Source organism: Bombus flavifrons, unplaced genomic scaffold (assembly GCF_040668555.2).
Source record: "Bombus flavifrons isolate JBK064 unplaced genomic scaffold, iyBomFlav1_principal scaffold0032, whole genome shotgun sequence".
Classification (NCBI taxonomy): Eukaryota; Metazoa; Arthropoda; class Insecta; order Hymenoptera; family Apidae; genus Bombus; species Bombus flavifrons.
This window is the reverse complement of record NW_027184777.1, coordinates 140,521-212,609: the sequence shown is the minus strand read 5'-3', so window position 1 is coordinate 212,609 and position 72,089 is coordinate 140,521. Positions and strand designations below refer to the sequence as shown.

The 72,089-nt window shown below is 42.1% G+C and overlaps 3 protein-coding genes across 3 annotated transcripts; 2 read left to right on the top strand and 1 right to left on the bottom strand.

Moving 5' to 3' along the window:
• Positions 1 to 17,906: 17,906 nt before the first annotated feature.
• LOC138189390 (uncharacterized) lies at positions 17,907 to 18,818 on the bottom strand. Its single transcript, XM_069131448.1, has one exon. The coding sequence runs from the start codon at positions 18,816 to 18,818 to the stop codon at positions 17,907 to 17,909; it is 912 nt and encodes a 303-aa protein (XP_068987549.1).
• Positions 18,819 to 47,211: 28,393 nt separating this feature from the next.
• On the top strand, positions 47,212 to 52,737 carry LOC138189389 (uncharacterized). The gene is made up of 2 exons (XM_069131447.1): positions 47,212 to 48,076; positions 48,800 to 52,737. The coding sequence occupies exons 1-2, from the start codon at positions 47,212 to 47,214 to the stop codon at positions 52,735 to 52,737; spliced, it is 4,803 nt and encodes a 1,600-aa protein (XP_068987548.1).
• Positions 52,738 to 63,151: 10,414 nt separating this feature from the next.
• On the top strand, positions 63,152 to 68,662 carry LOC138189388 (uncharacterized). The gene is made up of 2 exons (XM_069131445.1): positions 63,152 to 64,016; positions 64,806 to 68,662. Exons 1-2 carry the CDS (start codon positions 63,152 to 63,154, stop codon positions 68,660 to 68,662), a joined length of 4,722 nt encoding a protein of 1,573 aa, XP_068987546.1.
• Positions 68,663 to 72,089: the final 3,427 nt, after the last annotated feature.

Genomic DNA, 72,089 nt, shown 5'->3' with positions numbered 1-72,089 from the left:
TTAGGGGCTTTTGTTGATCCAAACTGGACTGTTGCGTAGTTCTTGGCTTGGTATCGTTTTCCAAAGATTAATCGACTGATTAATTTTTGGAAAACGATGCCAATTACCAGGTCTCACCACGAGGAGGTGACTACGCACGAGACCCGCCCATGGGTTATTTAACACTACACATCGATCTCGACATTCAACCTATTGGCAGAATGTCCAGTTTTGACACTACTTGACCATGGGCCTGCGTAAAGAAATAGTTGTTTCGTAGTCTAACTGCGAACCACATATCTCCAACGCAGCGCTAACATGAATCTTTACAAACGTAGAACAAGGCATACGTAACGCATCATCTATCTCCCACACAACGATTACATCGATCAGTACAAATATACAATAATTCGCATCCCTACTGGCAACATTCGCTATCAAAGACACATTTTTCTAACTTGGAGCGAAAAGAAGAAGATGAAGCTACTGACACTGTCCCGAAACGGACGAGATCGCGATCTCTCGAAAGAACTAACAAACCTACGCGACGTACCCCCGTACACGAGATAACCCCGAGGTTCAACGGAAAGCCCAAGAATTGGCCGTAACTCGGTTCCTGTTTCGCCGTTCGAAACTTACACGAGTCGCGGTCGATGGCGCCGACAGATGATGCCAGTGATCCACTAGTAATTCAGCCGTGGATCCAGCACACAGGCCAGCAACTTGACACACTCCAACTGAACAAGTGGAACACGGGGAGGGACCGCTGAACAGGATTACGAAGGCAAGAGGCCCCAACTGAACAGTGGGGTCCACTCACAGGGAGGGACCGCTGAACAGGATTACCAAGGCCCGAGGCCCCAACTGAACAGTGGGGTCCACTCACGGGGAGGGACCGCTGAACAGGATTACGAAGGCAATGCCTCAACTGAACAGTGGGGTCCACTCCCGCGGGGCCGAACAGGATTACGGAGGACGTGAAATTGCTGGTCCCTGACCGAGTACCGAAGTACCAATCGGACAGGACTGCAGATCCACGACTGAATCCCCAACAGATTAGCAAGCATCACCGGCACGACGACAACTCCCGTGATCCGATGCAAACGTTGAGCAGTCACCAAGACAGAGCTGTCCTTGGGTGACTTACGAATCCGAAGAGTTATCTAGAGCACATTGACCCGCACGCAACCGAAATACACGCGAGCGAGTACGCCACGCGACAGTTTGAAAGAACTGAGTGATCGCGAACCGATATATCGTGGGAACAATTTTTCCAGTATGGTAAGCGAGGGGATCAAGAGAGACGAGATCTTTATTTGTCGTTCCAAGATAGATAAGTATCTTTGTACAGAATGAGCTTACAATGTACATAACATAGGTATCTATCTTATGATTAATTAAAGCTAATACGCTCGCATCCCACGGTGTCCTGCGATGTCCCACGATGTCCCACGTTGCCCCCGCGGGGGGGTATTAGTCCAGTTTAGATCACCAAAACTATTTTGGGTGATCAAGACCAGACTATATTCAAGTAGTTTTTAGCTTGATATCGTTTTCGAATAATAATACTAATATTCGAAATAGTACTTGGTGTATTATTATTTGGAAAACGATACCAATTACCGGGACCCACCACGAGGAGGTAACTACGCTCGGGTCCCATTTACATATGAGTTTTTACGCATTGGAAGCAGAGATTGTTATTTCGACCAATCGCGGGGAGACGCAATCGCGAGGAGAGACGTCAACGGGAGTCGTAAATTCCCGTTACGATTATACTAATCGACACCACGAGTTGATCGATCCCCTGATTTCCGTTAAGATAATAGGGGTGATTAAGTTTATATAACACTGTGATTCACAGAATTATAAAATATATATTTCCAACACTTAAACTACACTGTTGAGTAGATACAAATCGTCGATAACACCTTGTCGCACGAATATGAGATAGATATGACTAATAGAGCAAGGTTCGTACAATCGAATTTCGTATGTTAGTGGACGTAGCACTAGAGGATACTTGATAGACACTAGATTTTGATGTTAGACTTCGAAGTTGTCGTATGTAGAAGAAGTAAGTTGACTTGACCCTCCTGATGTAGCAGGAGAAGTCTGCGACTTGACTCTCCGAGAGTCGTAGGAGAAGTGACGAGTAGGAAACCTCCGACCAACGTGGTTCGTGAGTGACCTTGTGCATGGGAAAACCCAGCCTGTTCTATTAGACAGATGTTCGATTTTTCCTAATGGGCGCGTACCCGCTTTCTCCGTGTTTTTAATTGCGCCTAATAAACCCAAGGACCTCTCTAAAAACCAGATGTGCGTCGCAAATATTTCTAGCCTTAAGAAAGCTTTCAGGACGACGGATGGAATGCAGATACATGTGTACACAATGCAAGAGAAAGTTATGGTTGGTCCTCAGGTTTATTGAGGGTCGAAATGACGTTACGCAGGCCGTCGGCTGGCCGGTCGCGAGAGCTGCAGCGCAGATGTTTTAGGCGACGTAACATCCTCCCTCCGTTGAGAGGGTACCGATCAAAATTTCTGGTAGGTAGAGTTACTTGGAGCTGCCGCCCAACTCTTTGTTGATTGCTGATTGTCCGTGGTCTGCTGGATGGGGTCAGCTCGAGCGTAGGACGTGCTGCGTGGCACCTCGATCCGCGAGGCTCGTTGTCGTGTGGATTGTGATTGTCTGGATGAGGCCGTCTCCGCCAGAATGTATTCGATAATACGGCCGAGAGGCCGTTGCGTTGAGGATATGTTGTCTTCCTTGCGTTCTGGATCGTCGTGGTCCTCGGCATTGCCTAGATAGTTTCTGTTGAAGTTCACGAACCAGGACGTGTCGTGAAACAGCTCGGCCCATGAAGTGTCGTGGAACACCTCGTCCCAGGAGGTGTCGTTATATATCTCTCCGATTTCTCAACGGAAAGTGAAATTCGCATGTAGATGCGTTGTGGAAACGTGAAGAAGATCTATGGTTGGTTGCGGAACAGGACTCCCCCCGCTGACCCATTCGTGTCGCGCCGTCTTGATGATGCGTGGTGGTTGGACCGGCGTGGACCAATTATCCGCAAAAGGCAAAATCAGAGACTTGTTCGAGGCAGCGCTCTGTGGCCGGGTATTGGGATCCGAAGGAGTGTTCTGAAAACTATCAATATCAATTACGTAATTATTCACGGTAGCAATAACGTAGATATTATTTCGCTTCGGGTTATTCGCAGCTGTGGCCCCTGTCGGCCATGGAGAGTGAGGACTCTTCACGGAATGTCCCGGAGAATGAATGAGAGTCTCCGATACGATGTTTATGCCAAATGTTGCGTGTGACGGTATGCAGAACAGGTTATTAACCGTCGAAGTGTTGATAAAGGAACGTCTGTTCCCAGATAATTCTATCATCGTGAATTTCGGAGAGTCTTCTGTAGGTTTCGCTTCTAGATTGGCTTCGGTATCCTTGACGGGATTTGACCCGCTACTCTCGTCGTTTTGAATTACAGTTGCAGGGCATCGCCCATCCTGTAACAGCTTCGGAAAGAATGTTTGCGACATCTTGTCGCCTGGTGAGGTTTTCTCTCTCTGTTGATCCAGAGAATCGTGAAGTGTTGTCTTCAGGACGCGTGTAGGCGATGAGGTGCGAGTTTCACGCAATGTGCCGCGCGGATTAGGCGATGAGATCCGCGTGTCAGGCGACGATATCGACGTTGGATTCGACGCGTTGTTTTCTGCCGGCGGAGTATGGCCGCTGTTGTCCTGGACGGGATTGAGTTCCTTCTGGTCCAGAGTATCTTGAGCGGTTTGCTGATTCAAGGCGTTTTGTGTCGTTGAATCAGATTGTTGTGATGCTGACGATGTGAACGTGGTCGTCGTCAGGTCGCGTATAGGGGACACGTTGTGAGTATCACGCGATGAGCTCCGCATGTCAGGCGACGGTATCGGCGCTAGGTTCGACGCGATATTCTCCGTCGGCTGGCGTTTCACGCATGAATCGCGTGCTTTTAATGTCGAAGGGGTTGTTGATGGTAGTAGGTCAAAGAGGTCCAGGATCCGTACGTCAATCTTAAAATGCTCTCGCAATAAAGAGTCTGCATGAGCAATTTCCCCCTCATCTAACGCTTCCAGCTCGTCCTGAACCTCGATTATCTTCCTCCAATTCTCGTCGAAGAAGTTACGGCATGCTATGAGGGAGTTCTTTTCTACCCGTCCAGACGCTTCATATTCGTCGAGTTGACGCTTCGTGGTCGCGAGTCGGCGGACTAAGATGCTTCGTCTCCGCCGCAGTGTGCTGATCGGTTCAGCGTGGGCCATATTTGAGTTTAATGGCAGGAACGAGTTTACCTTAATCAAATGGACGTTGATCTAGGAATCGGTAGCTACTCGTTACAGTGCGGTGTGGGCTCGCGTATGTGCTGAGCGAGGAAGGAGTTCCTTTCCGATGGCAGCTCCTTTGGCTAGTTGAATAAGTCGTTGGAATGTGGATTTCACGCGACACTGTATAGTCACTGGTCAATGCACTTTTTAATGGCGCAAAATCCGGCTCGAAGGACCATGTTATTTCGACCAATCGCGGGGAGACGCAATCGCGAGGAGAGACGTCAACGGGAGTCGTAAATTCCCGTTACGATTATACTAATCGACACCACGAGTTGATCGATCCCCTGATTTCCGTTAAGATAATAGGGGTGATTAAGTTTATATAACACTGTGATTCACAGAATTATAAAATATATATTTCCAACACTTAAACTACACTGTTGAGTAGATACAAATCGTCGATAACACCTTGTCGCACGAATATGAGATAGATATGACTAATAGAGCAAGGTTCGTACAATCGAATTTCGTATGTTAGTGGACGTAGCACTAGAGGATACTTGATAGACACTAGATTTTGATGTTAGACTTCGACGTTGTCGTATGTAGAAGAAGTAAGTTGACTTGACCCTCCTGATGTAGCAGGAGAAGTCTGCGACTTGACTCTCCGAGAGTCGTAGGAGAAGTGACGAGTAGGAAACCTCCGACCAACGTGGTTCGTGAGTGACCTTGTGCATGGGAAAACCCAGCCTGTTCTATTAGACAGATGTTCGATTTTTCCTAATGGGCGCGTACCCGCTTTCTCCGTGTTTTTAATTGCGCCTAATAAACCCAAGGACCTCTCTAAAAACCAGATGTGCGTCGCAAATATTTCTAGCCTTAAGAAAGCTTTCAGGACGACGGATGGAATGCAGATACATGTGTACACAATGCAAGAGAAAGTTATGGTTGGTCCTCAGGTTTATTGAGGGTCGAAATGACGTTACGCAGGCCGTCGGCTGGCCGGTCGCGAGAGCTGCAGCGCAGATGTTTTAGGCGACGTAACAGAGATGTAAAATTATTTTATAATAAAGCGACATTGTAGCGGCGGCATTGTTTTGTCCGGAGTTTATTTGTTTTTAAATTACTTGTAATCTAACGGTTTTGGTACTCCGAGGCAAAACAACAACACTATTTGAAATGTCCTATGACTCATGTGCAGCTACAGATAAGATGTCGTTGCCTTCGGTTAAACTACACTTGCTTCCTTGATTCCATGAATATGGTGTTGTTTCCTTGGTTTTTAGCAGACATGGAAATTTACATCTTAAAATTACACTCTGCGTTACCACTGCTTTTATACAAAATAGTGAAATGAGAAATTAAGTACTGTATTTAAAATTAAAAAATAATGCTATATAGAAATAAAATAGCAATCCAGGGACCTGAAAGATTTCCTTAATAAAATAATACAATATAAATCATTAATTCACTCACATTGATGGTACTGATTTAAATCAATGAATGTAGAGTTGCTTCCGATTAATGGTACAACTGTTATAAATTAAGAGCACAATTACTTTGAATTAATGGGAGAATATGATTATAAATTATTGGTATAGTTGTTAAGAATTAATGGAGGAATTGTTTTAGATTAATGGCTTAAATATTATAAATTAATGGCTTGGATGATATAAATTAATAGTTTAAATATTGTAAATTAGTGGCTTAGATGTTGTAAATTAATAGCTTAAATGTTATAATTTAATGGCTTAGATGATATAAATTAATAGTTTAAATTGTTAGAATTTAATCTTGAAATTAAGATTAATAAACTGTGGAAGACACAATGTGTGTATTGAAACAATATTATATGATTTTTATTAAACAAAGTTATAGTAAAATACAAGTAAACGTTATGAATGTTGACAGTTGGCTAGTTATTCTCAGACTGACTAAGTGATCCATGGCCCTTGGAAAGATTTTGAATCCCCACTCTCTATACAGTAATGAGTGTGACCTATGTGGATGGCTTTGTGGCGGCACGTGTCACGGAACCTTCCAGAAGCTTCGCGATGCAAAGCGCTATGCCATCAAAGCGCGACACCGACGTGCCGAATGTTCCGTCCATATCCTTATACTTCTTCCGCCGAATTCTCGGAAGAGCATGCACGCGCTAGCAGCCGCGGTACATCTAACGAACGCACGCTAGTGGGGATAGCGCTGAGCGACGAAGGGAATAATCCGATCGGTCGATCACCTCATCTGTACGCGATTAATATCGTTGTATTCCAACATAAATGTTATAAATTATTGGCAAAATGTATAAAATAACAGTTCAAAAGTTAGAAATTAATGGCTTAAATGTTATAAATTAATAGCTTAAATGTTATAAATTAATGGCTTAAATGTATAAAATAACACTTTAAATGCTGTAAATTAATGGCTTAAATGTTATAAATTAATAGTGCAGTCCAGTGTAGATCATCCAAAATGATCTTAGGGGCTTTTGTTGATCCAAACTGGACTGTTGCGTAGTTCTTGGCTTGGTATCGTTTTCCAAAGATTAATCGACTGATTAATTTTTGGAAAACGATGCCAATTACCAGGTCTCACCACGAGGAGGTGACTACGCACGAGACCCGCCCATGGGTTATTTAACACTGCACATCGATCTCGACATTCAACCTATTGGCAGAATGTCCAGTTTTGACACTACTTGACCATGGGCCTGCGTAAAGAAATAGTTGTTTCGTAGTCTAACTGCGAAACACATATCTCCAACGCAGCGCTAACATGAATCTTTACAAACGTAGAACAAGGCATACGTAACGCATCATCTATCTCCCACACAACGATTACATCGATCAGTACAAATAAACAATAATTCGCATCCCTACTGGCAACATTCGGTATCAAAGACACATTTATCTAACTTGGAGCGAAAAGAAGAAGATGAAGCTACTGACACTGTCCCGAAACGGACGAGATCGCGATCTCTCGAAAGAACTAACAAACCTACGCGACGTACCCCCGTACACGAGATAACCCCGAGGTTCAACGGAAAGCCCAAGAATTGGCCGTAACTCGATTCCTGTTTCGCCGTTCGAAACTTACACGAGTCGCGGTCGATGGCGCCGACAGATGATGCCAGTGATCCACTAGTAATTCAGCCGTGGATCCAGCACATAGGCCAGCAACTTGACACACTCCAACTGAACAAGTGGAACCCGGGGAGGGACCGCTGAACAGGATTACGAAGGCAAGAGGCCCCAACTGAACAGTGGGGTCCACTCACAGGGAGGGACCGCTGAACAGGATTACCAAGGCACGAGGCCCCAACTGAACAGTGGGGTCCACTCACGGGGAGGGACCGCTGAACAGGATTACGAAGGCAATACCTCAACTGAACAGTGGGGTCCACTCCCCCGGGGCCGAACAGGATTACGGAGGACGTGAAATTGCTGGTCCCTGACCGAGTACCGAAGTACCAATCGGACAGGACTGCAGATCCACGACTGAATCCCCAACAGATTAGCAAGCATCACCGGCACGACGACAACTCCCGTGATCCGATGCAAACGTTGAGCAGTCACCAAGACAGAGCTGTCCTTGGGCGACTTACGAATCCGAAGAGTTGTCTAGAGCACATTGACCCGCACGCACCCGAAATACACGCGAGCGAGTACGCCACGCGACAGTTTGAAAGAACTGAGTGATCGCGAACCGATATATCGTGGGAACAATTTTTCCAGTATGGTAAGCGAGGGGATCAAGAGAGACGAGATCTTTATTTGTCGTTCCAAGATAGATAAGTATCTTTGTACAGAATGAGCTTACAATGTACATAACATAGGTATCTATCTTATGATTAATTAAAGCTAATACGCTCGCATCCCACGGTGTCCTGCGATGTCGCACGATGTCCCACGTTGCCCCCGCGGGGTGGTATTAGTCCAGTTTAGATCACCAAAACTATTTTGGGTGATCAAGACCAGACTATATTCAAGTAGTTTTTAGCTTGATATCGTTTTCGAATAATGATACTAATATTCGAAATAGTACTTGGTGTATTATTATTTGGAAAACGATACCAATTACCGGGACCCACCACGAGGAGGTAACTACGCTCGGGTCCCATTTACATATGACTTTTTACGCAGTGGAAGCAGAGATGTAAAATTATTTTATAATAAAGCGACATTGTAGCGGCGGCATTGTTTTGTCCGGAGTTTATTTGTTTTTAAATTACTTGTAATCTAACGGTTTTGGTACTCCGAGGCAAAACAACAACACTATTTGAAATGTCCTATGACTCATGTGCAGCTACAGATAAGATGTCGTTGCCTTCGGTTAAACTACACTTGCTTCCTTGATTCCATGAATATGGTGTTGTTTCCTTGGTTTTTAGCAGACATGGAAAATTACATCTTAAAATTACACTCTGCGTTACCACTGCTTTTATACAAAATAGTGAAATGAGAAATTATGTACTGTATTTAAAATTAAAAAATAGTGCTATATAGAAATAAAATAGCAATCCAGGGACCTGAAGGATTTCGTTAATAAAATAATACAATATAAATCATTAATTCACTCACATTGATGGTACTGATTTAAATCAATGAATGTAGAGTTGCTTCCGATTAATGGTACAACTGTTATAAATTAAGAGCACAATTACTTTGAATTAATGGGAGAATATCGTTATAAATTATTGGTATAGTTGTTAAGAATTAATGGAGGAATTGTTTTAGATTAATGGCTTAAATATTATAAATTAATGGCTTAGATGATATAAATTAATAGTTTAAATATTGTAAATTAGTGGCTTAGATGTTGTAAATTAATAGCTTAAATGTTATAATTTAATGGCTTAGATGATATAAATTAATAGTTTCAATGTTATAAATTATTGGCAAAATGTATAAAATAACAGTTCAAAAGTTAGAAATTAATGGCTTAAATGTTATAAATTAATAGCTTAAATGTTATAAATTAATGGCTTAAATGTATAAAATAACACATTAAATGCTGTAAATTAATGGTTTAAATGTTATAAATTAACAGTTTAAATGTTATAAATTAATAGCTTTAATGTTATAATTTAATGGCTAAGATGATATAAATTAATAGTTTAAATGTTATAAATTAATGGCTAAATGTATAAAATAACAGTTCAAAAGTTAGAAATTAATGGCTTAAATGTTATAAATTAATAGCATAAATGTTATAAATTAATAGTTTAGACGTTATAAATTAATTCCTTAAATGTTATAAATTAATGGCTTGAATGTTATAAATTAATAGCTTAAGTGTTGTAAATTAATGGTTTAGACGTTATAAATTACTAGTTACAATGTTGTTGTTTGATATTTTTTCTTACTTACCTGATATTTATGTTCTTCTTCGATGTTCACTCTCCGGAATTTCAGGCACAAAAGAACTCGCGCGCGACGTCCGTGTTCCTTATATAACTTAACAAGGCGTCGGTTTGTTAATCAAACGGTAACGATTTTTTGACATAGCAGGAGACGGTTTTTCCATTGTAACAAAATCAAATTGAACGATTTCTTAATTTTTATCGTAAATTGGCATCTTTTACGATTTAATACGATATCCATTTTTATCATTTTAATAGTTTCTACAAACTAAGACTATATTCACACCTACATGATACTAGTTTTCGACTATCGATTAGTTTGGACAAAAAGGGAAAAGAGCCTAAAGGCAGACGATGACGTTACTGTGAAATAAGTTAAGCTATTAAATAATCAGACAGATAAAATTCATATTAAGCGTTATATTATATTATCGATATTCGCTCATTTACTCGTGCTAATTAAAAAATAAAACGTTCTTTTTTCTTGAGTAACACCTACATCACTGTTTGCGGATATTTAAGATTTTATTTAATGCTTATTTAGAAGTCAGGTACCTTTTTAATTCTTCACAAGTTAAACGATTAAATTTACTCGTTATAGTTGTAACATAAAATGGCTTTATTTCTTCAATACCGCCTGCATCGCTGTACGTGATACAGTTATTAATTATGTAGCAAATAATATGATCTAATTGGTTGTAATCGCGGTTACGTATTTCTTCGTTAAATCTATCGATGTATTGGGCTATTAGCGCGAGACTTACTGATTCCTCGAGGAATGGTTTGATTCTTATAAATTAATGTTTTAAATGTGCCAATTATTGTTTCAATTGTTATAAATTAATAGTTTAATCGTTGTTAATTATTTGCTTAAATGTTATAAATTAATAGCTTAAGTGTTATAAATTAATAGTTTGAGTGTTAGGAATTAATGGTATAAATGTAAAAATTAATAGCTTAAATGTTATGAATTTGTGACTTATTGTTGTAAATTCATGACGTAAATATTGTAAATTAATGGCTTAAATGTTATAAATTAATAGTGCAGTCCAGTGTAGATCATCCAAAATGATCTTAGCGGCTTTTGTTGATCCAAACTGGACTGTTGCGTAGTTCTTGGCTTGGTATCGTTTTCCAAAGATTAATCGACTGATTAATTTTTGGAAAACGATGCCAATTACCAGGTCTCACCACGAGGAGGTGACTACGCACGAGACCCGCCCATGGGTTATTTAACACTGCACATCGATCTCGACATTCAACCTATTGGCAGAATGTCCAGTTTTGACACTACTTGACCATGGGCCTGCGTAAAGAAATAGTTGTTTCGTAGTCTAACTGCGAAACACATATCTCCAACGCAGCGCTAACATGAATCTTTACAAACGTAGAACCAGGCATACGTAACGCATGATCTATCTCCCACACAACGATTACATCGATCAGTACAAATAAACAATAATTCGCATCCCTACTGGCAACATTCGGTATCAAAGACACATTTATCTAACTTGGAGCGAAAAGAAGAAGATGAAGCTACTGACACTGTCCCGAAACGGACGAGATCGCGATCTCTCGAAAGAACTAACAAACCTACGCGACGTACCCCCGTACACGAGATAACCCCGAGGTTCAACGGAAAGCCCAAGAATTGGCCGTAACTCGATTCCTGTTTCGCCGTTCGAAACTTACACGAGTCGCGGTCGATGGCGCCGACAGATGATGCCAGTGATCCACTAGTAATTCAGCCGTGGATCCAGCACATAGGCCAGCAACTTGACACACTCCAACTGAACAAGTGGAACCCGGGGAGGGACCGCTGAACAGGATTACGAAGGCAAGAGGCCCCAACTGAACAGTGGGGTCCACTCACAGGGAGGGACCGCTGAACAGGATTACCAAGGCACGAGGCCCCAACTGAACAGTGGGGTCCACTCACGGGGAGGGACCGCTGAACAGGATTACGAAGGCAATACCTCAACTGAACAGTGAGGTCCACTCCCGCGAGGGCGAACAGGATTACGGAGGACGTGAAATTGGTGGTCTCTGATCGAGTACCCAAGTACCAATCGGACAGGACTGCAGATCCACGAGTGAATCCCCAACAGATTAGCAAGCATCACCGGCACGACGACAACTCCCGTGATCCGATGCAAAGGTTGAGCAGTCACCAAGACAGAGCTGTCCTTGGGCGACTTACGAATCCGAAGAGTTGTCTAGAGCACATTGACCCGCACGCACCCGAAATACACGCGAGCGAGTACGCCACGCGACAGTTTGAAAGAACTGAGTGATCGCGAACCGATATATCGTGGGAACAATTTTTCCAGTATGGTAAGCGAGGGGATCAAGAGAGACGAGATCTTTATTTGTCGTACCAAGATAGATAAGTATCTTTGTACAGAATGAGCTTACAATGTACATAACATAGGTATCTAACTTATGATTAATTAAAGCTAATACGCTCGCATCCCACGGTGTCCTGCGATGTCCCACGATGTCCCACGTTGCCCCCGCGTGGGGGTATTAGTCCAGTTTAGATCACCAAAAGTATTTTGGGTGATCAAGGCCAGACTATATTCAAGTAGTATTTAGCTTGATATCGTTTTCGAATAATAATACTAATATTCGAAATAGTACTTGGTGTATTATTATTTGGAAAACGATACCAATTACCGGGACCCACCACGAGGAGGTAACTACGTTCGGGTCCCATTTACATATGAGTTTTTACGCATTGGAAGCAGAGATGTAAAATTATTTTATAGTAAAGCGACATTGTAGCGGCGGCATTGTTTTGTCCGGAGTTTATTTGTTTTTAAATTACTTGTAATCTAACGGTTTTGGTACTCCGAGGCAAAACAGCAACACTATTTGAAATGTCCTATGACTCATGTGCAGCTACAGATAAGATGTCGTTGCCTTCGGTTAAACTACACTTGCTTCCTTGATTCCATGAATATGGTGTTGTTTCCTTGGTTTTTAGCAGACATGGAAAATTACATCTAAAAATTACACTCTGCGTTACCACTGCTTTTATACAAAATAGTGAAATGAGAAATTAAGTACTGTATTTAAAATTAAAAAATAATGGTATATAGAAATAAAATAGCAATCCAGGGACCTGAAAGGTTTCGTTAATAAAATAATACAATATAAATCATTAATTCACTCACATTGATGGTACTGATTTAAATCAATGAATGTAGAGTTGCTTCCGATTAATGGTACAACTGTTATAAATTAAGAGCACAATTACTTTGAATTAATTTGAGAATATGAATATAAATTATTGGTATAGTTGTTAAGAATTAATGGAGGAATTGTTTTAGATTAATGGCTTAAATATTATAAATTAATGGCTTAGATGATATAAATTAATAGTTTAAATATTGTAAATTAGTGGCTTAGATGTTGTAAATTAATAGCTTAAATGTTATAATATAATGGCTTAGATGATATAAATTAATAGTTTAAATGTTATAAATTAATGGCTAAATGTATAAAATAACAGTTCAAAAGTTAGAAATTAATGGCTTAAATGTTATAAATTAATAGCTTAAATGTTATAAATTAATAGCTTAAATGTATAAAATAGCACTTTAAATGTTGTAAATTAATGGCTTAGATGTTGTTCATTAATAGCTTAAATGTTATAAAATAATAGCTTAAATGTATAAAACAACAGTTTAAATGTTGTAAATTAGTGGCTCAGATGTTGTCAATTAATTGCTTAAATGTTAGAAATTAATGGCTTAAATGTTAGAAATTAATAGTTTAAATGTTATAAATTAATTGCTTAAATGTTATAAATTAATGGCTTAAATGTATAAAATAACACTTTAAATGCTGTAAATTAATGGTTTAAATGTTATAAATTAACAGTTTAAATGTTATAAATTAATAGCTTGAATGTTATAATTTAATGGCTTAGATGATATAAATTAATAGTTTAAATGTTATAAATTAATGGCTTAAATGTATAAAATAACACATTAAATGCTGTAAATTAATGGTTTAAATGTTATAAATTAACAGTTTAAATGTTATAAATTAGTGGCTTAAATGTATAAAATAACACATTAAATGCTGTAAATTAATGGTTTAAATGTTATAAATTAACAGTTTAAATGTTATAAATTAATAGCTTGAATGTTATAATTTAATGGCTTAGATGATATAAATTAATAGTTTAAATGTTATAAATTAATGGCTAAATGTATAAAATAATAGTTCAAAAGTTAGAAATTAATGGCTTAAATGTTATAAATTAATAGCATAAATGTTATAAATTAATAGTATAGACGTTATAAATTAATTCCTTAAATGTTATAAATTAATGGCTTGAATGTTATAAATTAATAGCTTAAGTGTTGTAAATTAATGGTTTAGACGTTATAAATTACTAGTTACAATGTTGTTGTTTGATATTTTTTCTTACTTACCTGATATTTATGTTCTTCTTCGATGTTCACTCTCCGGAATTTCAGGCACAAAAGAGCTCGCGCGCGACCTCCGTGTTCCTTATATAACATAACAAGGCGTCGGTTTGTTAATCAAACGGTAACGATTTTTTGACATAGCAGGAGACGGTTTTTCCATTGTAACAAAATCAAATTGAACGATTTCTTAATTTTTATCGTAAATTGGCATCTTTTACGATTTAATACGATATCCATTTCTATCATTTTAATAGTTTCTACAAACTAAGACTATATTCACACCTACATGATACTAGTTTTCGACTATCGATTAGTTTGGACAAAAAGGGAAAAGAGCCTAAGTGCAGTCGATGACGTTACTGTGAAATAAGTTAAGCTATTAAATAATCAGACAGATAAAATTCATATTAAGCGTTATATTATATTATCGATATTCGTTCATTTACTCGTGCTAATTAAAAAATAAAACGTTCTTTTTTCTTGAGTAACACCTACATCACTGTTTGCGATATTTAAGATTCTTATTTAATGCTTATTTAGAAGTCAGGTACCTTTTTAATTCTTCACAAGTTAAACGATTAAATTTACTCGTTATAGTTGTAACATAAAATGGCTTTATTTCTTCAATACCGCCTGCATCGCTGTACGTGATACAGTTATTAATTATGTAGCAAATATTATGATCTAATTGGTTGTAATCGCGGTTACGTATTTCTTCGTTAAATCTATCGATGTATTGGGCTATTAGCGCGAGACTTACTGATTCCTCGAGGAATGGTTTGATTCTTATAAATTAATGTTTTAAATATGCCAATTATTGTTTCAATTGTTATAAATTAATAGTTTAATCGTTGTTAATTATTTGCTTAAATGTTATAAATTAATAGCTTAAGTGTTATAAATTAATAGTTTGAGTGTTAGGAATTAATGGTATAAATGTAAAAATCAATAGCTTAAATGTTATGTATTTGTGACTTATTGTTGTAAATTCATGACGTAAATATTGTAAATTAATGGCTTAAATGTTATAAGTTAATAGTGCAGTCCAGTGTAGATCATCCAAAATGATCTTAGGGGCTTTTGTTGATCCAAACTGGACTGTTGCGTAGTTCTTGGCTTGGTATCGTTTTCCAAAGATTAATCGACTGATTCCAAAGATTATCTCCAACGCAGCGCTGACATGAATCTTTACAAACGTAGAACAAGGCATACGTAACGCATCATCTTTTTTTTTTTTTTTTTTTTTTGTTTAACGTGGAGGTAATCCGCGCGGACACCAGGTCGCTTCTGGGGTAAAGCGGCGTGGTAGTGCCGGACTCCAACCGACTAAAACCTCCACGATGACCGTCACGGCTGCGATCGAGAGGGGCCCGGGAACCGGTGTAAGCGATACACCGGGCCCCCCTCCGCGCTCAATACGTCACATAGTGAAGCGGTGTGCGGCCACGTCACACCGCGCCTCGTCGCCGGGGCCGCCGTGCCAGGCAGTCCGGTTCCCCTACCGGGCTGCTCTGCGGCCCCGGGGGCGCTGAGCTGCCAGCGCCTAAGTTTGTACCCCGCCGGGGGACGCGGCGGACCTAGTGCTTCTCACCGAAGCGCGTCCATGACCCCTGCCGCGCCCTCGCCGGTCATTCCTTTCAGGGTGAGAGTACCGCACCCTCACCCTCTCCGCAGCCTCTTTTCGAAGCATGACCTGTTCACAGAAGGAGGTCACGGCCCTCCTCCTTCTCTCGTTTGTCAACAGTGCTTCGAAAATCACCGGAGGCGAAAGATCCCCGCCGATTTCCACGATGAGGTCGTGGCGCGGCCGCGCCCACGCCGGGCAGTATTCCAGCGTGTGCTGCGCCGAATCCACACTCGCATCGCAGTGGTGGCAGCGCGCGGTCGCTTCCTTCCCGATTCGGTGCAGATACTCACCGAAGCAACCGTGTCCGGTGAGCACCTGCGTCACCCTGTAGGTCAGGGGAGGCCCGCCGCCGTCCAACCAAACGTCCCAGTTTGGAAGGACGGCCCCGAGGACTCTTATCCCCGGCGCACCCGCTCTCGTGTCGAGGCTGGCGCGCCATCTGTCGAGCAAAGTTCGCCGAGCCCGAACCCCGACGTCGGCGCCCCCCGGGCCCGCCCCGTCCGACAGACCCCGAGTGTGGAGATAAATCTCACGGCACCTCAGGGCCTGCATTTCGAACGGGGGAAATCCGGCGAGCACCGCCGCCGCCGCCGCCGAAATAGTGCGGAAGCCCCTCGCTATCCTGATGGCCACCGTCCTGTGCAGTCTCCTGACTACTAAGAGACTGCGACGATTGGTCATCAGGTCCTCCGCCCAGACCGGAGCCCCGTAGAGGAGCTTCGATCGCACCACGCCGGCGTACAGCCGGCGCACCCCGACGTCGGGCCCGCCCAGCCGAGGCAGCAGACGTCCTAAGGCGTTCGCCGTCGCCTCGACAGACGGCGTCAGGCGCTCGAAGTGAACGCCGAAGGTCCAGTGGCTGTCGAGGGTCAGGCCCAGATACTTCATGCTGGTCCCGACCCCGATCTCAGTCCCTTCCAACCTCAGGCGGTAACCCGCTGGGGGCGTTCCGTGATCGGCCTTGCGGCAAAACCACATTGCCTCGGACTTCTCAGGGGACACCCTCAGTCCCAATCGCTTGATTTCGGCGACCACGCAGGCCACCGCCAGCTCCGCCAGGCGGACGGTTCTACCCCATGCCGTGCCCCAGACCAGCACCAACGTGTCGTCGGCGTAGCACGTCAGCGCCGAGTTCGGAGGCATCGGCGTCCGAAGTACCGCGTCGTACGCGATGTTCCACAGCAACGGGCCCAACACCGAACCTTGCGGGACCCCGCGGTGTACAGCCCTCCCGGTCACCCCCCCTCCCCGGACGGTGTAGACGATACTCCGGTCCCGGAGGAAAGCCCGGACCACATCCCGCAGATACGCGGGTACGCGATGAAATTCGAGGGCCCGGCATATTCTGTCCCACGGGATGCTGTTGAAGGCGTTGACCACGTCCAGCGATACGGCCAACGCCACGTAACCACGCCGCTCGGCCCCCTCGACAAGGGAGCGGACACGGGCGATAGCGTCGGTCGTAGACCGCCCCCTCCGGAAACCGAACTGGCCATCGTGCAACCCGGGCACGCTCCGGGACAAATGCGACTCCAGGCGGGCAGCTATCACTCTCTCCAGCAGCTTGCCCGCCTCGTCCAAAAGGCACACCGGCCGGAAGGCGGAAGGCGAGTCCGGAGAGCGCCCCGGCTTCGGCAGTAGGACCATCCGCCCCTCCTTCCACGAAGTAGGGAATTCACCTCGAGACAGGCATCCGTCGAACAGACGCATTAGTCTCGGGGCCAAGACCCCGGCGACGTCCCTCCACAGGCGGGCCGGGACTCCATCAGGACCCGGAGCTTTCCGCGCTCCGATCCTCTCGACGGCCCTGGCCAGTTCTTCCTCGGTGACCCTCGATTCCGGGCTCCAACTCCCCGCAGTGACCCGTGGTTCCTCTTCCAGCGGCTGGGACTCCTGCTCCTCCTCTTTGGTAAAGGTGCCCACTCCCTCATTCGCTGCTCCCGGAAACAGGGTGCCGACGACCTCCTCCAGGAACCGAGGGTCCATGCTCTCCGTTAAGGGAGGCGCCCATGGACGGAGTTTGTTCAATACCATCTTGTAAGGACGCCCCCAGGGATCAGAGTCGAGGCTGGCCAGAAGCTCGTTCCAGGCCCGCCTCTTCGCCTCCTTGATGGCTCGTTGGAGGGGCCTCCGCGCTTCGCGGTAGGCCTCGTACAGGCGAGCCACTGTGCCTTCGTCCTCCCGCCGTCTACGGCGGGATCTGGTGTATTGGCGCCGAGCGTGGATACACGCCTACCGGCCCACCGGGAAGGAGAAGAAAATTCCCGCGATGGGCGGTGACGCGGCGCGGCGTTCCAGACCGCGGCATACACGAATCACAGATCGCGTGCATGTCGCGTCTCAGCCGGGTGGCTCCTGCTTCCGCGTCCTCCTCGGTCGGGGATTCTTCTAACCAAGCCACGGCTATAGCGGCCGCCGCCATGAAGTCCTCGTCGCGCCGCGTCACCGCCCATCGCGGGAATTTTCTTCTCCTTCCCGGTGGGCCGGTAGGCCCGCGCGCATCCGACGAACGGTAGCCCGTCGCGCCGCCAACCGCCACCTCCATCACGATGTAGAGATGGTCCGAGAGGGTCTCCTCCGGGGAGACCTTCCAACCGGAAACGCGGCGGGATGCGGCGGGGTTTGCCCATGTGAGGTCCACTATGGACTCGCCCCGCCACGCCACGCACGTGCTGGACGACCCCCGGTTCATAAGTCGGAGGTCGAGTGCGGCCGCCCAATCCTGTACATCGCGCCCCCTTCTGTTGGTCCGGCGGGAGCCCCACGCCGTTGAGTGGGCGTTGAAGTCCCCGAGGACCAGTGACGGGCAGGCGCCTAAACGTCTCGTGCAAGCCGCGAGTCCGTCCAGAAAGGAGGCGTATTCTGCCTGGCTGATGTTGGGCGACACGTAGATGGCTACCACGGCCAGGTCGCCCCATTTCACGGCCACGAAGCCCCGTCCGCGCTCAATTACCGAGCAGGAAGGGCTTCCCGCAATTCCAGTCCAGAATATGGCGACCGAGCCGGTCAGATCTCCAGCGCCTCGCGACGCGTCGGGAATGCAGTACGGCTCAGCCACTGCCGCCAGAGCAATCCGCCGCTCCGTCAAGCTCTGAAACATTAAGTCCTGAGCACGGCGGGAGCGGTTAAGATTGCACTGCAGGAGCAGTTGTCCTCCTCCTCTTCTTCCGCTCACGTTGGGGAAGGCTCCGTCTCCATAGCCTCCTCCGGGCCGTTCCCCTCGCAGTCGTTGTGTCTGACTTCGCCATCCTCTCTTCCGTCCTTCGTGGGGTCAGTTGGCGGCGGTATTCTTTCTTTCCTCGTCGCCGCATCCCCACCGTCGCCTGGAACGGTCCTTGCTTCCTGTGCGGCCCTCCTCCTACGGGCAGGCGGCTTGCATGCCGGTGATCCCATACGGTGCGACGCGGGCAGTCCCAGGTCCGCGCACACCGGACACGTGGGTACTCGCGCCGAGCAGTCCCTGGCGCGATGTCCTTCCGCCCCGCACCGGTAGCAGCGCTCTGACCGGTCGGCCGTCGATGTGCAGTCCCGGCGCACGTGACCCGACTCCATGCACCTGAAGCATTGGAGTCGGCGCGCAGGGAGAGGGGAAACCCTCGCCGCTGACCAACCTATGTTGATCCTACCTCCTGGTCCGGCATCTCTTCCTCTGCTGATTCTCCTGGCTGCTGTTAGCGGGCAGCGTAGCCATACCGACCCGAGGCCCCGAGGGGCGGAACGTATAACACCCACGTTGACCTCGTCGGCGTGGCAGCCCCCGGCCTCAGCAACGGCGGCTGCCACCTCCTCTGCGGTGACCGAGTCCTCCAGTCCGGTCACTCTTAGTTCGGCCGTCCTTCGCGGGACGGTTACCTTGGCGGGCAAATCTTTCAGCGTGGCCGCCATCCGCTCGGCCAGTCGTGATGCTTTACTTCCAGCGTCCTGGCCCGGGATTTCGAACAGCAGCGCCCCCGTGATCGTCCTCCTCGGTCTTAACTCCGTGATGTCGAGTTCGGAGAGCTTGACTTCTCTCTTCACCACTGACATCGCGTCCTTGTATGTGAAGCCCGAGCCGTCCCTCACGGTGAGCGATACCGCGGCACACCGTGGGGGTCGGGGAAGGTCCGGCACTTTCTCGCTGTGCGCGTCCCGCCCGCTAGCGTTGCGTTTCCCTCCTGCCCCGATAGCTCCGAGTCCATTGCCGCTGCCTGCTGCTCGCATGGATTCCCTTCCCGTGCGGGGGCGCACCGGTGGCCGAGCGGCCGCCTCCGCGAAAGTCCTTGCCCTCGTTTCGCTGCTTCTGGTCGCCGTCCAGGGCGCCAAGGCTCCTATTCGCGATGTCGACGTCGGAAGAGACGATAATACCCTTCTCTTGGTTCTTGCGTCCTCGGTCGGCGCATGGACCGTTGAAAGAGGTTGCACCGTGGGCTTCCTGTTCTTCCGCCTCGCTCTACCTCTTCTTCCTCTTACCACAGTAGTGAATCCTGCCTCGTCGGCCGACGACTCCATAGTCGACCGTGAGGTGTCTCTCGCCGACCGCGATCGTGCTTGTACGATTCCTGTGGCGACTCCAGTATCCGTGGCCGGGGGAATTGCCGCCGCTGGCAGTATTTTTTGCCGACATTCCTCCAACTTGCGGAGGATCAGGATCTTGAAATCTTCTAGTGGGTCTCGAGGTCCTGAATCACCGAATCTATCCGTTCCCTCGGTAAGCGTTTTTCGTGCATCACATGTACTCCCCGACTCGTCGGGACAGCGGAGACGGCACGACGCTGACCAGGGGTGTTGGGGAGGTGGGGGAGGGGGACCCATGGCCATTACCGCTGCGGCCCGAGGAGCATTTTCTTTCGTCCTCCTCGTAGAGGTGATCCCCACCTCTTGTCCTTTGCCGTCGGTGTTACCAACTTTGGCTGTCCTCTCCGCGCGATCCCTGGTCAGCCGTTCCACCGTTTCTTGGAGACGACTGACCTCTTCCTCCAGAAAACGCACCCTCCTTCGCAGGTATGCGACGTCCTCCTCTTCCCGATCGTGGGTCGGTTCCGCTTCTTTCCCGGTCGCTTGTTTGCCGACCGGCCCGGTCCTCGCTTCGTCCCTCCGCATGCCGTCGCCGCCGTCGGCACCGCCGCGGATGGTAGAGGCGGCGGCGGCGGCGACCACGGTGACAGCCTCGGCGTCGGTATCGGTGTCGATATCCGTCCCGCGCCTCACGCCCCTCTTCTTCCTTTTACAGGGAGCCGGAAGCAGCGCGGAGTCGGGATCCCGCGCGGGACGTAACGCATCATCTATCTCCCATACAACGATTACATCGATCAGTACAAATATACAATAATTCGCATCCCTACTGGCAACATTCGGTATCAAAGACACATTTATCTAACTTGGAACGAAAAGAAGAAGATGAAGCTACTGACACTGTCCCGAAACGGACGAGATCGCGAACTCTCGAAAGAACTAACAAACCTACGCGACGTACCCCCGTACACGAGATAACCCCGAGGTTCAACGGAAAGCCCAAGAATTGGCCGTAACTCGATTCCTGTTTCGCCGTTCGAAACTTACACGAGTCGCGGTCGATGGCGCCGACAGATGATGCCAGTGATCCACTAGTAATTCAGCCGTGGATCCAGCACATAGGCCAGCAACTTGACACACTCCAACTGAACAAGTGGAACCCGGGGAGGGACCGCTGAACAGGATTACGAAGGCAAGAGGCCCCAACTGAACAGTGGGGTCCACTCACAGGGAGGGACCGCTGAACAGGATTACCAAGGCACGAGGCCCCAACTGAACAGTGGGGCCCACTCACGGGGAGGGACCGCTGAACAGGATTACGAAGGCAATACCTCAACTGAACAGTGGGGTCCACTCCCGCGGGGCCGAACAGGATTACGGAGGACGTGAAATTGGAGGTCTCTGATCGAGTACCCAAGTAACAATCGGACAGGACTGCAGATCCACGAGTGAATCCCCAACAGATTAGCAAGCATCACCGGCACGACGACAACTCCCGTGATCCGATGCAAACGTTGAGCAGTCACCAAGACAGAGCTGTCCTTGGGCGACTTACGAATCCGAAGAGTTGTCTAGAGCACATTGACCCGCACGCACCCGAAATACACGCGAGCGAGTACGCCACGCGACAGTTTGAAAGAACTGAGTGATCGCGAACCGATATATCGTGGGAACAATTTTTCCAGTATGGTAAGCGAGGGGATCAAGAGAGACGAGATCTTTATTTGTCGTTCCAAGATAGATAAGTATCTTTGTACAGAATGAGCTTACAATGTACATAACATAGGTATCTATCTTATGATTAATTGAAGCTAATACGCTCGCATCCCACGGTGTCCTGCGATGTCCCACGATGTCCCACGTTGCCCCCGCGGGGGGGTTTTAGTCCAGTTTAGATCACCAAAACTATTTTGTGTGATCAAGACCAGACTATATTCAAGTAGTTTTTAGCTTGATATCGTTTTCGAATAATAATACTAATATTCGAAATAGTACTTGGTGTATTATTATTTGGAAAACGATACCAATTACCGGGACCCACCACGAGGAGGTAACTACGGTCGGGTCCCATTTACATATGAGTTTTTACGCATTGGAAGCAGAGATGTAAAATTATTTTATAATTAAGCGACATTGTAGCGGCGGCATTGTTTTGTCCGGAGTTTATTTGTTTTTAAATTACTTGTAATCTAACGGTTTTGGTACTCCGAGGCAAAACAACAACACTATTTGAAATGTCCTATGACTCATGTGCAGCTACAGATAAGATGTCGTTGCCTTCGGTTAAACTACACTTGCTTCCTTGATTCCATGAATATGGTGTTGTTTCCTTGGTTTTTAGCAGACATGGAAAATTACATCTTAAAATTACACTCTGCGGTACCACTGCTTTTATACAAAATAGTGAAATGAGAAATTAAGTACTGTATTTAAAATTAAAAAATAATGCTATATAGAAATAAAATAGCAATCCAGGGACCTGAAAGATTTCGTAAATAAAATAATACAATATAAATCATTAATTCACTCACATTGATGGTACTGATTTAAATCAATGAATGCAGAGTTGCTTCCGATTAATGGTACAACTGTTATAAATTAAGAGCACAATTACTTTGAATTAATGGGAGAATATGAATATAAATTATTGGTATAGTTGTTAAGAATTAATGGAGGAATTGATTTAGATTAATGGCTTAAATATTATAAATTAATGGCTTAGATGATATAAATTAATAGTTTAAATATTGTAAATTAGTGGCTTAGATGTTGTAAATTAATAGCTTAAATGTTATAATTTAATGGCTTAGATGATATAAATTAATAGTTTAAATGTTATAAATTATTGGCAAAATGTATAAAATAACAGTTCAAAAGTTAGAAATTAATGGCTTAAATGTTATAAATTAATAGCTTAAATGTTATAAATTAATGGCTTAAATGTATAAAATAACACATTAAATGCTGTAAATTAATGGTTTAAATGTTATAAATTAACAGTTTAAATGTTATAAATTAATAGCTTGAATGTTATAATTTAATGGCTTAGATGATATAAATTAATAGTTTAAATGTTATAAATTAATGGCTAAATGTATAAAATAACAGTTCAAAAGTTAGAAATTAATGGCTTAAATGTTATAAATTAATAGCATAAATGTTATAAGTTAATAGTTTAGACGTTATAAATTAATTCCTTAAATGTTATAAATTAATGGCTTGAATGTTATAAATTAATAGCTTAAGTGTTGTAAATTAATGGTTTAGACGTTATAAATTACTAGTTACAATGTTGTTGTTTGATATTTTTTCTTACTTACCTGATATTTATGTTCTTCTTCGATGTTCACTCTCCGGAATTTCAGGCACAAAAGAGCTCGCGCGCGACCTCCGTGTTCCTTATATAACATAACAAGGCGTCGGTTTGTTAATCAAACGGTAACGATTTTTTGACATAGCAGGAGACGGTTTTTCCATTGTAACAAAATCAAATTGAACGATTTCTTAATTTTTATCGTAAATTGGCATCTTTTACGATTTAATACGATATCCATTTTTATCATTTTAATAGTTTCTACAAACTAAGACTATATTCACACCTACATGATACTAGTTTTCGACTATCGATTAGTTTGGACAAAAAGGGAAAAGAGCCTAAGTGCAGTCGATGACGTTACTGTGAAATAAGTTAAGCTATTAAATAATCAGACAGATAAAATTCATATTAAGCGTTATATTATATTATCGATATTCGTTCATTTACTCGTGCTAATTAAAAAATAAAACGTTCTTTTTTCTTGAGTAACACCTACATCACTGTTTGCGATATTTAAGATTCTTATTTAATGCTTATTTAGAAGTCAGGTACCTTTTTAATTCTTCACAAGTTAAACGATTAAATTTACTCGTTATAGTTGTAACATAAAATGGCTTTATTTCTTCAATACCGCCTGCATCGCTGTACGTGATACAGTTATTAATTATGTAGCAAATAATATGATCTAATTGGTTGTAATCGCGGTTACGTATTTCTTCGTTATATCTATGGATGTATAGGGCTATTAGCGCGAGACTTACTGATTCCTCGAGGAATGGTTTGATTCTTATAAATTAATGTTTTAAATGTGCCAATTATTGTTTGAATTGTTATAAATTAATAGTTTAATCGTTGTTAATTATTTGCTTAAATGTTATAAATTAATAGCTTAAGTGTTATAAATTAATAGTTTGAGTGTTAGGAATTAATGGTATAAATGTAAAAATTAATAGCTAAATGTTATGAATTTGTGACTTATTGTTGTAAATTCATGACGTAAATATTGTAAATTAATGGCTTAAATGTTATAAATTAATAGTGCAGTCCAGTGTAGATCATCCAAAATGATCTTAGCGGCTTTTGTTGATCCAAACTGGACTGTTGCGTAGTTCTTGGCTTGGTATCGTTTTCCAAAGATTAATCGAGTGATTAATTTTTGGAAAACGATGCCAATTACCAGGTCTCACCACGAGGAGGTGACTACGCACGAGACCCGCCCATGGGTTATTTAACACTACTCATCGATCTCGACATTCAACCTATTGGCAGAATGTCCAGTTTTGACACTACTTGACCATGGGCCTGCGTAAAGAAATAGTTGTTTCGTAGTATAACTGCGAAACACATATCTCCAACGCAGCGCTAACATGAATCTTTACAAACGTAGAACAAGGCATACGTAACGCATCATCTATCTCCCACACAACGATTACATCGATCAGTACAAATAAACAATAATTCGCATCCCTACTGGCAACATTCGGTATCAAAGACACATTTATCTAACCTGGAGCGAAAAGAAGAAGATGAAGCTACTGACACTGTCCCGAAACGGACGAGATCGCGATCTCTCGAAAGAACTAACAAACCTACGCGACGTACCCCCGTACACGAGATAACCCCGAGGTTCAACGGAAAGCCCAAGAATAGGCCGTAACTCGATTCCTGTTTCGCCGTTCGAAACTTACACGAGTCGCGGTCGATGGCGCCGACAGATGATGCCAGTGATCCACTAGTAATTCAGCCGTGGATCCAGCACATAGGCCAGCAACTTGACACACTCCAACTGAACAAGTGGAACCCGGGGAGGGACCGCTGAACAGGATTACCAAGGCACGAGGCCCCAACTGAACAGTGGGGTCCTCTCACGGGGCGGGACCGCTGAACAGGATTACGAAGGCAATACCTCAACTGAACAGTGGGGTCCACTCCCGCGGGGCCGAACAGGATTACGGAGGACGTGAAATTGCTGGTCCCTGACCGAGTACCGAAGTACCAATCGGACAGGACTGCAGATCTACGACTGAATCCCCAACAGATTAGCAAGCATCACCGGCACGACGACAACTCCCGTGATCCGATGCAAACGTTGAGCAGTCACCAAGACAGAGCTGTCCTTGGGCGACTTACGAATCCGAAGAGTTGTCTAGAGCACATTGACCCGCACGCACCCGAAATACACGCGAGCGAGTACGCCACGCGACAGTTTGAAAGAACTGAGTGATCGCGAACCGATATATCGTGGGAACAATTTTTCCAGTATGGTAAGCGAGGGGATCAAGAGAGACGAGATCTTTATTTGTCGTTCCAAGATAGATAAGTATCTTTGTACAGAATGAGCTTACAATGTACATAACATAGGTATCTATCTTATGATTAATTGAAGCTAATACGCTCGCATCCCACGGTGTCCTGCGATGTCCCACGATGTCCCACGTTGCCCCCGCGGGGGGGGGGGGGTATTAGTCCAGTTTAGATCACCAAAACTATTTTGGGTGATCAAGACCAGACTATATTCAAGTAGTTTTTAGCTTGATATCGTTTTCGAATAATAATACTAATATTCGAAATAGTACTTGGTGTATTATTATTTGGAAAACGATACCAATTACCGGGACCCACCACGAGGAGGTAACTACGCTCGGGTCCCATTTACATATGAGTTTTTACGCATTGGAAGCAGAGATTGTTATTTCGACCAATCGCGGGGAGACGCAATCGCGCGGAGAGACGTCAACGGGAGTCGTAAATTCCCGTTACGATTATACTAATCGACACCACGAGTTGATCGATCCCCTGATTTCCGTTAAGATAATAGGGGTGATTAAGTTTATATAACACTGTGATTCACAGAATTATAAAATATATATTTCCAACACTTAAACTACACTGTTGAGTAGATACAAATCGTCGATAATACCTTGTCGCACGAATATGAGATAGATATGACTAATAGAGCAAGGTTCGTACAATCGAATTTCGTATGTTAGTGGACGTAGCACTAGAGGATACTTGATAGACACTAGATTTTGATGTTAGACTTCGACGTTGTCGTATGTAGAAGAAGTAAGTTGACTTGACCCTCCTGATGTAGCAGGAGAAGTCTGCGACTTGACTCTCCGAGAGTCGTAGGAGAAGTGACGAGTAGGAAACCTCCGACCAACGTGGTTCGTGAGTGACCTTGTGCATGGGAAAACCCAGCCTGTTCTATTAGACAGATGTTCGATTTTTCCTAATGGGCGCGTACCCGCTTTCTCCGTGTTTTTAATTGCGCCTAATAAACCCAAGGACCTCTCTAAAAACCAGATGTGCGTCGCAAATATTTCTAGCCTTAAGAAAGCTTTCAGGACGACGGATGGAATGCAGATACATGTGTACACATCCCACGGTGTCCTGCGATGTCCCACGATGTCCCACGTTGCCCCCGCGGGGGGTATTAGTCCAGTTTAGATCACCAAAACTATTTTGGGTGATCAAGACCAGACTATATTCAAGTAGTTTTTAGCTTGATATCGTTTTCGAATAATAATACTAATATTCGAAATAGTACTTGGTGTATTATTATTTGGAAAACGATACCAATTACCGGGACCCACCACGAGGAGGTAACTACGCTCGGGTCCCATTTACATATGAGTTTTTACGCATTGGAAGCAGAGATGTAAAATTATTTTATAATAAAGCGACATTGTAGCGGCGGCATTGTTTTGTCCGGAGTTTATTTGTTTTTAAATTACTTGTAATCTAACGGTTTTGGTACTCCGAGGCAAAACAACAACACTATTTGAAATGTCCTATGACTCATGTGCAGCTACAGATAAGATGTCGTTGCCTTCGGTTAAACTACACTTGCTTCCTTGATTCCATGAATATGGTGTTGTTTCCTTGGTTTTTAGCAGACATGGAAATTTACATCTTAAAATTACACTCTGCGTTACCACTGCTTTTATACAAAATAGTGAAATGAGAAATTAAGTACTGTATTTAAAATTAAAAAATAATGCTATATAGAAATAAAATAGCAATCCAGGGACCTGAAAGATTTCCTTAATAAAATAATACAATATAAATCATTAATTCACTCACATTGATGGTACTGATTTAAATCAATGAATGTAGAGTTGCTTCCGATTAATGGTACAACTGTTATAAATTAAGAGCACAATTACTTTGAATTAATGGGAGAATATGGTTATAAATTATTGGTATAGTTGTTAAGAATTAATGGAGGAATTGTTTTAGATTAATGGCTTAAATATTATAAATTAATGGCTTAGATGATATAAATTAATAGTTTAAATATTGTAAATTAGTGGCTTAGATGTTGTAAATTAATAGCTTAAATGTTATAATTTAATGGCTTAGATGATATAAATTAATAGTTTAAATGTTATAAATTATTGGCAAAATGTATAAAATAACAGTTCAAAAGTTAGAAATTAATGGCTTAAATGTTATAAATTAATAGCTTAAATGTTATAAATTAATGGCTTAAATGTATAAAATAACACATTAAATGCTGTAAATTAATGGTTTAAATGTTATAAATTAACAGTTTAAATGTTATAAATTAATAGCTTGAATGTTATAATTTAATGGCTTAGATGATATAAATTAATAGTTTAAATGTTATAAATTAATGGCTAAATGTATAAAATAACAGTTCAAAAGTTAGAAATTAATGGCTTAAATGTTATAAATTAATAGCATAAATGTTATAAGTTAATAGTTTAGACGTTATAAATTAATTCCTTAAATGTTATAAATTAATGGCTTGAATGTTATAAATTAATAGCTTAAGTGTTGTAAATTAATGGTTTAGACGTTATAAATTACTAGTTACAATGTTGTTGTTTGATATTTTTTCTTACTTACCTGATATTTATGTTCTTCTTCGATGTTCACTCTCCGGAATTTCAGGCACAAAAGAGCTCGCGCGCGACCTCCGTGTTCCTTATATAACATAACAAGGCGTCGGTTTGTTAATCAAACGGTAACGATTTTTTGACATAGCAGGAGACGGTTTTTCCATTGTAACAAAATCAAATTGAACGATTTCTTAATTTTTATCGTAAATTGGCATCTTTTACGATTTAATACGATATCCATTTTTATCATTTTAATAGTTTCTACAAACTAAGACTATATTCACACCTACATGATACTAGTTTTCGACTATCGATTAGTTTGGACAAAAAGGGAAAAGAGCCTAAGTGCAGTCGATGACGTTACTGTGAAATAAGTTAAGCTATTAAATAATCAGACAGATAAAATTCATATTAAGCGTTATATTATATTATCGATATTCGTTCATTTACTCGTGCTAATTAAAAAATAAAACGTTCTTTTTTCTTGAGTAACACCTACATCACTGTTTGCGATATTTAAGATTCTTATTTAATGCTTATTTAGAAGTCAGGTACCTTTTTAATTCTTCACAAGTTAAACGATTAAATTTACTCGTTATAGTTGTAACATAAAATGGCTTTATTTCTTCAATACCGCCTGCATCGCTGTACGTGATACAGTTATTAATTATGTAGCAAATAATATGATCTAATTGGTTGTAATCGCGGTTACGTATTTCTTCGTTAAATCTATCGATGTATGGGGCTATTAGCGCGAGACTTACTGATTCCTCGAGGAATGGTTTGATTCTTATAAATTAATGTTCTAAATGTGCCAATTATTGTTTCAATTGTTATAAATTAATAGTTTAATCGTTGTTAATTATTTGCTTAAATGTTATAAATTAATAGCTTAAGTGTTATAAATTAATAGTTTGAGTGTTAGGAATTAATGGTATAAATGTAAAAATTAATAGCTTAAATGTTATGAATTTGTGACTTATTGTTGTAAATTCATGACGTAAATATTGTAAATTAATGGCTTAAATGTTATAAATTAATAGTGCAGTCCAGTGTAGATCATCCAAAATTATCTTAGCGGCTTTTGTTGATCCAAACTGGACTGTTGCGTAGTTCTTGGCTTGGTATCGTTTTCCAAAGATTAATCGAGTGATTAATTTTTGGAAAACGATGCCAATTACCAGGTCTCACCACGAGGAGGTGACTACGCACGAGACCCGCCCATGGGTTATTTAATACTACACATCGATCTCGACATTCAACCTATTGGCAGAATGTCCAGTTTTGACACTACTTGACCATGGGCCTGCGTAAAGAAATAGTTGTTTCGTAGTCTAACTGCGAAACACATATCTCCAACGCAGCGCGAACATGAATCTTTACAAACGTAGAACAAGGCATACGTAACGCATCATCTATCTCCCACACAACGATTACATCGATCAGTACAAATATACAATAATTCGCATCCCTACTGGCAACATTCGGTATCAAAGACACATTTATCTAACTTGGAACGAAAAGAAGAAGATGAAGCTACTGACACTGTCCCGAAACGGACGAGATCGCGATCTCTCGAAAGAACTAACAAACCTACGCGACGTACCCCCGTACACGAGATAACCCCGAGGTTCAACGGAAAGCCCAAGAATTGGCCGTAACTCGATTCCTGTTTCGCCGTTCGAAACTTACACGAGTCGCGGTCGATGGCGCCGACAGATGATGCCAGTGATCCACTAGTAATTCAGCCGTGGATCCAGCACACAGGCCAGCAACTTGACACACTAAAACTGAACAAGTGGAACCCGGGGAGGGACCGCTGAACAGGATTACGAAGGCAAGAGGCCCCAACTGAACAGTGGGGTCCACTCACGGGGAGGGACCGCTGAACAGGATTACGAAGGCAATACCTCAACTGAACAGTGGGGTCCACTCCCGCGGGGCCGAACAGGATTACGGAGGACGTGAAATTGCTGGTCCCTGACCGAGTACCGAAGTACCAATCGGACAGGACTGCAGATCCACGACTGAATCCCCAACAGATTAGCAAGCATCACCGGCACGACGACAACTCCCGTGATCCGATGCAAACGTTGAGCAGTCACCAAGACAGAGCTGTCCTTGGGCGACTTACGAATCCGAAGAGTTGTCTAGAGCACATTGACCCGCACGCACCCGAAATACACGCGAGCGAGTACGCCACGCGACAGTTTGAAAGAACTGAGTGATCGCGAACCGATATATCGTGGGAACAATTTTTCCAGTATGGTAAGCGAGGGGATCAAGAGAGACGAGATCTTTATTTGTCGTTCCAAGATAGATAAGTATCTTTGTACAGAATGAGCTTACAATGTACATAACATAGGTATCTATCTTATGATTAATTAAAGCTAATACGCTCGCATCCCACGGTGTCCTGCGATGTCCCACGATGTCCCACGTTGCCCCCGCGGGGGGGTATTAGTCCAGTTTAGATCACCAAAACTATTTTGGGTGATCAAGACCAGACTATATTCAAGTAGTTTTTAGCTTGATATCGTTTTCGAATAATAATACTAATATTCGAAATAGTACTTGGTGTATTATTATTTGAAAAACGATACCAATTACCGGGACCCACCACGAGGAGGTAACTACGCTCGGGTCCCATTTACATATGAGTTTTTACGCATTGGAAGCAGAGATTGTTATTTCGACCAATCGCGGGGAGACGCAATCGCGCGGAGAGACGTCAACGGGAGTCGTAAATTCCCGTTACGATTATACTAATCGACACCACGAGTTGATCGATCCCCTGATTTCCGTTAAGATAATAGGGGTGATTAAGTTTATATAACACTGTGATTCACAGAATTATAAAATATATATTTCCAACACTTAAACTACACTGTTGAGTAGATACAAATCGTCGATAATACCTTGTCGCACGAATATGAGATAGATATGACTAATAGAGCAAGGTTCGTACAATCGAATTTCGTATGTTAGTGGACGTAGCACTAGAGGATACTTGATAGACACTAGATTTTGATGTTAGACTTCGACGTTGTCGTATGTAGAAGAAGTAAGTTGACTTGACCCTCCTGATGTAGCAGGAGAAGTCTGCGACTTGACTCTCCGAGAGTCGTAGGAGAAGTGACGAGTAGGAAACCTCCGACCAACGTGGTTCGTGAGTGACCTTGTGCATGGGAAAACCCAGCCTGTTCTATTAGACAGATGTTCGATTTTTCCTAATGGGCGCGTACCCGCTTTCTCCGTGTTTTTAATTGCGCCTAATAAACCCAAGGACCTCTCTAAAAACCAGATGTGCGTCGCAAATATTTCTAGCCTTAAGAAAGCTTTCAGGACGACGGATGGAATGCAGATACATGTGTACACAATGCAAGAGAAAGTTATGGTTGGTCCTCAGGTTTATTGAGGGTCGAAATGACGTTACGCAGGCCGTCGGCTGGCCGGTCGCGAGAGCTGCAGCGCAGATGTTTTAGGCGACGTAACATCCTCCCTCCGTTGAGAGGGTACCGATCAAAATTTCTGGTAGGTAGAGTTACTTGGAGCTGCCGCCCAACTCTTTGTTGATTGCTGATTGTCCGTGGTCTGCTGGATGGGGTCAGCTCGAGCGTAGGACGTGCTGCGTGGCACCTCGATCCGCGAGGCTCGTTGTCGTGTGGATTGTGATTGTCTGGATGAGGCCGTCTCCGCCAGAATGTATTCGATAATACGGCCGAGAGGCCGTTGCGTTGAGGATATGTTGTCTTCCTTGCGTTCTGGATCGTCGTGGTCCTCGGCATTGCCTAGATAGTTTCTGTTGAAGTTCACGAACCAGGACGTGTCGTGAAACAGCTCGGCCCATGAAGTGTCGTGGAACACCTCGTCCCAGGAGGTGTCGTTATATATCTCTCCGATTTCACAACGGAAAGTGAAATTCGCATGTAGATGCGTTGTGGAAACGTGAAGAAGATCTATGGTTGGTTGCGGAACAGGACTCCCCCCGCTGACCCATTCGTGTCGCGCCGTCTTGATGATGCGTGGTGGTTGGACCGGCGTGGACCAATTATCCGCAAAAGGCAAAATCAGAGACTTGTTCGAGGCAGCGCTCTGTGGCCGGGTATTGGGATCCGAAGGAGTGTTCTGAAAACTATCAATATCAATTACGTAATTATTCACGGTAGCAATAACGTAGATATTATTTCGCTTCGGGTTATTCGCAGCTGTGGCCCCTGTCGGCCATGGAGAGTGAGGACTCTTCACGGAATGTCCCGGAGAATGAATGAGAGTCTCCGATACGATGTTTATGCCAAATGTTGCGTGTGACGGTATGCAGAACAGGTTATTAACCGTCGAAGTGTTGATAAAGGAACGTCTGTTCCCAGATAATTCTATCATCGTGAATTTCGGAGAGTCTTCTGTAGGTTTCGCTTCTAGATTGGCTTCGGTATCCTTGACGGGATTTGACCCGCTACTCTCGTCGTTTTGAATTACAGTTGCAGGGCATCGCCCATCCTGTAACAGCTTCGGAAAGAATGTTTGCGACATCTTGTCGCCTGGTGAGGTTTTCTCTCTCTGTTGATCCAGAGAATCGTGAAGTGTTGTCTTCAGGACGCGTGTAGGCGATGAGGTGCGAGTTTCACGCAATGTGCCGCGCGGATTAGGCGATGAGATCCGCGTGTCAGGCGACGATATCGACGTTGGATTCGACGCGTTGTTTTCTGCCGGCGGAGTATGGCCGCTGTTGTCCTGGACGGGATTGAGTTCCTTCTGGTCCAGAGTATCTTGAGCGGTTTGCTGATTCAAGGCGTTTTGTGTCGTTGAATCAGATTGTTGTGATGCTGACGATGTGAACGTGGTCGTCGTCAGGTCGCGTATGGGGGACACGTTGTGAGTATCACGCGATGAGCTCCGCATGTCAGGCGACGGTATCGGCGCTAGGTTCGACGCGATATTCTCCGTCGGCTGGCGTTTCACGCATGAATCGCGTGCTTTTAATGTCGAAGGGGTTGTTGATGGTAGTAGGTCAAAGAGGTCCAGGATCCGTACGTCAATCTTAAGATGCTCTCGCAATAAAGAGTCTGCATGAGCAATTTCCCCCTCATCTAACGCTTCCAGCTCGTCCTGAACCTCGATTATCTTCCTCCAATTCTCGTCGAAGAAGTTACGGCATGCTATGAGGGAGTTCTTTTCTACCCGTCCAGACGCTTCATATTCGTCGAGTTGACGATTCGTGGTCGCGAGTCAGCGGACTAAGATGCTTCGTCTCCGCCGCAGTGTGCTGATCGGTTCAGCGTGGGCCATATTTGAGTTTAATGGCAGGAACGAGTTTACCTTAATCAAATGGACGTTGATCTAGGAATCGGTAGCTACTCGTTACAGTGCGGTGTGGGCTCGCGTATGTGCTGAGCGAGGAAGGAGTTCCTTTCCGATGGCAGCTCCTTTGGCTAGTTGCCTAAGTCGTTGGAATGTGGATTTCACGCGACACTGTATAGTCACTGGTCAATGCACTTTTTAATGGCGCAAAATCCGGCTCGAAGGACCATGTTATTTCGACCAATCGCGGGGAGACGCAATCGCGAGGAGAGACGTCAACGGGAGTCGTAAATTCCCGTTACGATTATACTAATCGACACCACGAGTTGATCGATCCCCTGATTTCCGTTAAGATAATAGGGGTGATTAAGTTTATATAACACTGTGATTCACAGAATTATAAAATATATATTTCCAACACTTAAACTACACTGTTGAGTAGATACAAATCGTCGATAACACCATGTCGCACGAATATGAGATAGATATGACTAATAGAGCAAGGTTCGTACAATCGAATTTCGTATGTTAGTGGACGTAGCACTAGAGGATACTTGATAGACACTAGATTTTGATGTTAGACTTCGACGTTGTCGTATGTAGAAGAAGTAAGTTGACTTGACCCTCCTGATGTAGCAGGAGAAGTCTGCGACTTGACTCTCCGAGAGTCGTAGGAGAAGTGACGAGTAGGAAACCTCCGACCAACGTGGTTCGTGAGTGACCTTGTGCATGGGAAAACCCAGCCTGTTCTATTAGACAGATGTTCGATTTTTCCTAATGGGCGCGTACCCGCTTTCTCCGTGTTTTTAATTGCGCCTAATAAACCCAAGGACCTCTCTAAAAACCAGATGTGCGTCGCAAATATTTCTAGCCTTAAGAAAGCTTTCAGGACGACGGATGGAATGCAGATACATGTGTACACAATGCAAGAGAAAGTTATGGTTGGTCCACAGGTTTATTGAGGGTCGAAATGACGTTACGCAGGCCGTTGGCTGGCCGGTCGCGAGAGATGCAGCGCAGATGTTTTAGGCGACGTAACAGAGATGTAAAATTATTTTATAATAAAGCGACATTGTAGCGGCGGCATTGTTTTGTCCGGAGTTTATTTGTTTTTAAATTACTTGTAATCTAACGGTTTTGGTACTCCGAGGCAAAACAACAACACTATTTGAAATGTCCTATGACTCATGTGCAGCTACAGATAAGATGTCGTTGCCTTCGGTTAAACTACACTTGCTTCCTTGATTCCATGAATATGGTGTTGTTTCCTTGGTTTTTAGCAGACATGGAAATTTACATCTTAAAATTACACTCTGCGTTACCACTGCTTTTATACAAAATAGTGAAATGAGAAATTAAGTACTGTATTTAAAATTAAAAAATAATGCTATATAGAAATAAAATAGCAATCCAGGGACCTGAAAGATTTCCTTAATAAAATAATACAATATAAATCATTAATTCACTCACATTGATGGTACTGATTTAAATCAATGAATGTAGAGTTGCTTCCGATTAATGGTACAACTGTTATAAATTAAGAGCACAATTACTTTGAATTAATGGGAGAATATGGTTATAAATTATTGGTATAGTTGTTAAGAATTAATGGAGGAATTGTTTTAGATTAATGGCTTAAATATTATAAATTAATGGCTTAGATGATATAAATTAATAGTTTAAATATTGTAAATTAGTGGCTTAGATGTTGTAAATTAATAGCTTAAATGTTATAATTTAATGGCTTAGATGATATAAATTAATAGTTTAAATGTTATAAATTATTGGCAAAATGTATAAAATAACAGTTCAAAAGTTAGAAATTAATGGCTTAAATGTTATAAATTAATAGCTTAAATGTTATAAATTAATGGCTTAAATGTATAAAATAACACATTAAATGCTGTAAATTAATGGTTTAAATGTTATAAATTAACAGTTTAAATGTTATAAATTAATAGCTTGAATGTTATAATTTAATGGCTTAGATGGTATAAATTAATAGTTTAAATGTTATAAATTAATGGCTAAATGTATAAAATAACAGTTCAAAAGTTAGAAATTAATGGCTTAAATGTTATAAATTAATAGCATAAATGTTATAAATTAATAGTTTAGACGTTATAAATTAATTCCTTAAATGTTATAAATTAATGGCTTGAATGTTATAAATTAATAGCTTAAGTGTTGTAAATTAATGGTTTAGGCGTTATAAATTACTAGTTACAATGTTGTTGTTTGATATTTTTTCTTACTTACCTGATATTTATGTTCTTCTTCGATGTTCACTCTCCGGAATTTCAGGCACAAAAGAGCTCGCGCGCGACCTCCGTGTTCCTTATATAACATAACAAGGCGTCGGTTTGTTAATCAAACGGTAACGATTTTTTGACATAGCAGGAGACGGTTTTTCCATTGTAACAAAATCAAATTGAACGATTTCTTAATTTTTATCGTAAATTGGCATCTTTTACGATTTAATACGAAATCCATTTTTATCATTTTAATAGTTTCTACAAACTAAGACTATATTGACACCTACATGATACTAGTTTTCGACTATCGATTAGTTTGGACAAAAAGGGAAAAGAGCCTAAGTGCAGTCGATGACGTTACTGTGAAATAAGTTAAGCTATTAAATAATCAGACAGATAAAATTCATATTAAGCGTTATATTATATTATCGATATTCGTTCATTTACTCGTGCTAATTAAAAAATAAAACGTTCTTTTTTCTTGAGTAACACCTACATCACTGTTTGCGATATTTAAGATTCTTATTTAATGCTTATTTAGAAGTCAGGTACCTTTTTAATTCTTCACAAGTTAAACGATTAAATTTACTCGTTATAGTTGTAACATAAAATGGCTTTATTTCTTCAATACCGCCTGCATCGCTGTACGTGATACAGTTATTAATTATGTAGCAAATAATATGATCTAATTGGTTGTAATCGCGGTTACGTATTTCTTCTTTAAATCTATCGATGTATTGGGCTATTAGCGCGAGACTTACTGATTCCTCGAGGAATGGTTTGATTCTTATAAATTAATGTTTTAAATGTGCCAATTATTGTTTCAATTGTTATAAATTAATAGTTTAATCGTTGTTAATTATTTGCTTAAATGTTATAAATTAATAACTTAAGTGTTATAAATTAATAGTTTGAGTGTTAGGAATTAATGGTATAAATGTAAAAATTAATAGCTTAAATGTTATGAATTTGTGACTTATTGTTGTAAATTCATGACGTAAATATTGTAAATTAATGGCTTAAATGTTATAAATTAATAGTGCAGTCCAGTGTAGATCATCCAAAATGATCTTAGGGGCTTTTGTTGATCCAAACTGGACTGTTGCGTAGTTCTTGGCTTGGTATCGTTTTCCAAAGATTAATCGACTGATTAATTTTTGGAAAACGATGCCAATTACCAGGTCTCACCACGAGGAGGTGACTACGCACGAGACCCGCCCATGGGTTATTTAACACTACACATCGATCTCGACATTCAACCTATTGGCAGAATGTCCAGTTTTGACACTACTTGACCATGGGCCTGCGTAAAGGAATAGTTGTTTCGTAGTCTAACTGCGAAACACATATCTCCAACGCAGCGCTAACATGAATCTTTACAAACGTAGAACAAGGCATACGTAACGCATCATCTATCTCCCACACAACGATTACATCGATCAGTACAAATAAACAATAATTCGCATCCCTACTGGCAACATTCGGTATCAAAGACACATTTATCTAACTTGGAGCGAAAAGAAGAAGATGAAGCTACTGACACTGTCCCGAAACGGACGAGATCGCGATCTCTCGAAAGAACTAACAAACCTACGCGACGTACCCCCGTACACGAGATAACCCCGAGGTTCAACGGAAAGCCCAAGAATTGGCCGTAACTCGATTCCTGTTTCGCCGTTCGATACTTACACGAGTCGCGGTCGATGGCGCCGACAGATGATGCCAGTGATCCACTAGTAATTCAGCCGTGGATCCAGCACATAGGCCAGCAACTTGACACACTCCAACTGAACAAGTGGAACCCGGGGAGGGACCGCTGAACAGGATTACGAAGGCAAGAGGCCCCAACTGAACAGTGGGGTCCACTCACAGGGAGGGACCGCTGAACAGGACTACCAAGGCACGAGGCCCCAACTGAACAGTGGGGTCCACTCACAGGGAGGGACCGCTGAACAGGATTACGAAGGCAATACCTCAACTGAACAGTGGGGTCCACTCCCGCGGGGCCGAACAGGATTACGGAGGACGTGAAATTGGAGGTCTCTGATCGAGTACCCAAGTAACAATCGGACAGGACTGCAGATCCACGAGTGAATCCCCAACAGATTAGCAAGCATCACCGGCACGACGACAACTCCCGTGATCCGATGCAAACGTTGAGCAGTCACCAAGACAGAGCTGTCCTTGGGCGACTTACGAATCCGAAGAGTTGTCTAGAGCACATTGACCCGCACGCACCCGAAATACACGCGAGCGAGTACGCCACGCGACAGTTTGAAAGAACTGAGTGATCGCGAACCGATATATCGTGGGAACAATTTTTCCAGTATGGTAAGCGAGGGGATCAAGAGAGACGAGATCTTTATTTGTCGTTCCAAGATAGATAAGTATCTTTGTACAGAATGAGCTTACAATGTACATAACACAGGTATCTATCTTATGATTAATTAAAGCTAATACGCTCGCATCCCACGGTGTCCTGCGATGTCCCACGATGTCCCACGTTGCCCCCGCGGGGGGGTATTAGTCCAGTTTAGATCACCAAAACTATTTTGGGTGATCAAGACCAGACTATAATCAAGTAGTTTTTAGCTTGATATCGTTTTCGAATAATAATACTAATATTCGAAATAGTACTTGGTGTATTATTATTTGGAAAACGATACCAATTACCGGGACCCACCACGAGGAGGTAACTACGCTCGGGTCCCATTTACATATGAGTTTTTACGCATTGGAAGCAGAGATGTAAAATTATTTTATAATAAAGCGACATTGTAGCGGCGGCATTGTTTTGTCCGGAGTTTATTTGTTTTTAAATTACTTGTAATCTAACGGTTTTGGTACTCCGAGGCAAAACAACAACACTATTTGAAATGTCCTATGACTCATGTGCAGCTACAGATAAGATGTCGTTGCCTTCGGTTAAACTACACTTGCTTCCTTGATTCCATGAATATGGTGTTGTTTCCTTGGTTTTTAGCAGACATGGAAAATTACATCTTAAAATTACACTCTGCGTTACCACTGCTTTCATACAAAATAGTCAAATGAGAAATTAAGTACTATATTTAAAATTAAAAAATAATGCTATACAGAAATAAAATAGCAATCCAGGGACCTGAAAGATTTCGTTAATAAAATAATACAATATAAATCATTAATTCACTCACATTGATGGTACTGATTTAAATCAATGAATGTAGAGTTGCTTCCGATTAATGGTACAACTGATATAAATTAAGAGCACAATTACTTTGAATTAATGGGAGAATATGGTTATAAATTATTGGTATAGTTGTTAAGAATTAATGGAGGAATTGTTTTAGATTAATGGCTTAAATATTATAAATTAATGGCTTAGATGATATAAATTAATAGTTTAAATATTGTAAATTAGTGGCTTAGATGTTGTAAATTAATAGCTTAAATGTTATAATTTAATGGCTTAGATGATATAAATTAATAGTTTCAATGTTATAAATTATTGGCAAAATGTATAAAATAACAGTTCAAAAGTTAGAAATTAATGGCTTAAATGTTATAAATTAATAGCTTAAATGTTATAAATTAATGGCGTAAATGTATAAAATAACACATTAAATGCTGTAAATTAATGGTTTAAATGTTATAAATTAACAGTTTAAATGTTATAAATTAATAGCTTGAATGTTATAATTTAATGGCTTAGATGATATAAATTAATAGTTTAAATGTTATAAATTAATGGCTAAATGTATAAAATAACAGTTCAAAAGTTAGAAATTAATGGCTTAAATGTTATAAATTAATAGCATAAATGTTATAAATTAATAGTTTAGACGTTATAAATTATTTCCTTAAATGTTATAAATTAATGGCTTGAACGTTATAAATTAATAGCTTAAGTGTTGTAAATTAATGGTTTAGACGTTATAAATTACTAGTTACAATGTTGTTGTTTGATATTTTTTCTTACTTACCTGATATTTATGTTCTTCTTCGATGTGCACTCTCCGGAATTTCAGGCACAAAAGAGCTCGCGCGCGACCTCCGTGTTCCTTATGTAACATAACAAGGCGTCGGTTTGTTAATCAAACGGTAACGATTTTTTGACATAGCAGGAGACGGTTTTTCCATTGTAACAAAATCAAATTGAACGATTTCTTAATTTTTATCGTAAATTGGCATCTTTTACGATTTAATACGATATCCATTTTTATCATTTTAATGGTTTCTACAAACTAAGACTATATTCACACCTACATGATACTAGTTTTCGACTATCGATTAGTTTGGACAAAAAGGGAAAAGAGCCTAAGTGCAGTCGATGACGTTACTGTGAAATAAGTTAAGCTATTAAATAATCAGACAGATAAAATTCATATTAAGCGTTATATTATATTATCGATATTCGTTCATTTACTCGTGCTAATTAAAAAATAAAACGTTCTTTTTTCTTGAGCAACACCTACATCACTGTTTGCGATATTTAAGATTCTTATTTAATGCTCATTTAGAAGTCAGGTACCTTTTTAATTCTTCACAAGTTAAACGATTAAATTTACTCGTTATAGTTGTAACATAAAATGGCTTTATTTCTTCAATACCGCCTGCATCGCTGTACGTGATACAGTTATTAATTATGTAGCAAATAATATGATCTAATTGGTTGTAATCGCGGTTACGTATTTCTTCGTTAAATCTATCGATGTATTGGGCTATTGGCGCGAGACTTACTGATTCCTCGAGGAATGGTTTGATTCTTATAAATTAATGTTTTAAATGTGCCAATTATTGTTTCAATTGTTATAAATTAATAGTTTAATCGTTGTTAATTATTTGCTTAAATGTTATAAATTAATAGCTTATGTGTTATAAATTAATAGTTTGAGTGTTAGGAATTAATGGTATAAATGTAAAAATTAATAGCTTAAGTGTTATGAATTTGTGACTTATTGTTGTAAATTCATGACGTAAATATTGTAAATTAATGGCTTAAATGTTATAAATTAATAGTGCAGTCCAGTGTAGATCATCCAAAATGATCTTAGCGGCTTTTGTTGATCCAAACTGGACTGTTGCGTAGTTCTTGGCTTGGTATCGTTTTCCAAAGATTAATCGACTGATTAATTTTTGGAAAACGATGCCAATTACCAGGTCTCACCACGAGGAGGTGACTACGCACGAGACCCGCCCATGGGTTATTTAACACTACACATCGATCTCGACATTCAACCTATTGGCAGAATGTCCACTTTTGACACTACTTGACCATGGGCCTGCGTAAAGAAATAGTTGTTTCGTAGTCTAACTGCGAAACACATATCTCCAACGCAGCGCTAACATGAATCTTTACAAACGTAGAACAAGGCATACGTAACGCATCATCTATCTCCCACACAACGATTGCATCGATCAGTACAAATAAACAATAATTTGCATCCCTACTGGCAACATTCGGTATCAAAGACACATTTATCTAACTTGGAGCGAAAAGAAGAAGATGAAGCTACTGACACTGTCCCGAAACGGACGAGATCGCGATCTCTCGAAAGAACTAACAAACCTACGCGACGTACCCCCGTACACGAGATAACCCCGAGGTTCAACGGAAAGCCCAAGAATTGGCCGTAACTCGATTCCTGTTTCGCCGTTCGAAACTTACACGAGTCGCGGTCGATGGCGCCGACAGATGATGCCAGTGATCCACTAGTAATTCAGCCGTGGATCCAGCACATAGGCCAGCAACTTGACACACTCCAACTGAACAGGTGGAACCCGGGGAGGGACCGCTGAACAGGATTACGAAGGCGAGAGGCCCCAACTGAACAGTGGGGTCCACTCACAGGGAGGGACCGCTGAACAGGATTACCAAGGCACGAGGCCCCAACTGAACAGTGGGGTCCACTCACGGGGAGGGACCGCTGAACAGGATTACGAAGGCAATACCTCAACTGAACAGTGGGGTCCACTCCCGCGGGGCCGAACAGGATTACGGAGGACGTGAAATTGCTGGTCCCTGACCGAGTACCGAAGTACCAATCGGACAGGACTGCAGATCCACGACTGAATCCCCAACAGATTAGCAAGCATCACCGGCACGACGACAACTCCCGTGATCCGATGCAAACGTTGAGCAGTCACCAAGACAGAGCTGTCCTTGGGCGACTTACGAATCCGAAGAGTTGTCTAGAGCACATTGACCCGCACGCACCCGAAATACACGCGAGCGAGTACGCCACGCGACAGTTTGAAAGAACTGAGTGATCGCGAACCGATATATCGTGGGAACAATTTTTCCAGTATGGTAAGCGAGGGGATCAAGAGAGACGAGATCTTTATTTGTCGTTCCAAGATAGATAAGTATCTTTGTACAGAATGAGCTTACAATGTACATAACATAGGTATCTATCTTATGATTAATTAAAGCTAATACGCTCGCATCCCACGGTGTCCTGCGATGTCCCACGATGTCCCACGTTGCCCCCGCGGGGGGGTATTAGTCCAGTTTAGATCACCAAAACTATTTTGGGTGATCAAGACCAGACTATATTCAAGTAGTTTTTAGCTTGATATCGTTTTCGAATAATAATACTAATATTCGAAATAGTACTTGGTGTATTATTATTTGGAAAACGATACCAATTACCGGGACCCACCACGAGGAGGTAACTACGCTCGGGTCCCATTTACATATGAGTTTTTACGCATTGGAAGCAGAGATTGTTATTTCGACCAATCGCGGGGAGACGCAATCGCGAGGAGAGACGTCAACGGGAGTCGTAAATTCCCGTTACGATTATACTAATCGACACCACGAGTTGATCGATCCCCTGATTTCCGTTAAGATAATAGGGGTGATTAAGTTTATATAACACTGTGATTCACAGAATTATAAAATATACATTTCCAACACTTAAACTACACTGTTGAGTAGATACAAATCGTCGATAACACCTTGTCGCACGAATATGAGATAGATATGACTAATAGAGCAAGGTTCGTACAATCGAATTTCGTATGTTAGTGGACGTAGCACTAGAGGATACTTGATAGACACTAGATTTTGATGTTAGACTTCGACGTTGTCGTATGTAGAAGAAGTAAGTTGACTTGACCCTCCTGATGTAGCAGGAGAAGTCTGCGACTTGACTCTCCGAGAGTCGTAGGAGAAGTGACGAGTAGGAAACCTCCGACCAACGTGGTTCGTGAGAGACCTTGTGCATGGGAAAACCCAGCCTGTTCTATTAGACAGATGTTCGATTTTTCCTAATGGGCGCGTACCCGCTTTCTCCGTGTTTTTAATTGCGCCTAATAAACCCAAGGGAGTCTCTAAAAACCAGATGTGCGTCGCAAATATTTCTAGCCTTAAGAAAGCTTTCAGGACGACGGATGGAATGCAGATACATGTGTACACAATGCAAGAGAAAGTTATGGTTGGTCCTCAGGTTTATTGAGGGTCGAAATGACGTTACGCAGGCCGTCGGCTGGCCGGTCGCGAGAGCTGCAGCGCAGATGTTTTAGGCGACGTAACAGAGATGTAAAATTATTTTATAATAAAGCGACATTGTAGCGGCGGCATTGTTTTGTCCGGAGTTTATTTGTTTTTAAATTACTTGTAATCTAACGGTTTTGGTACTCCGAGGCAAAACAACAACACTATTTGAAATGTCCTATGACTCATGTGCAGCTACAGATAAGATGTCGTTGCCTTCGGTTAAACTACACTTGCTTCCTTGATTCCATGAATATGGTGTTGTTTCCTTGGTTTTTAGCAGACATGGAAAATTACATCTTAAAATTACACTCTGCGTTACCACTGCTTTTATACAAAATAGTGAAATGAGAAATTATGTACTGTATTTAAAATTAAAAAATAATGCTATATAGAAATAAAATAGCAATCCAGGGACCTGAAAGATTTCGTTAATAAAATAATACAATATAAATCATTAATTCACTCACATTGATGGTACTGATTTAAATCAATGAATGTAGAGTTGCTTCCGATTAATGGTACAACTGTTATAAATTAAGAGCACAATTACTTTGAATTAATGGGAGAATATGGTTATAAATTATTGGTACAGTTGTTAAGAATTAATGGAGGAATTGTTTTAGATTAATGGCTTAAATATTATAAATTAATGGCTTAGATGATATAAATTAATAGTTTAAATATTGTAAATTAGTGGCTTAGATGTTGTAAATTAATAGCTTAAATGTTATAATTTAATGGCTTAGATGATATAAATTAATAGTTTAAATGTTATAAATTAATGGCTAAATGTATAAAATAACAGTTCAAAAGTTAGAAATTAATGGCTTAAATGTTATAAATTAATAGCTTAAATGTTATAAATTAATAGCTTAAATGTATAAAATAACACTTTAAATGTTGTAAATTAATGGCTTAGATGTTGTTAATTAATAGCTTAAATGTTATAAAATAATAGCTTAAATGTATAAAACAACAGTTTAAATGTTGTAAATTAGTGGCTCAGATGTTGTCAATTAATTGCTTAAAAGTTAGAAATTAATGGCTTAAATGTTAGAAATTAATAGTTTAAATGTTATAAATTAATTGCTTAAATGTTATAAATTAATGGCTTAAATGTATAAAATAACACTTTAAATGCTGTAAATTAATGGTTTAAATGTTATAAATTAACAGTTTAGATGTTATAAATTAATAGCTTGAATGTTATAATTTAATGGCTTAGATGATATAAATTAATAGTTTAAATGTTATAAATTAATGGCTAAATGTATAAAATAACAGTTCAAAAGTTAGAAATTAATGGCTTAAATGTTATAAATTAATAGCTTAAATGTTATAAATTAATGGCTTAAATGTATAAAATAACACATTAAATGCTGTAAATTAATGGTTTAAATGTTATAAATTAACAGTTTAAATGTTATAAATTAATAGCTTGAATGTTATAATTTAATGGCTTAGATGATATAAATTAATAGTTTAAATGTTATAAATTAATGGCTAAATGTATAAAATAACAGTTCAAAAGTTAGAAATTAATGGCTTAAATGTTATAAATTAATAGCATAAATGTTATAAATTAATAGTTTAGACGTTATAAATTAATTCCTTAAATGTTATAAATTAATGGCTTGAATGTTATAAATTAATAGCTTAAGTGTTGTAAATTAATGGTTTAGACGTTATAAATTACTAGTTACAATGTTGTTGTTTGATATTTTTTCTTACTTACCTGATATTTATGTTCTTCTTCGATGTTCACTCTCCGGAATTTCAGGCACAAAAGAGCTCGCGCGCGACCTCCGTGTTCCTTATATAACATAACAATGCGTCGGTTTGTTAATCAAACGGTAACGATTTTTTGACATAGCAGGAGACGGTTTTTCCATTGTAACAAAATCAAATTGAACGATTTCTTAATTTTTATCGGAAATTGACATCTTTTACGATTTAATACGATATCCATTTTTATCATTTTAATAGTTTCTACAAACTAAGACTATATTCACACCTACATGATACTAGTTTTCGATTATCGATTAGTTTGGACAAAAAGGGAAAAGAGCCTAAGTGCAGTCGATGACGTTACTGTGAAATAAGTTAAGCTATTAAATAATCAGACAGACAAAATTCATATTAAGCGTTATATTATATTATCGATATTCGTTCATTTACTCGTGCTAATTAAAAAATAAAACGTTCTTTTTTCTTGAGTAACACCTACATCACTGTTTGCGATATTTAAGATTCTTATTTAATGCTTATTTAGAAGTCAGGTACCTTTTTAATTCTTCACAAGTTAAACGATTAAATTTACTCGTTATGGTTGTAACATAAAATGGCTTTATTTCTTCAATACCGCCTGCATCGCTGTACGTGATACAGTTATTAATTATGTAGCAAATAATATGATCTAATTGGTTGTAATCGCGGTTACGTATTTCTTCGTTAAATCTATCGATGTATTGGGCTATTAGCGCGAGACTTACTGATTCCTCGAGGTAAATTAATGTTTTAAATGTGCCAATTATTGTTTCAATTGTTATAAATTAATAGTTTAATCGTTGTTAATTATTTGCTTAAATGTTATAAATTAATAGCTTAAGTGTTATAAATTAATAGTTTGAATGTTAGGAATTAATGGTATAAATGTAAAAATTAATAGCTTAAATTGTTACGTCGCCTAAAACATCTGCGATGCATCTCTCGCGACCGGCCAGCCGACGGCCTGCGTAACGTCATTTCGACCCTCAATAAACCTGAAGACCGACCATAACTTTCTCTTGCATTCTGTACACATGTATCTGCATTCCATCCGTCGTCCTGAAAGTTTTCTTAAGGCTAGAAATATTTGCGACGCACATCTGGTTTTTTAGAGAGGTCCTTGGGTTTATTAGGCGCAATCAAAAATGCGGAGAAAGCGGGTACGCGCCCATTAGGAAAAACCAAACATCTGTCTAACAGAACAGGCTGAGTTTTCCCATGTGCAAGGTCATTTATGAACCACGTTGGTAGGAGGACTCCGACTCACTCCTTCAGGTTTCAGCATGGGTCACAGCCAATCGACATCGCGGATCGTTGCCCTCACTTTTCCTGACGAACAACGTGAATAACGAATCCGCGTTCTTCATGCAAAGGGCACACCCACACCGAGATTTCTTCCGTGCTAGCCTAAGGGCGACAATTAATAGAAAGAAAAACAACGTCGACGTGTAGCATCTAACTCTCCCGTCCACTAACATACGAAATTCGACTGTACGAACTTTGCTCTATTATTCGTGTCTATCTCATATTCGTGCGACAAGTTGTTACTGACGATTTGTATCTACTCAACAGTGTAGTTTAAGTGTTGGAAATGTATATTTTATAATTCTGTGAATCACAGTGTTATATAAACTTAATCACCCCTATTATCTTAACGGAAATCAGGGGATCGATCAACTCGTGGTGTCGATTAATATAATCGTAACGGGAATTTACGACTCCCGTTGACGTCTCTCCTCGCGATTGCGTCTCCCCGCGATTGGCCGAATTTACATGGTCCTTCGAGCCGGATTTTGCGCCATTAAAAAGTGCATTGACCCGTGACTATACAGTGTCGCGTGAAATCCACATTCCAACGACTTAAGCAACTAACCAAAGGAGCTGCCCTCGGAAAGGAACTCCTTCATCGCTCAGCACATACGCGAGCCCACACCGCACTGTAACGAGTAGCTACCGATTCCTAGATCAACGTCCATTTGATTAAGGTAAGCCCATTCCGATTATTAAATTCAAATATGGCTCAAGCTGAATCGATCAGCACGTTGCGGCGTAGACGAAGTGCCTTAGTCAGCCGATTTGCAACCACGAAGCGTCAACTCGAGGAATATGAAGAGTCTGAACGGGTAGACAAAAACTATCTAACAGCTTGCCGTAATTCGTTCGACGAAAATTGGCGAAAAATCTGCGCGGTGCAAGAGGAATTAGAAGTGTTAGATGAGGGGGAAATAGCTCGTGCAGATTCTTTATTGCGAGAGCATCATAGGATTGACGTACAGATCATGGACCTCTTCGACCGACTACCATCAGTAACCCCTTCGCCAACAAAGACCCGCGATCCATGCGTGAAACCGGAGACGAGACCAATCACTTTGCCAGAGGTCCGTTTACCTCAATTCGACGGTGCCCTCGAGAACTGGACCTATTTCTACGACACGTTCTTATCCACAGTGGATCGCAATGAGAACTTAACTAACGTCCAAAGGTTTCAACATCTACGCTCCTCTATAACTGGACGGGCCGCACGGAGCATACAATCCTTAGAACTCACAGAGGCCAACTATCCCATCGCGCTCAACACACTGAAGGAGAAATTTAATTGTGCCCTCCGGATCTGTATGCGTCTGTGGGAATTACTGCGCAGTTATCCCGAAATAAAAAGGGAAACTCCAGAAGCCATTGAAGATTTGCTGGAAACCGTCAGCGTAAATTTGAAAGCGCTCGAAAAATTAGGGCAGCCTGTAACATCAGATATAGTGATTATCGAGTTGCTTGCATCGAAATTACCTTCGTCCAGCATGCGTAAATGGCAGCGCACGTTGCCAAACCAAGACGTGCCTTCCTATCAACATCTGATGGAATTTCTGAAAACACGGGCAAACGGTAATCAACTCCTTTCTAAATCAAAGGAAACGAAAGGATCAACCCACAAAAAACATCGTCATCGACAAAACGTACCGCGCGGCCGAACCTTTGCCACAACCAGCAAGACATTAGTGTGCCCGACCTGCAGCGGACCCCACGTACTCAGACATTGTAAGGTCTTCAAAGCCAAATCGGCGGTAGAACGCTTTCAAATCGTAAAAGGGGCAGCGTTATGTATAAACTGCCTAGGCAGCGGACATTCGCTGACACAGTGCACAGCGGGTTCGTGTCATATCTGCGGGCAACGACACAACACCTACCTACACCGAGAGCAAACGCAGATAATTCCACGTTCGTCGAGTAGTCAGTCATCTAGCAATCGGTCGTCCAGCAGTCGGTCGTCTAGCGGTCGGTCATCGAGCGGTCGGTCCTCGAGCGGTCGGTCATCGAGCGGTCGGTCGTCGAGCGGTCGGTCGTCGAGCGGTCGGTCGTCGCGCAGTCGTTCATCGAGCGGTCGGTCGCCGGGCAGTCGTTCATCGCATAAACGATCTAAGAGACAATCCCCCCCGGGATCATCGAAGTCACGTTCGTATCATAAGTCCAGACGGACAACCGAATCATCCCGGAAGCATACATATTCGGCTCCTAAAGACTCGAAAGTTCCTGAGTCAAGCTCCCCACGGACCAAGGGCACCGCCATTCACACCTTATCCAAGTCCCAACCCGAGCTAAACTGACTAGCTCAACAAACTACAAAAGGGTGGACCGAATGGGAAAATACATCTCCAAACGGCATACTACATCACGATCTACTGGTCACAGCACAGATCGATGTGCTAGACAAAAGGGCCTCACCAATCCGAGCCAGAGCATTGCTAGATACCGGATCTAGTATGAATTTCATGAGTGAGAAATTCGCAAAATCCCTCGGTATGAAACGAAGGAGATGTTCAGTCCCAATCGGCACCCTCGATGATTTGACGACAATTGCCAAGAGCCAGATCACGGCCACCATTGTTTCTATGGATGGCAAATATAAACGCATAGTAACGTTCTTAGTAATCCCAATAATATCGGCAGTCGTTCCAGATCAACCAATCGATAGGTCCGTCATCCAGCTACCCAAAAATATAAAATTAGCCGACCCAGCATTTCATCGACCAGGCCCGATCGACATATTATTGAGTTCGGGACCAACCTTAGCATCCTTTTGTGTCGGACAGATCAAACTATCCCAATCCACCGATACGGAGCTGTGTTTGCAAAAGACTCGATTCGGTTGGGTTATCGGGGGGAGCCCGCCAGCTCGCGCGGGGATCCATTCCTTTCACGTCACCACCACCGACCTACAAGCGGATCTCGCACGTTTTTGGGAAATCGATGAGGGACCACCTACCACGCATTTCTCAGAGGCGGAATTACAATGTGAGGAGCATTTCCGCAACCATGTCCAACGCAACAAGGAAGGGCGATACGTCGTCGCCCTGCCATTCAACGAGAAGCTTCCCACGCTGGGGACGTCAAGGTCCGTTGCCATGAGTAGACTCGCCTCGCTCCATCGCCGATTCCAACGCGACAAGCAATTCGAAGCCGCGTATAGTGCGGTGATCCAAGAGTATCTAGACTTGGGTCATATGACGAAGATCACGCCTGACCTTCCCACAACCAACGGTTATTATTTGCCTCATCACGGCGTGATAAAGGAATCGAGTGATACTACGAAACTCCGAGTTGTTTTCGACGGATCAGCAATCAGCACTACCAGAGTATCCCTCAACGACATGCTACATACAGGACCTAAATTACAGGAAGATCTAATTGAAATTCTATTGAGATTCCGGTCGCATCAATATGTTCTAACGGGTGACATTGAGAAGATGTATCGACAAATCCTCGTACGTCCAGAAGATCGTAAATATCAACTCATTCTATGGCGTAATTCCAACGGGGAGGTCGATACATATCAACTTAACACCGTGACGTTCGGACTATCAGCTGCCCCATACTTGGCCCTCCGATGCCTCAAACAATTAGCAGAAGACGAAGGACATCGATTCCCGCGAGCAGCAGCGGTTGTGCAGCGCGATTTTTATGTCGACGATGCCCTCACTGGAGCCGACACAAAAGAAGAATTACTATCGGTAAGACACGAACTCACAGACCTTCTCAGATCGGCCGGCTTACATATCCGGGAATGGGCATCCAATGACAAGGACATATTGCGAGGACTAACAGAAAGAGATACCAATAGAAGGCTACAATTGGGCGAGTCACAGACGTTGAAGACCTTAGGCATTTATTGGGATTCTCAGGAAGACGCAATCCTTTACTCAGTTGAACCCACAGCGACCATCACTCGAGTCACTAAACGATCAATGAGTTCGGTGATAGCCCGAATCTATGATCCACTTGGTTTGCTCGCGCCAGTGATTGTCAAAGCAAAAATATTGCTTCAACGCGTCTGGGCATTAAAAATTGATTGGGACGAATCCCTACCAGCAGAGTTGCATACTGAATGGGATCGATATCATATCCAACTACCCTTGCTTAATGATATTCGGTTCCCTCGTAAAACCATAATCAAGGCAGCTAATCATATAGAGCTGCACGGTTTCTGCGACGCCAGTGAAAGGGCATACGGAGCATGTGTCTATCTACGCAGCACCAATCCGGAGGGACACACACAAACTCAGATACTCACGGCTCGATCTAAGGTCGCGCCACTAAAATCGTTGACAATCCCACGACTCGAGTTAAGCGGAGCATTACTCCTCGCCTCACTTATGTCCTTGATAAAGAAGTCCCTCAATATAAAGATTTCTCGCACTGTGTATTGGACGGATTCTACTATAGTGCTTCAGTGGATCAAGTCCTCGCCACACATGTTGAAAACCTTCGTGGCGAACCGCGTAGCCGAGATCCAGACGAAAACAAACATCGACGATTGGCGTCATGTGCCCACCAACGATAATCCAGCAGATCTCATCTCCCGCGGGCAGACTCCCAAGGAATTTCTGCGCCCGACCATCTGGAAAAACGGACCCGAATGGCTCAAACAACAAGAGGAAAACTGGCCGATCTGGATACCCACGACGCTGGGAGAACTCCCAGAACAAAAGAAGACGATATGTCTAACAACTAGTACCATCGACAACACACTCCTCCATGGATATTCATCCTGGACAAGACTAATAAGAGTCGTCTCTTGGTGTCTTCGATGGAAATATAAGCAGAACCGATCCTCCCATCTAACAACGGACGAATTAACCACCGCACATAATAAATTGATCAAGATAATCCAATCCCGACACTTCGCAGCGGAGATTCGGATACTGCAGAAAGATCGAAGCAAGGATGTTGGAGGAAAACTACAGCCACTAAATCCATTCTTCGACGAAGAGGGGATACTACGCGTCGGAGGACGACTGACCAACTCTGCTATCCCATTCAGGCAAAAGCATCCAATTATTTTGCCGAAATCGACAATTACCGAGATCATTATAAACGAAGAACATCGAAACAACCACCACACAGGGACACAAGCTACATTATACGCCGTGAGACTACGCTATTGGCCGATCGACGGCCGTAGCCAAGTGTGGCGCACTATCAAAAGGTGCGTCCGTTGCTGCAGAGCTAATCCTCCACCAGTAGAGTACTTGATGGGGGATTTACCAGAGGCGCGTATTACCGAATCGCGCCCGTTTACGAACGTCGGAATCGACTACTGCGGTCCGCTCTATATCAAAGAGAGAAGGAATCGTAACCGCAGTAAAGTCAAGGTATACGTTGCCATATTCGTATGTCTAGCAACAAAAGCCGTCCACATCGAGTTAGTCAGCGATCTAACTACCGACGCATTCCTAGCCGTTCTACGCCGATTCATCTCCCGAAGAGGATACTGCGCAACCATCCTCACCGACAATGGCACCAATTTCGTCGGAGCTAATCGGGAATTACAAGAACTCCGAACCCTATTACAGTCCGACGACCACAAGGAAAAGGTGCAGAATTTTCTCGCCGACCGACAGATACAATGGCGTTTCAACCCCCCAAACTCACCACATTTTGGCGGTTTATGGGAAGCCGCCGTAAAATCGTTCAAACGTCACCTCATCCGCGTCGTCGGCACGGAGCTCTTGACCTTTGAACACCTTAACACCCTTGTGATTGAGATTGAAGCAATTCTCAATTCACGTCCACTGACTCCCATCTCGTCCGATCCGAAAGATCCCCCTGTCCTCACTCCCGGTCACTTTCTAATCGGCGATACATTAACGAGTTTACGGGAGCGTGATTTCAGGACAGTTCCATCAGGCCGGCTATCTAGTTGGCAGCGCATCCACCAGATCAAGCAGTACTTCTGGAGCAGGTGGAATCGAGAGTACCTCAACGAGCTGACCCGCCGCAACAAATGGGACAAGGGAAAACACGACATCCGTGAAGGCACCGTCGTAATCCTCAGGGAGGATAACGTCCCATCCATGCAGTGGCCTTTGGGCCGCGTAATCAAAGTCCATCCAGGAGCCGACGGAATCATACGGACCGCTACCGTGCAGACGGCAACGAGTATCCTGGACCGTGGTGTCAAAAGATTGGTCCCCTTACCCATTCAACCAGAAACAGATGAATCCGAGCATCAACCCGGAGCGAAGGAAATGGACAAACGACGCACCTGACTCCACAGGCAGAATTTGATCGGTGCCCTCTCAACGGGGGGAGGATGTTACGTCGCCTAAAACATCTGCGCTGCATCTCTCGCGACCGGCCAGCCGACGGCCTGCGTAACGTCATTTCGACCCTCAATAAACCTGAGGACCGACCATAACTTTCTCTTGCATTCTGTACACATGTATCTGCATTCCATCCGTCGTCCTGAAAGTTTTCTTAAGGCTGGAAATATTTGCGACGCACATCTGGTTTTTTAGAGAGGTCCTTGGGTTTATTAGGCGCAATCAAAAATGCGGAGAAAGCGGGTACGCGCCCATTAGGAAAAACCAAACATCTGTCTAACAGAACAGGCTGAGTTTTCCCATGTGCAAGGTCATTTATGAACCACGTTGGTAGGAGGACTCCGACTCACTCCTTCAGGTTTCAGCATGGGTCACAGCCAATCGACATCGCGGATCGTTGCCCTCACTTTTCCTGACGAACAACGTGAATAACGAATCCGCGTTCTTCATGCAAAGGGCACACCCACACCGAGCTTTCTTCCGTGCTAGCCTAAGGGCGACAATTAGTAGAAAGAAAAACAACGTCGACGTGTAGCATCTAACTCTCCCGTCCACTAACATACGAAATTCGACTGTACGAACTTTGCTCTATTATTCGTGTCTATCTCATATTCGTGCGACAAGTTGTTACTGACGATTTGTATCTACTCAACAGTGTAGTTTAAGTGTTGGAAATATATATTTTATAATTCTGTGAATCACAGTGTTATATAAACTTAATCACCCCTATTATCTTAACGGAAATCAGGGGATCGATCAACTCGTGGTGTCGATTAATATAATCGTAACGGGAATTTACGACTCCCGTTGACGTCTCTCCTCGCGATTGCGTCTCCCCGCGATTGGCCGAATTTACATAAATGTTATGAATTTGTGACTTATTGTTGTAAATTCATGACGTAAATATTCTAAATTAATGGCTTAAATGTTATAAATTATTAGTGCAGTCCAGTGTAGATCATCCAAAATGATCTTGGGGGCTTTTGGTGATCCAAACTGGACTGTTGCGTAGTTCTTGGCTTGGTATCGTTTTCCAAAGATTAATCGACTGATTAATTTTTGGAAAACGATGCCAATTACCAGGTCTCACCACGAGGAGGTGACTACGCACGAGACCCGCCCATGGGTTATTTAACACTACACATCGATCTCGACATTCAACCTATTGGCAGAATGTCCAGTTTTGACACTACTTGACCATGGGCCTGCGTAAAGAAATAGTTGTTTCGTAGTCTAACTGCGAAACACATATCTCCAACGCAGCGCTAACTTGAATCTTTACAAACGTAGAACAAGGCATACGTAACGCATCATCTATCTCCCACACAACGATTACATCGATCAGTACAAATGTACAATTATTCGCATCCCTACTGGCAACATTCGGTATCAAAGACACATTTATCTAACTTGGAGCGAAAAGAAGATGAAGCTACTGACACTGTCCCGAAACGGACGAGATCGCGATCTCTCGAAAGAACTAACAAACCTACGCGACGTACCCCCGTACACGAGATAACCCCGAGGTTCAACGGAAAGCCCAAGAATTGGCCGTAACTCGATTCCTGTTTCGCCGTTCGAAACTTACACGAGTCGCGGTCGATGGCGCCGACAGATGATGCCAGTGATAAACTAGTAATTCAGCCGTGGATCCAGCACATAGGCCAGCAACTTGACACACTCCAACTGAACAAGTGGAACCCGGGGAGGGACCGCTGAACAGGATTACGAAGGCAAGAGGCCCCAACTGAACAGTGGGGTCCACTCACAGGGAGGGACCGCTGAACAGGATTACCAAGGCACGAGGCCCCAACTGAACAGTGGGGTCCACTCACGGGGAGGGACCGCTGAACAGGATTACGAAGGCAATACCTCAACTGAACAGTGGGGTCCACTCCCGCGGGGCCGAACAGGATTACGGAGGACGTGAAATTGCTGGTCCCTGACCGAGTACCGAAGTACCAATCGGACAGGACTGCAGATCCACGACTGAATCCCCAACAGATTAGCAAGCATCACCGGCACGACGACAACTCCCGTGATCCGATGCAAACGTTGAGCAGTCACCAAGACAGAGCTGTCCTTGGGCGACTTACGAATCCGAAGAGTTGTCTAGAGCACATTGACCCGCACGCACCCGAAATACACGCGAGCGAGTACGCCACGCGACAGTTTGAAAGAACTGAGTGATCGCGAACCGATATATCGTGGGAACAATTTTTCCAGTATGGTAAGCGAGGGGATCAAGAGAGACGAGATCTTTATTTGTCGTTCCAAGATAGATAAGTATCTTTGTACAGAATGAGCTTACAATGTACATAACATAGGTATCTATCTTATGATTAATTAAAGCTAATACGCTCGCATCCCACGGTGTCCTGCGATGTCCCACGATGTCCCACGTTGCCCCCGCGGGGGGGTATTAGTCCAGTTTAGATCACCAAAACTATTTTGGGTGATCAAGACCAGACTATATTCAAGTAGTTTTTAGCTTGATATCGTTTTCGAATAATAATACTAATATTCGAAATAGTACTTGGTGTATTATTATTTGGAAAACGATACCAATTACCGGGACCCACCACGAGGAGGAAACTACGCTCGGGTCCCATTTACATATGAGTTTTTACGCATTGGAAGCAGAGATGTAAAATTATTTTATAATAAAGCGACATTGTAGCGGCGGCATTGTTTTGTCCGGAGTTTATTTGTTTTTAAATTACTTGTAATCTAACGGTTTTGGTACTCCGAGGCAAAGAACAACACTATTTGAAATGTCCTATGACTCATGTGCAGCTACAGATAAGATGTCGTTGCCTTCGGTTAAACTACACTTGCTTCCTTGATTCCATGAATATGGTGTTGTTTCCTTGGTTTTTAGCAGACATGGAAAATTACATCTTAAAATTACACTCTGCGTTACCACTGCTTTTATACAAAATAGTGAAATGAGAAATTAAGTACTGTATTTAAAATTAAAAAATAATGCTATATAGAAATAAAATAGCAATCCAGGGACCTGAAAGATTTCGTTAATAAAATAATACAATATAAATCATTAATTCACTCACATTGATGGTACTGATTTAAATCAATGAATGTAGAGTTGCTTCCGATTAATGGTACAACTGTTATAAATTAAGAGCACAATTACTTTGAATTAATGGGAGAATATGGTTATAAATTATTGGTATAGTTGTTAAGAATTAATGGAGGAATTGTTTAAGATTAATGGCTTAAATATTATAAATTAATGGCTTAGATGATATAAATTAATAGTTTAAATATTGTAAATTAGTGGCTTAGATGTTGTAAATTAATAGCTTAAATGTTATAATTTAATGGCTTTGATGATATAAATTAATAGTTTAAATGTTATAAATTAATGGCTAAATGTATAAAATAACAGTTCAAAAGTTAGAAATTAATGGCTTAAATGTTATAAATTAATAGCTTAAATGTTATAAATTAATAGCTTAAATGTATAAAATAACACTTTAAATGTTGTAAATTAATGGCTTAGATGTTGTTAATTAATAGCTTAAATGTTATAAAATAATAGCTTAAATGTATAAAACAACAGTTTAAATGTTGTAAATTAGTGGCTCAGATGTTGTCAATTAATTGCTTAAATGTTAGAAATTAATGGCTTAAATGTTAGAAATTAATAGTTTAAATGTTATAAATTAATTGCTTAAATGTTATAAGTTAATGGCTTAAATGTATAAAATAACACTTTAAATGCTGTAAATTAATGGTTTAAATGTTATAAATTAACAGTTTAAATGTTATAAATTAATAGCTTGAATGTTATAATTTAATGGCTTAGATGATATAAATTAATAGTTTAAATGTTATAAATTAATAGCTAAATGTATAAAATAACAGTTCAAAAGTTAGAAATTAATGGCTTAAATGTTATAAATTAATAGCATAAATGTTATAAATTAATAGTTTAGACGTTATAAATTAATTCCTTAAATGTTATAAATTAATGGCTTGAATGTTATAAATTAATAGCTTAAGTGTTGTAAATTAATGGTTTAGACATTATAAATAACTAGTTACAATGTTGTTGTTTGATATTTTTTCTTACTTACCTGATATTTATGTTCTTTTTCGATGTTCACTCTCCGCAACTTCAGGCACAAAAGAGCTCGCGCGCGACTTCCGTGTTCCTTATATAACTTAACAAGGCGTCGGTTTGTTAATCAAACGGTAACGATTTTTTGACATAGCAGGAGACGGTTTTTCCATTGTAACAAAATCAAATTGAACGATTTCTTAATTTTTATCGTAAATTGGCATCTTTTACGATTTAATACGATATCCATTTTTATCATTTTAATAGTTTCTACAAACTAAGACTAAATTCACACCTACATGATACTAGTTTTCGACTATCGATTAGTTTGGACAAAATGGGAAAAGAGCCTAAGGGCAGTCGATGACGTTACTGTGAAATAAGTTAAGCTATTAAATAATCAGACAGATAAAATTCATATTAAGCGTTATATTGTATTATCGATATTCGTTCATTTACTCGTGCTAATTAAAAAATAAAACGTTCTTTTTTCTTGAGTAACACCTACATCACTGTTTGCGATATTTAAGATTCTTATTTAATGCTTATTTAGAAGTCAGGTACCTTTTTAATTCTTCACAAGTTAAACGATTAAATTTACTCGTTATAGTTGTAACATAAAATGGCTTTATTTCTTCAATACCGCCTGCATCGCTGTACGTGATACAGTTATTAATTATGTAGCAAATGATATGATCTAATTGGTTGTAATCGCGGTTACGTATTTCTTCGTTAAATCTATCGATGTATTGGGCTATTAGCGCGAGACTTACTGATTCCTCGAGGAATGGTTTCATTCTTATAAATTAATGTTTTAAATGTGCCAATTATTGTTTCAATTGTTATAAATTAATAGATTAATCGTTGTTAATTATTTGCTTAAATGTTATAAATTAATAGCTTAAGTGTTATAAATTAATAGTTTGAATGTTAGGAATTAATGGTATAAATGTAAAAATTAATAGCTTAAATGTTATGAATTTGTGACTTATTGTTGTAAATTCATGACGTAAATATTGTAAATTAATGACTTAAATGTTATAAATTAATAGTGCAGTCCAGTGTAGATCATCCAAAATGATCTTAGGGGCTTTTGGTGGTACAAACTGGACTGTTGCGTAGTTCTTGGCTTGGTATCGTTTTCCACAGATTAATCGACTGATTAATTTTTGGAAAACGATGCCAATTACCAGGTCTCACCACGAGGAGGTGACTACGCACGAGACCCGCCCATGGGTTATTTAACACTACACATCGATCTCGACATTCAACCGATTGGCAGAATGTCCAGTTTTGACACTACTTGACCATGGGCCTGCGTAAAGAAATAGTTGTTTCGTAGTCTAACTGCGAAACACATATCTCCAACGCAGCGCTAACATGAATCTTTACAAACGTAGAACAAGGCATACGTAACGCATCATCTATCTCCCACACAACGATTACATCGATCAGTACAAATAAACAATAATTCGCATCCCTACTGGCAACATTCGGTATCAAAGACACATTTATCTAACTTGGAGCGAAAAGAAGAAGATGAAGCTACTGACACTGTCCCGAAACGGACGAGATCGCGATCTCTCGAAAGAACTAACAAACCTACGCGACGTACCCCCGTACACGAGATAACCCGGAGGTTCAACGGAAAGCCCAAGAATTGGCCGTAACTCGATTCCTGTTTCGCCGTTCGAAACTTACACGAGTCGCGGTCGATGGCGCCGACAGATGATGCCAGTGATCCACTAGTAATTCAGCCGTGGATCCAGCACATAGGCCAGCAACTTGACACACTCCAACTGAACAAGTGGAACCCGGGGAGGGACCGCTGAACGGGATTACGAAGGCAAGAGGCCCCAACTGAACAGTGGGGTCCACTCACAGGGAGGGACCGCTGAACAGGATTACCAAGGCACGAGGCCCTAACTGAACAGTGGGGTCCACTCACGGGGAGGGACCGCTGAACAGGATTACGAAGGCAATACCTCAACTGAACAGTGGGGTCCACTCCCGCGGGGCCGAACAGGATTACGGAGGACGTGAAATTGCTGGTCCCTGACCGAGTACCGAAGTACCAATCGGACAGGACTGCAGATCCACGACTGAATCCCCAACAGATTAGCAAGCATCACCGGCACGACGACAACTCCCGTGATCCGATGCAAACGTTGAGCAGTCACCACGACAGAGCTGTCCTTGGGCGACTTACGAATCCGAAGAGTTGTCTAGAGCACATTGACCCGCACGCACCCGAAATACACGCGAGCGAGTACGCCACGCGACAGTTTGAAAGAACTGAGTGATCGCGAACCGATATATCGTGGGAACAATTTTTCCAGTATGGTAAGCGAGGGGATCAAGAGAGACGAGATCTTTATTTGTCGTTCCAACATAGATGAGTATCTTAGTACAGAATAAGCTTACAATGTACATAACGTAGGTATCTAGCTTATGATTAATTAAAGCTAATACGCTCGCATCCCACGGTGTCCTGCGATGTCTCACGATGTCCCACGTTACCCCCGCGGGGGGTATTAGTCCAGTTTAGATCACCAAAACTATTTTGGGTGATCAAGACCAGACTATATTCAAGTAGTTTTTAGCTTGATATCGTTTTCGAATAATAATACTAATATTCGAAATAGTACTTGGTGTATTATTATTTGGAAAACGATACCAATTACCGGGACCCACCACGAGGAGGTAACTACGCTCGGGTCCCATTTACATATGAGTTTTTACGCATTGGAAGCAGAGATGTAAAATTATTTTATAATAAAGCGACATTGTAGCGGCGGCATTGTTTTGTCCGGAGTTTATTTGTTTTTAAATTACTTGTAATCTAACGGTTTTGGTACTCCGAGGCAAAACAACAACACTATTTGAAATGTCCTATGACTCACGTGCAGCTACAGATAAGATGTCGTTGCCTTCGGTTAAACTACACTTGCTTCCTTGATTCCATGAATATGGTGTTGTTTCCTTGGTTTTTAGCAGACATGGAAAATTACATCTTAAAATTACACTCTGCGTTACCACTGCTTTTATACAAAATAGTGAAATGAGAAATTAAGTACTGTATTTAAAATTAAAAAATAATGCTATATAAAAATAAAATAGGAATCCAGGGACCTGAAAGATTTCGTTAATAAAATAATACAATATAAATCATTAATTCACTCACATTGATGGTACTGATATAAATCAATGAATGTAGAGTTGCTTCCGATTAATGGTACAACTGTTATAAATTAAGAGCACAATTACTTTGAATTAATGGGAGAATATGGTTATAAATTATTGGTATAGTTGTTAAGAATTAATGGAGGAATTGTTTTAGATTAATGGCTTAAATATTATAAATTAATGGCTTAGATGATATAAATTAATAGTTTAAATATTGTAAATTAGTGGCTTAGATGTTGTAAATTAATAGCTTAAATGTTATAATTTAATGGCTTAGATGATATAAATTAATAGTTTAAATGTTATAAATTAATGGCTAAATGTATAAAATAACAGTTCAAAAGTTAGAAATTAATGGCTTAAATGTTATAAATTAATAGCTTAAATGTTATAAATTAATAGCTTAAATGTATAAAATAACACTTTAAATGTTGTAAATTAATGGCTTAGATGTTGTTAATTAATAGCTTAAATGTTATAAAATAATAGCTTAAATGTATAAAACAACAGTTTAAATGTTGTAAATTAGTGGCTCAGATGTTGTCAATTAATTGCTTAAATGTTAGAAATTAATGGCTTAAATGTTAGAAATTAATAGTTTAAATGTTATAAATTAATTGCTTAAATGTTATAAGTTAATGGCTTAAATGTATAAAATAACACTTTAAATGCTGTAAATTAATGGTTTAAATGTTATAAATTAACAGTTTAAATGTTATAAATTAATAGCTTGAATGTTATAATTTAATGGCTTAGATGATATAAATTAATAGTTTAAATGTTATAAATTAATGGCTAAATGTATAAAATAACAGTTCAAAAGTTAGAAATTAATGGCTTAAATGTTATAAATTAATAGCATAAATGTTATAAATTAATAGTTTAGACGTTATAAATTAATTCCTTAAATGTTATAAATTAATGGCTTGAATGTTATAAATTAATAGCTTAAGTGTTGTAAATTAATGGTTTAGACATTATAAATAACTAGTTACAATGTTGTTGTTTGATATTTTTTCTTACTTACCTGATATTTATGTTCTTCTTCGATGTTCACTCTCCGCAACTTCAGGCACAAAAGAGCTCGCGCGCGACTTCCGTGTTCCTTATATAACTTAACAAGGCGTCGGTTTGTTAATCAAACGGTAACGATTTTTTGACATAGCAGGAGACGGTTTTTCCATTGTAACAAAATCAAATTGAACGATTTCTTAATTTTTATCGTAAATTGGCATCTTTTACGATTTAATACGATATCCATTTTTATCATTTTAATAGTTTCTACAAACTAAGACTAAATTCACACCTACATGATACTAGTTTTCGACTATCGATTAGTTTGGACAAAATGGGAAAAGAGCCTAAGGGCAGTCGATGACGTTACTGTGAAATAAGTTAAGCTATTAAATAATCAGACAGATAAAATTCATATTAAGCGTTATATTATATTATCGATATTCGTTCATTTACTCGTGCTAATTAAAAAATAAAACGTTCTTTTTTCTTGAGTAACACCTACATCACTGTTTGCGATATTTAAGATTCTTATTTAATGCCTATTTAGAAGTCAGGTACCTTTTTAATTCTTCACAAGTTAAACGATTAAATTTACTCGTTATAGTTGTAACATAAAATGGCTTTATTTCTTCAATACCGTCTGCATCGCTGTACGTGATACAGTTATTAATTATGTAGCAAATAATATGATCTAATTGGCTGTTATCGCGGTTACGTATTTCTTCGTTAAATCTATCGATGTATTGGGCTATTAGCGCGAGACTTACTGATTCCCCGAGGAATGGTTTGATTCTTATAAATTAATGTTTTAAATGTGCCAATTAATGTTTCAATTGTTATAAATTAATAGTTTAATCGTTGTTAATTATTTGCTTAAATGTTATAAATTAATAGCTTAAGTGTTATAAATTAATAGTTTGAATGTTAGGAATTAATGGTATAAATGTAAAAATTAATAGCTTAAATTGTTACGTCGCCTAAAACATCTGCGCTGCATCTCTCATGACCGACCAGCCGACGGCCTGCGTAACGTCATTTCGACCCTCAATAAACCTGAGGACCGACCATAACTTTCTCTTGCATTCTGTACACATGTATCTGCATTCCATCCGTCGTCCTGTAAGTTTTCTTAAGGCTGGAAATATTTGCGACGCACATCTGGTTTTTTAGAGAGGTCCTTGGGTTTATTAGGCGCAATCAAAAATGCGGAGAAAGCGGGTACGCGCCCATTAGGAAAAACCAAACATCTGTCTAACAGAACAGGCTGAGTTTTCCCATGTGCAAGGTCATTTATGAACCACGTTGGTAGGAGGACTCCGACTCACTCCTTCAGGTTTCAGCATGGGTCACAGCCAATCGACATCGCGGATCGTTGCCCTCACTTTTCCTGACGAACAACGTGAATAACGAATTCGCGTTCTTCATGCAAAGGGCACACCCACACCGAGCTATCTTCCGTGCTAGCCTAAGGGCGACAATTAGTAGAAAGAAAAACAACGTCGACGTGTAGCATCTAACTCTCCCGTCCACTAACATACGAAATTCGATTGTACGAACCTTGCTCTATTAGTCATATCTATCTCATATTCGTGCGACAAGTTGTTACTGACGATTTGTATCTACTCAACAGTGTAGTTTAAGTGTTGGAAATATATATTTTATAATTCTGTGAATCACAGTGTTATATAAACTTAATCACCCCTATTATCTTAACGGAAATCAGGGGATCGATCAACTCGTGGTGTCGATTAATATAATCGTAACGGGAATTTACGACTCCCGTTGACGTCTCTCCTCGCGATAGCGTCTCCCCGCGATTGGCCGAATTTACATGGTCCTTCGAGCCGGATTTTGCGCCATTAAAAAGTGCATTGACCCGTGACTATACAGTGTCGCGTGAAATCCACATTCCAACGACTTAACCAACTAACCAAAGGAGCTGCCCTCGGAAAGGAACTCCTTCATCGCTCAGCACATACGCGAGCCCACACCGCACTGTAACGAGTAGCTACCGATTCCTAGATCAACGTCCATTTGATTAAGGTAAGCCCATTCCGATTATTAAATTCAAATATGGCTCAAGCTGAATCGATCAGCACGTTGCGGCGTAGACGAAGTGCCTTAGTCAGCCGATTTGCAACCACGAAGCGTCAACTCGAGGAATATGAAGAGTCTGAACGGGTAGACAAAAACTATCTAACAGCTTGCCGTAATTCGTTCGACGAAAATTGGCGAAAAATCTGCGCGGTGCAAGAGGAATTAGAAGTGTTAGATGAGGGGGAAATAGCTCGTGCAGATTCTTTATTGCGAGAGCATCATAGGATTGACGTACAGATCATGGACCTCTTCGACCGACTACCATCAGTAACCCCTTCGCCAACAAAGACCCGCGATCCATGCGTGAAACCGGAGACGAGACCAATCACTTTGCCAGAGGTCCGTTTACCTCAATTCGACGGTGCCCTCGAGAACTGGACCTATTTCTACGACACGTTCTTATCCACAGTGGATCGCAATGAGAACTTAACTAACGTCCAAAGGTTTCAACATCTACGCTCCTCTGTAACTGGACGGGCCGCACGGAGCATACAATCCTTAGAACTCACAGAGGCCAACTATCCCATCGCGCTCAACACACTGAAGGAGAAATTTAATTGTGCCCTCCGGATCTGTATGCGTCATTGGGAATTACTGCGCAGTTATCCCGAAATAAAAAGGGAAACTCCAGAAGCCATTGAAGATTTGCTGGAAACCGTCAGCGTAAATTTGAAAGCGCTCGAAAAATTAGGGCAGCCTGTAACATCAGATATAGTGATTATCGAGTTGCTTGCATCGAAATTACCTTCGTCCAGCATGCGTAAATGGCAGCGCACGTTGCCAAACCAAGACGTGCCTTCCTATCAACATCTGATGGAATTTCTGAAAACACGGGCAAACGGTAATCAACTCCTTTCTAAATCAAAGGAAACGAAAGGATCAACCCACAAAAAACATCGTCATCGACAAAACGTACCGCGCGGCCGAACCTTTGCCACAACCAGCAAGACATTAGTGTGCCCGACCTGCAGCGGACCCCACGTACTCAGACATTGTAAGGTCTTCAAAGCCAAATCGGCGGTAGAACGCTTTCAAATCGTAAAAGGGGCAGCGTTATGTATAAACTGCCTAGGCAGCGGACATTCGCTGACACAGTGCACAGCGGGTTCGTGTCATATCTGCGGGCAACGACACAACACCTACCTACACCGAGAGCAAACGCAGATAATTCCACGTTCGTCGAGTAGTCAGTCATCTAGCAATCGGTCGTCCAGCAGTCGGTCGTCTAGCGGTCGGTCATCGAGCGGTCGGTCCTCGAGCGGTCGGTCATCGAGCGGTCGGTCGTCGAGCGGTCGGTCGTCGCGCAGTCGTTCATCGAGCGGTCGGTCGCCGGGCAGTCGTTCATCGCATAAACGATCTAAGAGACAATCCCCCCCGGGATCATCGAAGTCACGTTCGTATCATAAGTCCAGACGGACAACCGAATCATCCCGGAAGCATACATATTCGGCTCCTAAAGACTCGAAAGTTCCTGAGTCAAGCTCCCCACGGACCAAGGGCACCGCCATACACACCTTATCCAAGTCCCAACCCGAGCTAAACTGACTAGCTCAACAAACTACAAAAGGGTGGACCGAATGGGAAAATACATCTCCAAACGGCATACTACATCACGATCTACTGGTCACAGCACAGATCGATGTGCTAGACAAAAGGGCCTCACCAATCCGAGCCAGAGCATTGCTAGATACCGGATCTAGTATGAATTTCATGAGTGAGAAATTCGCAAAATCCCTCGGTATGAAACGAAGGAGATGTTCAGTCCCAATCGGCACCCTCGATGATTTGACGACAATTGCCAAGAGCCAGATCACGGCCACCATTGTTTCTATGGATGGCAAATATAAACGCATAGTAACGTTCTTAGTAATCCCAATAATATCGGCAGTCGTTCCAGATCAACCAATCGATAGGTCCGTCATCCAGCTACCCAAAAATATAAAATTAGCCGACCCAGCATTTCATCGACCAGGCCCGATCGACATATTATTGAGTTCGGGACCAACCTTAGCATCCTTTTGTGTCGGACAGATCAAACTATCCCAATCCACCGATACGGAGCTGTGTTTGCAAAAGACTCGATTCGGTTGGGTTATCGGGGGGAGCCCGCCAGCTCGCGCGGGGATCCATTCCTTTCACGTCACCACCACCGACCTACAAGCGGATCTCGCACGTTTTTGGGAAATCGATGAGGGACCACCTACCACGCATTTCTCAGAGGCGGAATTACAATGTGAGGAGCATTTCCGCAACCATGTCCAACGCAACAAGGAAGGGCGATACGTCGTCGCCCTGCCATTCAACGAGAAGCTTCCCACGCTGGGGACGTCAAGGTCCGTTGCCATGAGTAGACTCGCCTCGCTCCATCGCCGATTCCAACGCGACAAGCAATTCGAAGCCGCGTATAGTGCGGTGATCCAAGAGTATCTAGACTTGGGTCATATGACGAAGATCACGCCTGACCTTCCCACAACCAACGGTTATTATTTGCCTCATCACGGCGTGATAAAGGAATCGAGTGATACTACGAAACTCCGAGTTGTTTTCGACGGATCAGCAATCAGCACTACCAGAGTATCCCTCAACGACATGCTACATACAGGACCTAAATTACAGGAAGATCTAATTGAAATTCTATTGAGATTCCGGTCGCATCAATATGTTCTAACGGGTGACATTGAGAAGATGTATCGACAAATCCTCGTACGTCCAGAAGATCGTAAATATCAACTCATTCTATGGCGTAATTCCAACGGGGAGGTCGATACATATCAACTTAACACCGTGACGTTCGGACTATCAGCTGCCCCATACTTGGCCCTCCGATGCCTCAAACAATTAGCAGAAGACGAAGGACATCGATTCCCGCGAGCAGCAGCGGTTGTGCAGCGCGATTTTTATGTCGACGATGCCCTCACTGGAGCCGACACAAAAGAAGAATTACTATCGGTAAGACACGAACTCACAGACCTTCTCAGATCGGCCGGCTTACATATCCGGGAATGGGCATCCAATGACAAGGACATATTGCGAGGACTAACAGAAAGAGATACCAATAGAAGGCTACAATTAGGCGAGTCACAGACGTTGAAGACCTTAGGCATTTATTGGGATTCTCAGGAAGACGCAATCCTTTACTCAGTTGAACCCACAGCGACCATCACTCGAGTCACTAAACGATCAATGAGTTCGGTGATAGCCCGAATCTATGATCCACTTGGTTTGCTCGCGCCAGTGATTGTCAAAGCAAAAATATTGCTTCAACGCGTCTGGGCATTAAAAATTGATTGGGACGAATCCCTACCAGCAGAGTTGCATACTGAATGGGATCGATATCATATCCAACTACCCTTGCTTAATGATATTCGGTTCCCTCGTAAAACCATAATCAAGGCAGCTAATCATATAGAGCTGCACGGTTTCTGCGACGCCAGTGAAAGGGCATACGGAGCATGTGTCTATCTACGCAGCACCAATCCGGAGGGACACACACAAACTCAGATACTCACGGCTCGATCTAAGGTCGCGCCACTAAAATCGTTGACAATCCCACGACTCGAGTTAAGCGGAGCATTACTCCTCGCCTCACTTATGTCCTTGATAAAGAAGTCCCTCAATATAAAGATTTCTCGCACTGTGTATTGGACGGATTCTACTATAGTGCTTCAGTGGATCAAGTTCTCGCCACACATGTTGAAAACCTTCGTGGCGAACCGCGTAGCCGAGATCCAGACGAAAACAAACATCGACGATTGGCGTCATGTGCCCACCAACGATAATCCAGCAGATCTCATCTCCCGCGGGCAGACTCCCAAGGAATTTCTGCGCCCGACCATCTGGAAAAACGGACCCGAATGGCTCAAACAACAAGAGGAAAACTGGCCGATCTGGATACCCACGACGCTGGGAGAACTCCCAGAACAAAAGAAGACGATATGTCTAACAACTAGTACCATCGACAACACACTCCTCCATGGATATTCATCCTGGACAAGACTAATAAGAGTCGTCTCTTGGTGTCTTCGATGGAAATATAAGCAGAACCGATCCTCCCATCTAACAACGGACGAATTAACCACCGCACATAATAAATTGATCAAGATAATCCAATCCCGACACTTCGCAGCGGAGATTCGGATACTGCAGAAAGATCGAAGCAAGGATGTTGGAGGAAAACTACAGCCACTAAATCCATTCCTCGACGAAGAGGGGATACTACGCGTCGGAGGACGACTGACCAACTCTGCTATCCCATTCAGGCAAAAGCATCCAATTATTTTGCCGAAATCGACAATTACCGAGATCATTATAAACGAAGAACATCGAAACAACCACCACACAGGGACACAAGCTACATTATACGCCGTGAGACTACGCTATTGGCCGATCGACGGCCGTAGCCAAGTGTGGCGCACTATCAAAAGGTGCGTCCGTTGCTGCAGAGCTAATCCTCCACCAGTAGAGTACTTGATGGGGGATTTACCAGAGGCGCGTATTACCGAATCGCGCCCGTTTACGAACGTCGGAATCGACTACTGCGGTCCGCTCTATATCAAAGAGAGAAGGAATCGTAACCGCAGTAAAGTCAAGGTATACGTTGCCATATTCGTATGTCTAGCAACAAAAGCCGTCCACATCGAGTTAGTCAGCGATCTAACTACCGACGCATTCCTAGCCGTTCTACGCCGATTCATCTCCCGAAGAGGATACTGCGCAACCATCCTCACCGACAATGGCACCAATTTCGTCGGAGCTAATCGGGAATTACAAGAACTCCGAACCCTATTACAGTCCGACGACCACAAGGAAAAGGTGCAGAATTTTCTCGCCGACCGACAGATACAATGGCGTTTCAACCCCCCAAACTCACCACATTTTGGCGGTTTATGGGAAGCCGCCGTAAAATCGTTCAAACGTCACCTCATCCGCGTCGTCGGCACGGAGCTCTTGACCTTTGAACACCTTAACACCCTTGTGATTGAGATTGAAGCAATTCTCAATTCACGTCCACTGACTCCCATCTCGTCCGATCCGAAAGATCCCCCTGTCCTCACTCCCGGTCACTTTCTAATCGGCGATACATTAACGAGTTTACGGGAGCGTGATTTCAGGACAGTTCCATCAGGCCGGCTATCTAGTTGGCAGCGCATCCACCAGATCAAGCAGTACTTCTGGAGCAGGTGGAATCGAGAGTACCTCAACGAGCTGACCCGCCGCAACAAATGGGACAAGGGAAAACACGACATCCGTGAAGGCACCGTCGTAATCCTCAGGGAGGATAACGTCCCATCCATGCAGTGGCCTTTGGGCCGCGTAATCAAAGTCCATCCAGGAGCCGACGGAATCATACGGACCGCTACCGTGCAGACGGCAACGAGTATCCTGGACCGTGGTGTCAAAAGATTGGTCCCCTTACCCATTCAACCAGAAACAGATGAATCCGAGCATCAACCCGGAGCGAAGGAAATGGACAAACGACGCACCTGACTCCACAGGCAGAATTTGATCGGTGCCCTCTCAACGGGGGGAGGATGTTACGTCGCCTAAAACATCTGCGCTGCATCTCTCGCGACCGGCCAGCCGACGGCCTGCGTAACGTCATTTCGACCCTCAATAAACCTGAGGACCGACCATAACTTTCTCTTGCATTCTGTACACATGTATCTGCATTCCATCCGTCGTCCTGAAAGTTTTCTTAAGGCTGGAAATATTTGCGACGCACATCTGGTTTTTTAGAGAGGTCCTTGGGTTTATTAGGCGCAATCAAAAATGCGGAGAAAGCGGGTACGCGCCCATTAGGAAAAACCAAACATCTGTCTAACAGAACAGGCTGAGTTTTCCCATGTGCAAGGTCATTTATGAACCACGTTGGTAGGAGGACTCCGACTCACTCCTTCAGGTTTCAGCATGGGTCACAGCCAATCGACATCGCGGATCGTTGCCCTCACTTTTCCTGACGAACAACGTGAATAACGAATCCGCGTTCTTCATGCAAAGGGCACACCCACACCGAGCTTTCTTCCGTGCTAGCCTAAGGGCGACAATTAGTAGAAAGAAAAACAACGTCGACGTGTAGCATCTAACTCTCCCGTCCACTAACATACGAAATTCGACTGTACGAACTTTGCTCTATTATTCGTGTCTATCTCATATTCGTGCGACAAGTTGTTACTGACGATTTGTATCTACTCAACAGTGTAGTTTAAGTGTTGGAAATATATATTTTATAATTCTGTGAATCACAGTGTTATATAAACTTAATCACCCCTATTATCTTAACGGAAATCAGGGGATCGATCAACTCGTGGTGTCGATTAATATAATCGTAACGGGAATTTACGACTCCCGTTGACGTCTCTCCTCGCGATTGCGTCTCCCCGCGATTGGCCGAATTTACATAAATGTTATGAATTTGTGACTTATTGTTGTAAATTCATGACGTAAATATTCTAAATTAATGGCTTAAATGTTATAAATTAATAGTGCAGTCCAGTGTAGATCATCCAAAATGATCTTAGGGGCTTTTGGTGATCCAAACTGGACTGTTGCGTAGTTCTTGGCTTGGTATCGTTTTCCAAAGATTAATCGACTGATTAATTTTTGGAAAACGATGCCAATTACCAGGTCTCACCACGAGGAGGTGACTACACACGAGACCCGCCCATGGGTTATTTAACCCTACACATCGATCTCGACATTCAACCTATTGGCAGAATGTCCAGTTTTGACACTACTTGACCATGGGCCTGCGTAAAGAAATAGTTGTTTCGTAGTCTAACTGCGAAACACATATCTCCAACGCAGCGCTAACATGAATCTTTACAAACGTAGAACAAGGCATACGTAACGCATCATCTATCTCCCACACAACGATTACATCGATCAGTACAAATATACAATAATTCGAAACCCTACTGGCAACATTCGGTATCAAAGACACATTTATCTAACTTGGAACGAAAAGAAGAAGATGAAGCTACTGACACTGTCCCGAAACGGACGAGATCGCGATCTCTCGAAAGAACTAACAAACCTACGCGACGTACCCCCGTACACGAGATAACCCCGAGGTTCAACGGAAAGCCCAAGAATTGGCCGTAACTCGATTCCTGTTTCGCCGTTCGAAACTTACACGAGTCGCGGTCGATGGCGCCGACAGATGATGCCAGTGATCCACTAGTAATTCAGCCGTGGATCCAGCACATAGGCCAGCAACTTGACACACTCCAACTGAACAAGTGGAACCCGGGGAGGGACCGCTGAACAGGATTACGAAGGCAAGAGGCCCCAACTGAACAGTGGGGTCCACTCACAGGGAGGGACCGCTGAACAGGATTACCAAGGCACGAGGCCCCAACTGAACAGTGGGGTCCACTCACGGGGAGGGACCGCTGAACAGGATTACGAAGGCAATACCTCAACTGAACAGTGGGGTCCACTCCGGCGGGGCCGAACAGGATTACGGAGGACGTGAAATTGCTGGTCCCTGACCGAGTACCCAAGTACCAATCGGACAGGACTGCAGATCCACGAGTGAATCCCCAACAGATTAGCAAGCATCACCGGCACGACGACAACTCCCGTGATCCGATGCAAACGTTGAGCAGTCACCAAGTCAGAGCTGTCTTTGGGCGACTTACGAATCCGAAGAGTTGTCTAGAGCACATTGACCCGCAAGCACCCGAAATACACGCGAGAGAGTACGCCACGCGACAGTTTGAAAGAACTGAGTGATCGCGAACCGATATATCGTGGGAACAATTTTTCCAGTATGGTAAGCGAGGGGATCAAGAGAGACGAGATCTTTATTTGTCGTTCCAAGATAGATAAGTATCTTTGTACAGAATGAGCTTACAATGTACATAACATAGGTATCTATCTTATGATTAATTAAAGTTAATACGCTCGCATCCCACGGTGTCCTGCGATGTCCCACGATGTCCCACGTTGCCCCCGCGGGGGGGTATTAGTCCAGTTTAGATCACCAAAACTATTTTGGGTGATCAAGACCAGACTATATTCAAGTAGTTTTGAGCTTGATATTGTTTTCGAATAATAATACTAATATTCGAAATAGTACTTGGTGTATTATTATTTGGAAAACGATACCAATTACCGGGACCCACCACGAGGAGGTAACTACGCTCGGGTCCCATTTACATATGAGTTTTTACGCATTGGAAGCAGAGATGTAAAATTATTTTATAATAAAGCGACATTGTAGCGGCGGCATTGTTTTGTCCGGAGTTTATTTGTTTTTAAATTACTTGTAATCTAACGGTTTTGGTACTCCGAGGCAAAACAACAACACTATTTGAAATGTCCTATGACTCATGTGCAGCTCCAGATAAGATGTCGTTGCCTTCGGTTAAACTACACTTGCTTCCTTGATTCCATGAATATGGTGTTGTTTCCTTGGTTTTTAGCAGACATGGAAAATTACATCTTAAAATTACACTCTGCGTTACCACTGCTTTTATACAAAATAGTGAAATGAGAAATTAAGTACTGTATTTAAAATTAAAAAATAATGCTATATAGAAATAAAATAGCAATCCAGGGACCTGAAAGATTTCGTTAATAAAATAATACAATATAAATCATTAATTCACTCACATTGATGGTACTGATTTAAATCAATGAATGTAGAGTTGCTTCCGATTAATGGTACAACTGTTATAAATTAAGAGCACAATTACTTTGAATTAATGGGAGAATATGGTTATAAATTATTGGTATAGTTGTTAAGAATTAATGGAGGAATTGTTTTAGATTAATGGCTTAAATATTATAAATTAATGGCTTAGATGATATAAATTAATAGTTTAAATATTGTAAATTAGTGGCTTAGATGTTGTAAATTAATAGCTTAAATGTTATAATTTAATGGCTTAGATGATATAAATTAATAGTT

Excerpts from the sequence above, each read along its gene's own strand:
- LOC138189390 (XM_069131448.1), bottom strand. The coding sequence starts at position 18,818 with ATGTTTCAGAGCTTGACGGAGCGGCGGATTGCTCTGGCGGCAGTGGCT.
- LOC138189389 (XM_069131447.1), top strand. The coding sequence starts at position 47,212 with ATGGCTCAAGCTGAATCGATCAGCACGTTGCGGCGTAGACGAAGTGCC. Across the intron at positions 48,077-48,799 it reads TCTGAAAACACGGGCAAACG|CTCAACAAACTACAAAAGGG; the intron begins GTAATCAACTCC and ends TAAACTGACTAG.
- LOC138189388 (XM_069131445.1), top strand. The coding sequence starts at position 63,152 with ATGGCTCAAGCTGAATCGATCAGCACGTTGCGGCGTAGACGAAGTGCC. Across the intron at positions 64,017-64,805 it reads TCTGAAAACACGGGCAAACG|CACAGATCGATGTGCTAGAC; the intron begins GTAATCAACTCC and ends TACTGGTCACAG.